We start from the raw sequence: 72,089 nt of genomic DNA, 5'->3' as shown, positions 1-72,089 counted from the left end.
TTGTATTAAGAAAGAACTCACACAAAAAAACTTTAATTGATGATCCCTTTGTTTTTGTAAAGATATTGCTTGCCGTAATGAATAATAGTTTTGTGATGAGTGTGTTCATTTGCATATTATTAATGCATATTAAATATGTGTGTATATGTAAGCTTACCTAATATGTAAATGCAATATGATGACCCACCAAGGTATATCCAACCAACTGAGGGACTCTTAAAAGAAAAGGCGCTAAGTTGCACCCTCACGTATGGAACAAGCTGGGGGTGACCCAACAATGGGGGATACTACAAGCTCCAACATATCGGTCAGCCTGTAAGCTTCTCAAAGCACGTTCCATCACAATATAGGGGCTGAAGGTGGAGGAGCACCATCTATATCACAGGGGCAAGGGCATGCTAGTGAGAAGAGTGGCGTGCTTCGTGTGGTTATACCACTTTGAGAATTATATACAAGTTGCTACAGAATACAAAGCAGCTGAGCCAAAACCAAGCAATGACAAAAAATAGTTCTTGGGCAAGTGACAGAGAAATGTATCGTGCAAGCAAAAAAGACATTGAATGCAATTCAGTGCCTAGAAAATCAGAAAGCTTAGGATGTGGCCTTCAACCTGGTTGGTGTTGTAGATTATTGGTGGCGATCCATCAGGGATGTCTTGGGTGATGAAGAATTTGTCACTTTGAGTGTCTTTCAAAACAAATTCTATCAAAATATTTTGTCGAGAATTGAGAGGATGAAAAAGAAAAATAAATTTCGAAAGCTATATCAAGAAAATATGAGTGTGATAGCCTACACCGCTAAGTTCAACTCTATGTCCTTGTTTACCAAGGCTTCAATGTCCATTGAGAAAAAAATATAAGTTGTATGAGCAAGGAGTGATGCTTGAAATTCTTAAAGTTGGTAAGACCGTTGCAAAAGAGGAAGTTCCAAAAGCTAGTCGAGATGAGTTCCCATTATGAGTTTTGGAATACATGTACATTGAAAATAAGGACGAAAGAGAAACCTAAGTTCAGCTGGGACAATCTAGTTCATTGTTCCATGGTTTCTATAAGAAAAAAAAAAACAATAACAAGTTTTAGAAGGCAAAGAGAGGAGGTGGTAGAAGAAATGGCAATAAGTAGCAAGTGAGAAGACCTGAACAACAAGAAGCTAAAAGGCCTCAACATTGGAGACCACCACAAAAGGACAGTGGCAAGTGTAGGAGTCTCAAGCACGAAGGCCGTTGCTGAAAAAATATTTATCGTGAAAACCCTGAGTTTTTTTATTTTTAAATATATTTTATTTATAATTTCTTATAAAAATTATTTTTTTATATATTTTAATTTATTTTTTATTCCCAAAATTTTGCTGAAAAAAACCTGACATTTATGAAAATTTTCAAAATCTCCTGTTTTTTTTTGCCGAACGCGATTTTGCAGTTTTTAACATTTATGAAAATATTCACAGCGAAAAAATTATACAAAAAACCGGCAACTTGTCAACTATTCACATAAAGGATTAACAATGTCGTCTACTACATTTACGGTGTTCACGTGTGTTGAACTTAGTAATGTACCAGGTCGTAAGCGTATCTTTGTGATATGGTTTTCCACACACACATATCATGATATTTTTTTTTCAAAAACACAACTAAATATTGAGTGATAACCAATAAAACTAGGTTTTCAAAATTCTTTAGAACACACCTAAACTTTTCCATGGTTAATACAAAACACCTAAGGAATTACCAAAAAGTTACATCGATTTTTTTTTATTATTGTTTAAAAATAAATGTGTTGGAAAACCTGACTCAGTCAACCCGATCCAGCTATGTCAGGGAGGGACCTCCCTCTTCCCCACGTTCATAGTGGAGGAAAAGGGGAAATCCCATTTAATAGCATTGAAGAGAGAGCGTGGTGTATGCTCTCCCCCGATGATTCACTGAATCCCACGTCTGTGTTCGGGGGTCTGAATGAGCACCACTTATATAAGCACATGGGGCTCGTATTCTCGTGTATGTTGACATCACTTAGCATTGGAGTTTGGTGCGATTGCAAAGACTTAAGTACCCTTTTTTGCTATTCTGTCATAAAATGATGGTTTGAGAAAATGACAAAAATGCCCTTCATTCAAAAAAGAAAAACAAACGGTTCAAAAAAAGGACAAACATGTCCTCCATCCAGAAAGTCGAGGATGATGTTGACTCTTCAAAGTCTACACAGCGAAATGAACCTTAATCGTTTCGCCGATGGTGATCCGGCGAAACGATGGTGAGCCAGCGATCCGATGGTGATCCGGCTTAACGAACCCGAGCCATAAAAAATGTTTGTTTGAACTTTTCATCGTCATCTTCTTCTTCTTCCTTCTCCGTAAAACACTGTAAAACCCTCTCACTCTCTCTCCCTTCTCTTTCTACTTCTGTGCACATCCAGCAGACGATCCTACATTGCTCCATCAAACATTGATTAACCTGCACACTAACTGTAGCATCGTTCAACTTGATGAGTTGTGGAGCCTGATTCAGAGTTTTTGCCCTTACAGGAGGGGGGTTTGGGGGCTCTTCCCAGCGTGGGTAGCATCATTCAACTTGATGAGTTGTGGAGCCTGATTCAGAGTTTTTGCCCTTACAGGAGGGGGGTTTGGGGGCTCTTCCCAGCGTGGGTAGCATCATTCAACTTGATGAGTTGTGGAGCCTGATTCAGAGTTTTTGCCCTTAGAGAAGGGGGGTCCGAGAACTCCCCCCGGCGTGGGTCCAAATTTTTTTGGGGCCTTTATATGATCTCTTTTATAAATCACTACTCTCTTATCTGATTTTCACTATAAATTGCTATGGTGAGACTCGTCAACACTATAAATCGCTGTGGGGCTTGTTGGAGACCCGAAAACACTATAAATCATTGTAGGAAGACCCGACAACACTACAAATCGTTGTTGGAAGACCGAACAACACTATAAATCGTTGTGGGGCTCGTGGAAAACCCAAAAATACTATAAATCGTAAATCGCTACTCTCTGATCTGATTTCTACTGCAAATTGCTACTCTCTGATCTGATTTCTACTGCAAATCGCTACTCTCTGATCTGATTTCTACTATAAATCGCTACTCTCTGGTCTGATTTTTACTGTAAATCGCTACTCTCTTATCTGATTTTTACTGTAAATCGCTACACTCTAATCTGATCTACTGTACATCGCTACTCTCGGGTCTGATTTCTACTATAAATCGTTGTTCTTTGATTTGATTTCTATTGTAAATCGCTACTCTCTGATCTGATTTCTATTATAAATTGCTACTCTATGGTCTGATTTCTACTGTAAATCGCTACTCTCTTATTTGATTTCTACTGTAAATCGCTACTCTATGATCTGATTTCTATTATAAATCGCTACTCTATGATCTGATTTCTATTGTAAATCGCTATTCTCTGATCTGATTTTTATTATAAATCACTACTCTCTGATCTTATTTATAGTGTTGTTCGGTCTTCCAACAATGACTTATTGTATTTTTGGGTCTCCAACGAGCCCCACAACAGTTTATAGTGTTGTTCGGTCTTCCAACAATGATTTGTGGTGTTGTCGGGTCTCCCTACAATGATTTATAGTGTTTTCGGGTCTCCAACAAGCCTCACAGCCATTTAAGTGTTGACGAGTCTCACCATAGAGATTTATAGTGAAAACAAGATAAGAGAGTAGCAATTTATAAAAGAGATAATATAAAGGCCCCCAAAAAATTTGGACCTGCGCCGGGGGGAGCCCCCAAACCCCCATCCTATAAGGGCAAAAACTCTAAATCAGGCTCCACAACTCATCAAGTTGAATGATGCTACCCACGTTGAGAAGCGCCCTCAAACCCCCCTCCTGTAAGGGCAAAAACTATGCTACCCATGCTGGGAGGAGCCCCCAAACCCCCCTCCTATAAGGGCAAAAACTATGCTACCTACGCTGGGAGGAGCCCCCAAACCCCCTCCTGTAAAGGCAAAAACTCTGAATCAAGCTTCACATCTCGTCAAGTTGAATGATGCTACCCACGCTGGGAAGAGCCTCCAAACCCTCCTCTTGTAAGGGCAAAAACTATGCTACACATGATGGGAGGAGCCCCCAAACCCCCCTTCATGCAATGCTACGGAGGACTCGGTACTCACCGATCCACAATCCAAGATCCAAACGCACGCGGAAGTTGGAATGATATAGAGTCCGAACAGAACTCTGAAAAACTGATTTTCGGGATCTGTACGCTCTGTTTCGACAAAAGAGATCCAAATGAAAGTTGTGCGTGATTCGCACAGCTTTCCAACGAATTCAAAAATACTAAATTCGGAGCAAGAACGACCGCTCCACGGACTCGACACCGGGACTGCTAAACAAGTCCAACACAGATTATCAAAATTCAGGGGTAGACTGTTTGAAGGGAATTTTGACCCATCAAACGTTGGAGTTTGGACAAACTCACAACTGACGAAATGAAGGCTAAATTCAGACCTTTCCAGAACACTAAAGATCGCAATTTTTGGAATTTTCTACAGTCCTCTACGAATTTTTGAATTTCGGAATGGTATGAGTTATTGTTTCAGAAAATAAAATTCAAAGATTCGACAGTAGCAGCAAAGATTAATATTTTTGAAAAAACTAAGCAACGATTCAATCAAAACCATAAACATGAAAGTTGTAGGTCTAGATTATAGCTTTCTACAGAATCAAAGCAATCGAAATTCCATTTAGAGAATCTCCAGATATTCAGAAAATACCGAACACTATTTCAAAAGTTCTGTAACAGAAATGCAATAATGGACTTCTGTCAGTCCGACACCTTGACAGACAATTTTCTAGATCCAAATGGACGAATCTCAGAAAAGTCTCAACTACAAAGTTGTAGAAAATCTTCTTAGCTTTCCAGGAAGCTAAAGAACACGAAAATCCGCTCAATATTGAGTCCGATACGGATATTTTATCAGGTACTTCTCTGTTATCTCGTAACAGCGATTTGGTCCTTTTGAAAGAACCCGAGTTCATTCACACACATCAACAACCCGAAATAGCTTAAGATCAAATGAGACAAGTTTTAATATAAAAAAAATACTTCTAACATGCCTTCACAACTCTTTCATGGTCTAATACAATTTAGTAATATCAAATCATGAACAATCGCAACAAATGCGAATAAAAATAGCTAAAGAAATAGAACGAAGAACCGATAGAGATATCCGGGCTGAAATCGATATTGTCCGTCGTTGAAAAGCAACCAACGCCACAAGAGAGATACAAACAGTAGGGATGAATGAGCAACCACCACGAACAAACTTAGAACAGCCACCACGAATAAAATCTCTTCACAAGAGCACCTTCCACACAAAATTGAAGTTTGGTTTTTCTTTCACACCAAGATAGCTTTCTTTCTAGCACCAACCACACCAAAAACTTGATTTTTCTCACTCTAGAACCAGCCACACTACCAATTTCGAAATTGAACAAGGCCCCTCACCCCTTAGTCTATCTCCCTAGTTAAGGGCTTAGGTTGCTTGGGAAGAGCCACAATAAAGAGACCTTGGCCTTCCCAAGCTTTGCACCAAAAACGAGTGCAAGCCTAGATTTTGTCAAATGCTAATAACTCCACCAACAGTCCATTTTTGACTTTGGGCTGGTCAACATGAATTCAAATGAGGTTCAAGATGGACCACACTAAAGTGGTGCCACCTAGGACCCCCCCCCATGAAGACAGATCAAGATCCGGATCCAAATAGGCTGTGAATTGGATCCTGCACCAACACCAAGAGAGAAGCGAATTTGCGAAAAAATAAAAACTACCCTTGGACCCCATACACCCTCTAGTACCACAAAAAGATCCTACAGGGTACCAGAACTATCCGGATCCGTAGAATCCGGCTCCTAAAAAAATAAAAATAAAAAAAAATAAATAAAAAAAAAATTACATGAAATAACTATTGATAAAGTAAAATCCAAAAATATGATTCCGTAATGGAATCAAAGCAATAAAAGGATCACGATGCGCATCAACTAACTGGGAGATCCACTAGGACCACGAATGTCCTGTAAGCGTGTGGATCGCCTTGGGTAGCGATGTCCGGAACGGGTCTGGATATTTGGATTGGGATCCAAATCCGTTTCTGTCTCTAGATGCTCTGCATCATCCCCCCCAGGTTGAAAAGGCTTCGTCCTCGAAGTCGACTCCTCGCCTTCAGCATCACCACGGTACCGCTCCAAGTGTTTGACGTTGAACACATTCGAAGTTTTGAATTGAGGCGGCAATTGAACCCTGTAAGCATTAGAATTAATGATGTCAGTAACTGCACAAGGACCAATGCGCTTAGGCGCCAACTTACCATGCAACTCAGAAGGTAAACGCTCTTTAGTAAGAGTAACCCATACCAGATCTCCAAGTTCAAACAATACCTGTCGATGCTTCTTATCATAGCTTGCTTTATACTTACTGATGTTGTCTTGAAGATTCAAATGTACCTGTTCATGAATATCTTGCAACAAAGAAACACGATCTTGAACATAATTTAAAACAGGACCAACAATAAGAATAGGAGCTAAGTCAACAGGAGAACATGAATTAAAACTATACAAAACAGTAAAAGGGCTAAATCCAGTAGAACGATTCACAGATTTATTGAAAGCAAATTCAGCTTGTGCAATTATTTGAGTCCATGACATAGGTTTATCATTAATTAAAGCTCGCAACAAATTTCCTAAAGACCGATTAACAACTTCAGTTTGACCATCGGTCTGAGGATGATGGACAGTGCTAAATTGTAGATTGGTTCCTAATTTTTTCCATAATTGACGCCAAAAATGACCTATAAATTTAACATCTCTATCAGAAGTGATAGTTTTTGGAATGCCATGCAATTTATAGATTTCTTTGAAAAACAAATCCGCAATATGAGATGCATCCATGGTTTTTCTACACGGAATAAAACGAGCCATTTTTGTGTATCGGTCGACGACCACAAAGACAGAATCAGGACCATGAGAGGTCTTATGTAATCCTAAAACGAAATCCATGGTTATATCTTGCCAAGGTTTTTCAGGAATAGGCAACGACAAATACAACCCAGCATTTGTGACATTTCCTTTCGCGATATGACATGTATGACATTTTTCCACGAATCTATTCACTTCCTTTCGCATATGGGGCCAAAAATATGTTGAAGACACTAAATGCATTGTCTTGTCTCGACCAAAATGTCCCTCATTATGTATCTCAGAAATCAAACGTTGCCTCAGGGAACAGTCTGTGATACAAAGTAAATTGCCTTTAAATAAAAACCCATCAACCAGTGAGAAATTGTCATGAGGATGACTTGTCACTTCATTAATAATTTTTGAGAAATAGCTATCTGACTCATATAATGACGCAAATTCCTCAAAACCCCAAACAGATGATTTCATGGTAGACAGGAGAATGGTTTTCCTACTTAAGGCATCAGCGACAACATTGTCCTTTCCTACCTTATGTTTCAGAACGAATGTGAACTCTTGCAGATATTCTACCCATTTGGCTCTACGGGCATTCAACTTATGCTGACCATTGATGTATTTGAGAGCCTCGTGGTCAGTATGGAGAATAAATTCTCGATGCACCAAATAATGCCTCCAGTGCATTAATGCTCTGACGATAGCATAGAATTCCTTATCATAGGTACTATACTTCAATTTGGCTTCATTCAGTTTCTCACTAAAATAAGCCACAGGTTTACCTTCTTGACTCAACACAGCACCTATACCTACACCAGATGCATCACATGACAACTCGAAAGCAAGATTAAAATTAGGTAATACTAATACCGATGTCGAACAGAGATAGGATTTCAAACGCTCAAATGATTGTTGAGCCTCTGGATTCCATTGAAAGGTCTTACCTTTAATACAATCGGTCAACGGAGCAGCAATACTGCTAAAATGCGGAATGAACCTCCTATAGAAGGAAGCTAACCCATGAAAGCTACGCACGGCAGTAATGGAGTTTGGCACAGGCCAATCTCGAATCGACTCGACTTTCGAAGGGTCAACAGATATACCTGACGTCGAGACCACGTAACCAAGGAATAAAACTTCAGTAGCCCAAAAGACACACTTATCAATAGATGCATAAAATTGTTCCTTTCTGAGGATATCGAACACTAAACGTAAGTGTTCTAGATGTTCAGGTTCGGTTCGACTATATATGAGAATGTCATCAAAATAAACGACCAGGAATTTACCGATGTAAGGTCGAAAAATTTGATTCATGATTCTCATGAAGGTAGATGGAGCATTGGATAGACCAAATGGCATTACGAGCCATTCATAGAGACCATCACGAGTTTTAAATGCGGTTTTCCATTCATCGCCAGGCCTAACTCGTATTTGATGATATCCGCTATGCAAATCTAACTTAGAAAATATCTTTGAACCAGTCAATTGGTCCAACAGATCATCCAATCTCGGAATCAGAAACCTATACTTGATGGTTATCTTATTGATAGCTCGACTATCAATGCACATCTGCCACGTTCCATTCTTCTTGGGAACAAGAAGAGCAGGAACCGCACATGAACTATGACTTTCACGAATATGACCCTTAGTCACCAATTCTTCAACCTGTCTACGAAACTCTTCATACTCCGTAGGACTCATGCGATAATGCGGAGCATGTGGCAATACTGCGCCAGGGTGTAGATCAATATGATGTTGGACTTCCCGCAGAGGGGGTAATCCGTCCGGTAATTCATCGGGAAAGACTTCACGAAATTCCTCTAAAAGGGGTGTGACTCTAGGATCTATGGTGTCAGACTTTGACTCACCATGCGATGAATCAGAATCAACAGAGAACAAGAAGTAACACATGCTAGATTGACTCAGAACCTCTTGGAGCTCGTGTCTAGCAATAAAAGCACTTGAAAGTTTAACTTTTGAAGGAGCAAGTTTGGATGAAGTGGGGTGGGAAATTTGAGTGGAAACTGGAGTACGAGAAGATGAAGCAGATGACGAAGATGAAGACAAAGGTGGTAGATCCTTGGATGGCTTTAAATGGATCTTCCGCCCCTCGAATGTGAACGAGTATGAGTTGGATCGACCATTATGAATAACGGAACGGTCATACTGCCATGGTCTTCCGAGTATGATATGACTAGCATCCATGGGAAGCACATCACACCATACTTGATCGAAATAAGTGTTTCCAATTAAAAATTTGACCAAGCATTGTCGGTCGACACGGACATCAACACTCTTTTGGAGCCAAGACATTTGATACGGACGGGGATGAGTCTTACAACTCAAACCTAGCTTAGTCATGGCTTCAATTGAAATGACATTCTCACAGCAACCTGAGTCTATGATGAACCGACACACTTTCCCATTAATGGTGCACGCGGACTCAAATATGTGAGTTCTTAGCCATCGATCACTCATTTCTTGCCTCGGGGCCAAACAAACTCGCCCCGTGATGAGTGCTTCACCTCGATCAGGTAGCAATATATCCTCTTCCACAAACTCTTCTTTTGGTTCTTCTTCAAAGGATTCAATCTCTGGGTCATAAATGGGATCGAACTCAGGATTGAATTGAACATCCTCTTCTTCATGAATTCCTTCAACGAATAGGGCTTTGCCACGACATTCAGTGGACTTATGACCGGGTTTTCCACAAGTATAGCACTTGATGGGAGCGCTCGAACTAGTGGTTCTAATCTGGTTTCCTATTGGACCATTCTGACTCGCAACCCTAGGTGGATTTGAAGCATTGGGGTGACGGTAGGGTGGGACAACTTTTGCACTGGGGACCGTAGGAGCCCGCGCTACGGGTCTAGTCACAGGACTAGGCCTAACCAAGGTCTTTCTCTGGGTAGACCTCTCCCATTGATGTGCCTTTTGATGTGCTTCAGACACAGTCCAGCACTCTACGAAGTTCAACATATCTTGTAATTGAAAGTTCAATCCTCCAATATACTTTGAAACTAATTGTTCTTCACTCTCACGAATGTCGTTTCGTGCCACAAGATCATGAAATTCTTCGGTGTATTGATCCACCGATCTAGTTCCTTGTTTAAGATTTTGATATTTTTGATATAGCTCACGATGATAGTTTAACGGCAAGAACTGAGCACGAAGCTTCTGCTCCATATGCTCCCAACGCTCAATCGGAGCTCGGCCCTGATGTCTGCGTGTCTGTTTGAGCTGACGCCACCAAGCTGCAGCTCGACCCTTTAATTTGAGGGATATTAATCCCACACGATGATCTTCAGGTACCTCCTTAAACTCAAGGATTTCGCGAACTTCGCTAATCCAATCCAGAAATTCCTCGGGAGTTCCAGTTCCCTTAAATTCTGGGATATCAAAACGTAAGCCCGAATCCCAATGGGATCTTCGTGGCTGTAGATTATCTCTTCTTTCTGGACTTCGTCGATGTGACTCAAAGTCATCATCAGAATCATACGATTGGGTTTCTCGATTCCCTCGAGAACTATGCGAACTCCTTTCCTCACGCCGATCGTTAAATCTAACATTCTCAGCCATTTGACGAGTTAAATCTTGAACTCGGCGATTAGCCTCAGCCAGTTGTCTTTGCAGATCTCGCACCTCATATCGATGGTCACGATCATCGTTTCCCCTATTAAAATTAGTTTGACCTCGACCGCCCATTCGACCCGCCATGGTGAATGGTACCTAAATTTTTTTTTTGAACTCCCCACAACACAGGGAATCGTGTCGGATTGAAAAATCCAACAACCTTCGCTCTGATACCAAAATGATGCAATGCTACGGTGGACTCGGTACTCACCGATCCACGATCCAAGATCCAAACGCACGCGGAAGCTGAAATGATATAGAGTCCGAACAAAACTCTGAAAAACTGATTTTCGGGATCTGTACGCTCTGTTTCGACAAAGGAAATCCAAATGAAAGTTGTGCGTGATTCACACAGCTTTCCAACGAATTCAAAAATACTAAATTCGGAGCAAGAACGACCGCTCCACAGACTCGACACCGGGACTGCTAAACAAGTCCAACACAGATTATCAAAATTCAGGGGTAGACTGTTTGAAGGGAATTTTGACCCGTCAAACGTTGGAGTTTTGACAAACTCACAACTGACGAAATGAAGGTTAAATCCAGACCTTTCCAGAACACTAAAGATCGCAATTTTTGGAATTTTCTACAGTCCTCTACGAATTTTTGAATTTCGGAATGGTATGAGTTATTGTTTCAGAAAATAAAATTCAAAGATTCGACAGTAGCAGCAAAGATTAATATTTTTGAAACAACTAAGCAATGATTCAATCAAAACCATAAACATGAAAGTTGTAGGTCTAGATTATAGCTTTCTACAGAATCAAAGAAATCAAAATTCCATTCAGAGAATCTCTAGATATTCAGAAAATACCGAACACTATTTCAAAAGTTCTGTAACAGAAATGCAATAATGGACTTCTGTCAGTCCGACACCTTGATAGACAATTTTCTAGATCCAAATTGACGAATCTCAGAAAAGTCTCAACTACAAAGTTGTAGAAAATCTTCTTAGCTTTCCAGGAAGCTAAAGAACACGAAAATCCGCTCAATATTGAGTCCGATACGAATATTTTATCAGGTACTTCTCTGTTATCTCGTAACAACGATTTGGTCCTTTTGAAAGAACCCGAGTTCATTCACACACATCAACAACCCGAAATAGCTTAAGATCAAATGAGACAAGTTTTAATATAAAAAAATACTTCTAACATGCCTTCACAACTCTTTCATGGTCTAATACAATTTAGCAATATCAAATCATGAACAATCGCAACAAATGCGAATAAAAATAGCTAAAGAAATAGAACGAAGAACCGATAGAGATATCCGAGCTGAAATCGATATTGTCCGTCGTTGGAAAGCAACCGACGCCACAAGAGAGATACGAACAGTAGGGATGAATGAGCAACCACCACGAACAAACTTAGAACAACCACCACAAATAAAATCTCTTCACAAGAGCACCTTCCACACAAAATTGAAGTTTGGTTTTTCTTTCACACCAAGATAGCTTTCTTTCTAGCACCAACCACACCAAAAACTTGATTTTTCTCACTCTAGAACCAGCCACACTACCAATTTCGAAATTGAACAAGGCCCCTCACCCCTTGGTCTACCTCCCTAGTTAAGGGCTTAGGTTGCTTGGGAAGAGCCACAATAAAGAGACCTTGGCCTTCCCAAGCTTTGCACCAAAAACGAGTGTGCAAGCCTAGATTTTGTCAAATGCTAATAACTCCACCAACAGTCCATTTTTGACTTTGGGCTGGTCAACATGAATTCAAATGAGGTTCAAGATGGACCACACTAAAGTGGTGCCACCTAAGACCCCCCCCATGAAGACGGATCAAGATCCGGATCCAAATAGGCTGTGAATTGGATCCTGCACCAACACCAAGAGAGAAGCGAATTTGCGAAAAAATAAAAACTACCCTTGGACCCCATACACCCTCTAGTACCACAAAAAGATCCTACAGGGTACCAGAACTATCCGGATCCGTAGAATCCGGCTCCTAAAAAAAATAAAAATAAAAAATAAATAAATAAAAAAAATTACATGAAATAACTATTGATAAAGTAAAATCCAAAAATATGATTCCGTAATGGAATCAAAGCAATAAAAGGATCACGATGCGCATCAACTAACTGGGAGATCCACTAGGACCACGAATGTCCTGTAAGCGTGTGCATCGCCTTGGGTAGCGATGTCCGGAACGGGTCTGGATATTTGGATTGAGATCCAAATCCGCTTTTGTCTCTAGATGCTCTGCATCACCCCTCCTGTAAGGACAAAAACTATGAATCAAGCTCCATAACTCATCAAGTTGAACGATGCTACAATCAGTGTGCAGGTCAGTCGGTGCTTGATGGAGCTGTGTATGATCGCCTGCTGGATGTGCACAGAAGGAGAAAGAAAAGGAAGAGAGAGAGGGTTGATGTTCATGGCCTTTTCCAAGGGGGATTCCTTTCTCGAATGATCCTACAGTGCAGGGACTGGGTCATAAATAACCATCTTCAGGGTACTTAAGTCTTTGCAACCATTCCTTTTCTAGAATCATCATTTTTTTTGGCACCAGTGGAGGAAAGGGTACTTAAGTCTTTGCAATCGCATCAAACTCCAACACTAAGTGATGCTGAAAAACATGGGGATACGAGACGCACATGCTTATATACGTGGTGCTTTTTGGGACCCCCGATCATGAGATGCCCTGTTCGGGGGGGGGGGTAACATATAACCTGCTTCGCATTGAAGAGGGTCCCTCCCTCTCTCCACCAAGCATGGAGGGGAGAGGGGGTTACATGTGGGCCACTAACCCTTCAAATTTTTGTGAAAAAGAGAAAGAGACGGAGCTTGGAGGAAGAAGGAGAGAAAGGAGTCGAACATTGTCCGACGTAAAGTAAACCCCTTCACTGTTGTTCTTTTCATGTTTAGAGGGAGGGAAGAGGGACGGATGCTGCCCTTGCAGGGAAGAGAGAGAGAGAGAGAGTGACGAGGGGTGACCTCTATCCCTGCTGTCCTCTGTGAGGAGAGAGGAAGGGGGGTTGCCACTCGTCGAAGGTGAGAAAGAGAGGCAAGTTGCTGCCCACTGGAGGTAAGAGAGAGGGGGCCAAGGGATAGTGGGTTGCCTCTGTTTTTACCTGACTCACTCAACCTCCGTTGTCGACAACCACCGTTGTCGGTGGTGCTACCGCGAGGAAAGGAAGGAGGCAGAAGGGCGCCCCTGCCGCAACCACCATGGCATTCAGACCAGAGGGAAAGAGGGGGGCCACGGGCTGAAACAATGGCCATCGTCTCAAGTTTCTAAGATACCGGCGAACCGATTTTGAACTAGATCGAGTCGGCCAGATGACTCGATTTGGGTGCAACCCAGACTGAGTCAAGGTGGTCTGAATCGGGCCAACTCGGTTTGGGTTACACCCAAACCTAGTTGGGTCATTAAGGTTAAATAATAATAATAAATATATATTTTATGTATGAAAAATAGAGACGAGGACCCACTACAAGAAAATCGTGGATTAGCGACAGACACTATCCATCGTTAATTCGTTGATAAACTGTTTAGCGATGGATTGGCGATGGATTAACGATAGATAGCATCTATCATAAGTTTTTGGTCGCTAATTAGCGATAGAACTTATTTGTCGCTACTTCTGTTGCTAATTTGTGACAGATTAGCGACGGACATGATCCAACGCGAGTCTGTTGCTAAATAAGTATAGATTTGGTTTTGTGACGGATATTATCCGTCGCTAATTCATCGCTAAATTTAAATTACGACGGAAGCCGAATGATCTGAAAGAGAAGTATGTTGTTCGGTGCTTTAATCAAACAACTTTTGGGTCAGTTTAAATTTTGCACGGGGAGAGAGGGAAAATTTCGTGCCCTAGATGGGCCGGTTTAAATTGAAAAGTAGCGATGGAATTTTTCCGTCGTTAATTAGGGATGGATTAGAGACTTAAAAATTCTCTAGCTAATTAATGACAAAAAAAATCCCTCGCTAATTCTGTCGCTAATTAACATTTTTTCTTGTAATGTTTGGCAACAGAAAAATGTCGTCGCTAATTCGTCGTGACTTAACGACAGATTAGCGATGACAAACTTTCCGTCGCTAATCTGTCGCAACTTAACGATGGATTAGCAACGAGAAACTTTCTGTCGCTAAGTTACGAAGGAGTTTGAGACATAATTTTTTCGTCGCAAATCTGTCGCTAATTAGCGATGGATTCACGACAATTTTTTTCGTCGTTAATTTTGTAAATATTTCAAATGTTAGCGACAGAGAGTTTTCTCACGCTACACCGTCGCAAATTTTTGTCGCTAATTAGCATTTTTCTTGTAGTTATCGTCTCGGTTTTCTATCTTGAATCAGGTCTGGGTCCAATTTAGACCAAACACATACTGATTTGAGTTTGATAACAATATAGACCAAACCAAAACTAGACCAAGTTGGGTCAGAAGTTATATATATATATATATATATATATGTGTGTGTGTGTGTGTGTGTGTGTGTGTGTGTGTGTGTGTGTGTTATGAAGAAAAAGGAAGACAATAGCTATCTCAGTTTCCTATTATAGTAAAATGACTATTTTGTCTTTGTTATACCTATTTCAGTAAAACAAGCATAACTTTTCACCACGATGTCAGATTCAGGTGATTTTTAGACCAATAGAGGAATCTATTATTTAATGCCAATATGCTAGACACTATGAATTTGAATAAAAGTCTGACATAATGGATTAGAGAGTGTGTTACACGAAACATGATGAAAATGATGTTTTTAGTGAATAGTGATTTATGTTTGTGTACCAATATGAACTTGCAAAAAGACTAAGGTTGGGCCTTAGTTTGAGAATTTAGGCAATTTGATTTAAAGGAACATTTACAAATGACTTCCTAGATAATAAAACACCAGTTTTACATATAATGGCATTTGGTTAGGAATGAATGTTTGATTTCTGTTGTTCAAGAGTATGCAACATACTTGTGAATAGAAGTATTAGTTGCTTGCTTAGAAATCTATGTTTCGTGGCTTTTTAAAATGATACATATTCTACGGTACATGTTACATGTTATTATGGTATTTTGTCATTTTGTGAAATGTTGTTATATGATATGTTTCATATTATGAAAGTATTTATTGTAATGGTTTAATACATGTAATATGTTATGGAAAAAAGAATATTGGGCATTAAAGTTATGGGATAGAGTTTCAATTTCTAACTTTGGGGGTTGACTTTTTATGTTGTTTGAGAGCACTATTTTCATGCTTTGTAATGATGTAAGCAATTTGTTTGGAGGAGGTTGCATAGCGAGTAATGAGAGTGCCCAACACAACTTTCTCATGGACAAAGTGATAATTGATTTCAACATGCTTCATGCGAGAATGAAACACAAGCTTGGTTGTGGTTTGTAGAGGCAAAATATTGTCACAAAAGAGAATAGGTGGTTGATGAAGGAAAAAACCCAAATCACACAAAAGAAATATGAGCCACATAAGTTCATCAATGGTCGACGCCATGGATATGTATTCCACTTCTGAGCTAATCCTAACAACAATAGGTTGCTTTTTGAGATATAGAAAATGCAATTGTTACTAAGAAACATGCAAAATCCAGAGGTTGATTGCCAGGTAATAGGACAACTTGCCCTATCAGTATTAGAGAATGTTTGAGATAGGAATCAAATGTTGTGGTCAATTGTGCCATGAGCATATCGAAGAATTTGTTTGACCATTTAGAAATAAGCATTAGTAGGGTTCTGCATCAATTGACTAACAAAATTAATATTGAATGATAATCTGGGGGAGTCATTGTGAGGTACTATAGTTCTCCAGTAAGACTGATAAAAAGTAGAGTGATGAAATGATAAATCTCCATCTTTTGAACTTATGACATAAGTCACCATGGGTGTACATATAGTCTCGACACCAATCATCTGGGCTTTATCAAGTAGCTCGTAGGCATGCCGTTTCTGGTTCAAGAATATTTGACCTCCCAAGAACCGCTGGACTTCAATTCATAGGAAATCATGCAAGTTCCCCAGATCTTTCATTGCATACTCTTGACTTACTGTTTTGATAAAATGACTAAGGAATTGATTACCATTGCTAGCGAGAATAATATCATCAATATATAGTAAAATAATGGCTATCATGAACCCACTTCTGTAGATAAACAATAAGGGATCAACAATGCTTGAGAAAAATCTAAGAGATAGGATAAAAGTGCCAAACCGATCATATTAGGCTCGAGGAGCCTTCTTTAGCCATATAAAGCTTTCTTTAATTTACAAATAAAGTCTAGATGTTTAGGATCTTGAAATCCTGGGGGTTGTTCAAGAAACACTGCTTCATTAAGATGACCATGTAAAAAAATATTCTTAACATCTAACTAACGAATATCCCAATTATGAGCCAAAGCAACAGTGAGAACAATATGTATAGTGGCTAGCTTTATAATTGGATGAAAGTTTTTATGCAGTCAACATTCAGAATTTGATCAAATTCCTTAGCTACAAGATGTGCTTTTAATCATTCTATCAAACCATCACTTTTTAATTTCATTTTATAGACCCATTTAATTCGGATTATATGCATTCCAAGCTCTTTATGCATAAGATCCCATGTATCATTGATATCTAGAGCATGCATCACATCACACCACCCTTTGTGAGCAAGAGTACATTTGAGACTCTTAGGTTCTAGAGGAACAAATAAGGCAACAAAGTATTTGGAATTGGACTTCACTATTCCATCCCTCATATGAGTGACCATATGATGAACTCTAAAATCAGAACCATGATTGTCAGAGGTGCCTTCACTCCCTTCATCAGTGAATAACTACCAACTATGACTGTCATCAAGATTCGAGTCTCTAATCTGAATAACCTGAGTTAGAATGCTAGAGGAGACATTTGATCAAACACAATATGAGCATATTCTCTTTGTATGACCATCTATTCATCACACCCAAACTCACCATGACGTTGCTCTAGAGTGACACAAGTCAAGTTCCTTGGATCCTATTGGTCATTAGACTCGGCTATGGTGATTTGAATCCTCTCTAATCAAATGATCCGACCAATCTTCCAAACTTATTAACTCACTCATTTATTGGTTTTCTGAGAATAGTAATCCCATTTTTTTAAAAGAAAAGTCATTTTAATTAAATACGACATGTCTTTATGTATAAACTTAGCCAGTAGGAGGAAATAAACAACGACAACCCTTGTGATGATCACTATAACCTAGAAATACACATGGCAATGTCTTCGAGTAAAATTTATTTATGGCATAGTCTATAAGATAGGGAAAACATAACATCCTAAAACTCTCAAACTTGTATAGTCAGGCCTTTTGTTAAACACAATCTCATATGGTGTTTTCATTGATAAATTTGGAGTTGGCAAGCGATTGATTACTGAAACTGCAGTTAAGAAAGCTTCAACCTAAAAATGAACTGGAATCTGAGCATGGAAAAACATAGTCAACCCTAGTTCAATGATAGATCTATGCTTTCGTTTAGCCATTCCATTTTGTTCTGTGGATTTTGGGCAACTTTTGTAGTGAACAATCACACTCAATTTCAAATATGTTCTAAGTTCAACACTTTCAAACTCACCCCCTTTATTTGTTTAAAATATTTTATTTGCTTTTCAAGCTGAGTTTGGACATATTTATGAAATTTAATAAATTTTATACATAATTCAGATTTATGTCTAAGAGGGAATATCCAAGAAAATCGAGAATATTCATCAATAAAAAATGCATACAATCTGAGTTTTTGATGAGAGTTAATAGGAGTAGGGTCCCACAAGTCACAGTGAACTTTTCCAAAGAGCTTCGTGTAATGATCATCAATAGAGAGGAGAGGAAGGCGACTCATTTTACCCATTTTGGCAACTTGCACATGTCACACTTTTAATAAACTTTGACTTTATTGAAATAAACTTATTTTTTTCAAGAAAATCAATAACTTGTGCATGCACATGCCCCAGTCGTTGATGTCACACATTCCAACTATAGTTTTTAAACCTTGAAAAAAAGAAAGCTTGCTGCTCACATATGATCATTTTTCTTGAATTGTTTAAGCCACAAAGATCCCCTACTCTACTCCCTGTCAGTACTTGCCTACCCATCCTCTTGTCCTTAATTACAAAGCCATCAGATGAAAACTCAAACAAACAGGACATATCAGAGGTTAATAGACTTACAAATACCAAATTCTTTTTAATATCGAGAACAATCAAAACATTATTTAGTTGAAGAGATTGATCACCATTTTTAATCTTTGTAGACCCAACATGAGTAATATTTAATATGGCACCATTTCCAACCATAATCTTTTCTGAACCAAAATACTTGCAACAAGTTTCGAGGTTACCTTAGTCTACCGTAATGTGAGAGGTAGCTCCAGTGTTAGGAAATCAGGCTTGATCTTGGCTATCTAATAGTTTCATATCAACGAGCACATGTGAAACATCTTTAGCTTCATAGACGTGATTAAAATGATGCTTATAATTGATGGCATTGTGATTCATCTTGCCACATATTTGATGCAAAGACTCATCTTTCTTTCTTTGACCAAATTTGGTATTCTATTGATTTAAACCAGATTTACCTTTGTTTGAATTGAATCGGCTATCACCCTGGCTGTCTTGGATAAAGCCATGACCCATAGAGCTAAAATTTTGCTTCGAATTGAATCGATTTCGCTGATTGTTAACTTTTTGCTCAATAAAGGTAAAATTTTCATTCCACCTTCCTCATGCATGATGTGCATGGTTTCACGCCCTTGAAGCAGGTCGACCACATCATCATATGAAAGAATGGGTGGCTTTAACATCATTGTTATAAAAGCATCATGTTCATGACCAAACCCATTCAAGAGCCAAAACACCATGATTTCATCCTTCATGGGCTTGCCAATTGCCACAAATTCATCACAAAATTTCTTAAATCTATCGACGTATTCATCTACCAAAAAATTTCTTTTTCGGTATGATTGCAACTTTTGTGTCAATAAAAAAACACCCTAATGAGAGTATTTAATACCTCATTGGATGTTTGATGGCCAATGACAAGACCTAGCACTTCTTCTGATAGAGTTCCCATGATCTATCCAAGTAGCAACCGATCAGAGCAACTGTGTTTTCAACAATAGAAAATTTGAGTGATTTAGCTTGACTGTGATGAAGTTCACCACAAATTTGAAGAGGAACAAAAACTTGATAGAACTGCGCCATTGAAGAACATGATCACTCTCACGTAGGTCACTAAAGCTCTAATACTATAAAGAAAACACACAAGCTCAAAGTTACCACAATTTTAACGTTGTTCCGTGAGATGATCACCTAAGTTTATGATACTCCACGCTCTATACATTACATGTGGAGTTTTCCACCATTTAAAATAGTTACAGAGTTTCCAGATTTACAAGTGTTTATCAAAATCTTCAGTCGATTGTCATTATCCGATTTCAATCAGTTACAATCTTTTAACAAGGTAAGTTTATCAGATTCCTTATGACGGTCATCATCTTCAGTAACTTCCAAATCTAGACCGATATGCTTAAGATTGTTGTTTTTGATGGCTTTAAGAAACTCGAGTTTCCTCATTTGAAGGGTGATTATCGTTGAACCTTATCTTTGCTGCTGAGTTCACGTGAGCTGACTGCACTGCCTAATTAACCTGCTATATGCTCCTTGCTTAAAGTGTTCTCCACGCCGGAGTTTTACGTTGCAGAAAAGTGGGCCCATTACGCGGGCAGGTTATATGTTTCCCCCAAGAACACACACTGTAGCTACAGGCTGACGTACGGTGGAGCTGTACACCACCGTACATCTTGCAGGCTGACGTACGGCGGTATACGGCTCCCTCGTACACCCCACTGAGCACCACGTGGTGCTCGGTGTGGACCCCGGAACATGCACTATAGCTACAGTGCGTGTTCTGGGGGTGCACACGCAACACCCTCTCACGTGACCCAGTAATCCGGGATGGTTTTCCTTTATTAAAAACAAAAAACTTGTAGCCAGCTAGAGTAAAATGAGCCCTCTAAAAGATTTGAAGTACAAGAAGCTGTGGTGGGGCTCAAGCCAAAATGCTATTATTGTTGATGGAGCCTTGCAATCGCAGAGCTTGAACATGAACCCCACTAACGTGTGTTGATATGAGACTGATAGTGTGTTGGGAAGGTCATGGGCTTGAGCAAGGAGATTTTTCGGCAAATTTGTAAGGTGAAGGCTGACGTAACTTTTCTGTTGGAAACCAAATCTTAATAAGTTGCTATGTGGGAAGTCATGGCGGATTTCAAAAGATTGAAGCTTGATTGGCAATCTTGCTTACAGCAGAACTTGTCAAGTTCTGCCTTTGTAACCCATCTCAGATTTCAGTTGGCTTATAATGCTTGATAGGTCTCAAGGTTGCAAAATGGCACAAGTAAAGACTATTTTGTAAATAGGCAATAAAGCAGGAACCAAATTGCAAAAAGCCCTAATATATTTACGCCATTCTTGGCTATTGAATTTGTTAATAGTGGGTTGATTATTTTGACCCTTGTTCTTAAATTTTTTAAGGGTTGATCTGTATCAACCGCCTATAATGTACCGAAATTCCAGCCATAAAAAATTAATGTTTTTGCTAAAAAATCCAAAAGTAGATTCTTGCTTATTTAGAATGACACATGATGAGGTCAGATTTGGTAAAAATTACCTGACCATATGAGTTCAAGCGGAGTGTTTAGAATGCAGAGTGTAGCCAATAATTTCCCCATATTTATGTATGTGAAAAGATTTTCTACAATAATTTATACGCATAAACGGTTCAGCTAATCATTTTCTTTTTATTATTAGTTTTTTGGGTCCATACGATCATGTAGATACGATCTATATGGTTTGTTTTGTAAAGACATTTAAATAATTGGATTTCAACATGTAACTTTTTTCTGAGTATAAAAAAATCGACAGCTGCAAATGCTTTAAAATTTATTGATTCATAAAAAGATATTTTTCATCGACAGAACACAATGCAAGGGATGATGTCTTGGCCATGCAAGCTGAACACATCTACATATATCTACAATGCAAGGGATTGCTTCTTCACTTGTACGGTACCGGAAGATTCTACTCAAGAAATTCCAACGACAGGGATGGCTATATTGGAATATGGATCTCGTATACCAACAATGATCTACATCGAGCTTCAAAATACTTGACCTTATATATATGGGATAATATTAGGTAGGGGTGGCAAAATCTGACACGACCCGCCAACCCGACTCGTCAACCCCCTTCTTAGCCGGGTTTGGGTTTGGCTTAAACAGGTTCGTGTCGTAAACGGGTCGACTCGCCTAACCCGTTTATTAAACGGGTCGGGTTCATGTTAGGGGTATGCCAACCCGCCAACCCAGCTGACCCGTTTAATAAACGGGTTAGGCGGGCGGGTCAACCCGTTTACACGAACCCGTCATCCTCTCCTCCAGCTACACATTCGACCGCTCCTCCATCCAGCGGTGGCTCGACACCGGCCACCGGACGTGCCCTATCACCTAGACCCCTCTCCCTGCCCGCCCGTCCCTCATCCCCAACTACGCCCTCCGCTCCCTCATCTCCCACTTCGCCCAAGCCCACCACATCCCCCTCTCCCGGACCCTCCCCACAACCCCAACAACGGCCGCCGTCGCCGCCCACCAATCATCCGCGGTGGCATCTCAAACTCCCCTTGCCCGACTCCCCTCACTCTTCCAAGCTTGACGCCCTCTCCCTCCTCCTACAACCCTCCAAATACGACCGCAACTTCCAGCAGCTCCTCACGGAGTCCGGCGGGACTCCGCCGTGCTCCTCTGTGCCGTAGACCCCCTCTTCCAGGACGCTGCCCTCTCCATCCTCTTCAACCTCTTCCTCGACGATGACAACAAGGTGGGCCTCCTGGTCGAGGGCGTCGTCGGCCCTGTCGTGTCTGCCCTCCGCTCGGGCGCGCAGGCCGCTTGCGCGCTCTCCGCCACCATCATCACGAGCCTCGCCATCGTGGAGGTGAACAAGGGGACAATCGGCGGGTACCCAGGCGCTGGTAGAGCTCCTCAGGGATGGGAATTTGAAGGCGAAGAGGGAAGCGGCCACGACGCTCTGTTCATTCCCGGACAACAAGCGGTGGGCGGTCGATGCAGGCGTCGTACCCATTTTGCTAGCGCTGGCTGCTGCAGAGGAGTCGATGAAGAGCCCCGTCGAGGTACTCAGCCTGCTCTCGAGGTGCGCCGAGGGATGCGAGGCTATCTGGAAGTGCAGGGGCAGCGTTCAGGTGTTGGTCGGGATCCTGTTATCGGGTCGACCCGACCCGTTTATTAAACGGGTTAACCGTGTCGGGTCGGGTTACCCGTTTAATAAATGGGTCGTGTTTGTGTTTGCCACATCCGACCCGTTTAATAAATGGGTCGGGTTCGTGTTGAGGTGTTTTGACCCGCCAACCCGACACGATTGCCACCCCTAATATTACGGGCATCAACGGGTCGGGTTTGGTTCAGACCCAAGTAGAATCAGACTTAAGACAGTTTTTTTGGTATGGTATCAGGTCCGGACCCGGATCTAATCGGGTCCACTATAAGAGAAACCATACCTGGACCCAATAAGAACTACATGAACCAAACCTGGACCATACCCGGTAAAATAATAAATTTTTTTTTTTTACATTGAAAAATTGCAGGACATAATCGGAACTCGGGTTGGGCTTGAGTCTGGCAGACCCCTACCATACAACCATACCATTGGGATTCAAACTTGCGACTTCCCAACACAAGGTGACGTGCACTAACTGCTCCATCCAGACATGCGGAGAACCTGTTGCTTCACATGGCCTTCTCTTTCTCAATTGGAGAACATCATCGTTGAAGGTTTTTTTTTCTTTTTTTTTGCATTTTTTTTCTTCTTTAGTTTTTTCATGAGTCTAACCTTATAAATGTGATCTACATATTTGGTTAGTAGGAATCAACTCTTAGGTCGCCCAATTATGCCACACCTGCAGGTTTTTTGGAAGGCTTAAAAATTAATGGCCTACAATATACCAAATTTTTTTACTCATAAAATCATGTTTTTTTTCTTTTCGGTCAAGAAAACTACATACAAAAGCCCATCCCTGGCATTTGGATCGTGAGGTCTGATTGAATTGACATGACTTGAACAGTTGGATGGTCAGATTGCCTGACCAAATATTACCCATTCATGTCCTAGATAGCTATTTGAAGTGCATTAAGATAAAGTAGGCATCTAATTTCTTAACAAAGAGGTCTAGTCAGTTCTTACTACATTTACTCAAAATGTTATTACATTTTTTAACTCATCTTTAAGTTGCCTGAGGCATTGTGGTATATGAGATTTATTAAAGAAGCTACCAAAAGATCATCTCCAAGACAATTCACAAAAATAATAAAATAAAGTAAAATACGATATACCAAGAGTCTCAAATTATTCTGTTTTTAAACAACAGTAGTATCATCCAATATCTATAAGAATGCATACAAGTTCAACGACCCTGGAGGCAATGAACAATCAAGAAAGTTGATGGGATACTTTTACCTTGCAGCAGGAGAATCATACACGACAGAAGCCGGCGTATGTCCATCAATTATAAAGTTGTTACTATAGAAAGAGCCAGATGCTTCTGATTTCTGTTCAACGATATTTTCTGAAACCCCAGCAGTGAAAACTTCATTGCACAACGTGATGGCTTCCTTTAGTTCACTTACTACCCTGCCCATATTTGGCCTTTCCATCCCCTTATCTTTAGTGCACTCTAGTGCCAATTCTGCTACCCTCCAGAATGAACCGGCATCATACCTCCCATAAAGGTTTGGATCTGCAATTTTCACATGATCGCCTTTCAAAAGGTTAGGACGCACCTGCATAATTCAAATATGATTAGCACCAACTGCTAGCAATCGAGAATCATAAATCAAACATCCAACAGTCATAACGTTTAAAGATGAAATTGTCAAAATTAGTAATTTGTAATTTGAAAGAGGTGTTTTAGATCGATTTTCAAAAAGACACCTTGCTTGTTGAAAGGATGCAATTTTATGTCTCTTTGAAATTTACCAAAAGGTATTAGGTTTCTTTTTAAAAAGTGTAACCTTTTGAAAGGACATGATATATTTTTTGGGAGCTCTATATAAAGCCTTCATCCTTCTTGTGTTAGTATGCAATCTCATCTCATTTGCGTAATAAAATATTATTTCTTTTTTTAGTGCATTTGTGTGTAAGTGAGAGAAAAACTTTTAATTTCATCTTTTTCTCAACCTTATTTTTTGTGACCATAGTCATATTCTGCCACATCAATTAGGGTATTCAAAACCCAACAAGTGGTATTAGAGCCAGGTTGAAGGAGACCAACTTACATAAAAATCATGACAGAAAATTTAAACAATTATGTCACCAATCTCTCCCAACTCCAAGTGCCCGTGTTTGATAATGAAAGCTATGATTTTTGGAGTCTTAAAATGAAGACTATATTCGCCTCACAACAGCTTTGGGAGATTATTCATGGCGGTTACGAAGAACCAACTTATGATGCAATTCTTGCATTATAGACCGCTCCAAAACAAAAAGAATTTAAGGATAACAAGAAGAACAATGCAAAAATATTTCTATATATCCAACTTGGGGTAAGCAATGCTATCTTTTCCCGAATCATGAATACAAGTTCGTCCAAAGAAGCTTGGGTTATTTTAAAGATTGAATTCTAAGGCTCGGAGAAGATTATCTCCATCAAACTTCAAGCATTGTAGAGAGATTTTGATACATTGTCTATGAAAGGCAATGAATCCATTCAAAAGTTTTTTACCAGAGTTGTTGGGATTATCAATCAAATAAAAAGCTATGATGATAAAATTAAGGAGAGAAAAATAGTTGAAAAAAATTTAAAAAGTTTATCGCCGAAGTACGATTATATCCTAGCAGCAATAGAAGAGTCAAAAGATCTATCAACTCTATCATTACAAGAATTGATGGGATCCCTCGAGGCACATGAGAAGCGGATTGGAAGGACCGAATCTCAAGTGATTGAGCATGCACTCCAAACAAAGCTTAATATGGATGAAAAAAAAGAAAGCTTCAAAAGAAGACCTTATTTTTTAAAAGAAAGAAATCAAAAGTTCCTCAAAAGTGGCATAAAGAAAACAATTATTCTATTCAACCAAGACAGTTTAAGCAATCAGAAAAATACTGTCATATCTGCAAAAAATTCGGACATGAGTCTAGAGAATGCCGATTCAAATATACAAGATGTTGAATACCAAATTACTCTCAAAATGATTGTTGGCTTCAAGAAAAGTATGAAGCCAATTTCTCAAAAAATGAAAATGAGAAAGATCAAATTGTCTTATCTTGTATGAATGTTGAGCAAGAACCAAGTGATATATGTATGTAGATAGTGGTTGTAGCAACCACATGACTGAAAATAAAAAGTGTTTCATCAAACTTGATGAAACTATCACCTCCAAAGTAAGAATGAGAGATTAAAAATCTTAAAATGTTGAAGGCAAAGGAGTCATAACAGTAAAAACTAAATCAGGTCAGACCAAATTCATTCATGATGTTTATTATATACTTGGTTTAACACAAAACTTTTTAAGTGCCAGTCAATTGATGAAAAGGGGTACTTAGTAAACTCCAATAATGACCAATGTACCATTGTTGGCAAAAATAGTCAGCAAACAATAGCCAAAGTGAAGATGACTACAAATAAGGTCTTTTTCTTAACTATGAGTTCATGTGAAGGATAAGTACTAAAGGTTGAAAGTTTAGATGTATCAAATCTTTGGCATTTAAGATTTGGACATTTAAATTATCAAAGTTTGAGATTGTTGAAGCAAAAAAATATGGTGATTGGGCTTCCTTATATCGATGGAGAAAATAAAATATGTGAAAGCTGTATATATGACAAATTTCATAGACTTCTTTTCTCAAATTCATCTTGGAAGGTGAAGTGTCCTCTTGAATTGGTTCGTGCAAATATTTGTGGATCGATGCAGACAGAATCTCATAATGGAAGAAAGTATTATTTACTCTTCATTGACGACTTCAGCAGAATGATGTGGATATACTTTCTCCAACAAAAGTCAGAAGCATTCTCTATTTTTAAAGAATTTAAAGCCTATGTGGAAAAGGAGAGTGGGTTCAAATTAAAAAGATTAAGGACTGACCGCGGAGGAGAATTTACATCCAATGAATTTTGGAGCTATTGCAAAATCTAAGGTATCAAAAGGCAACTAAGTGCAACAAAAACATCACAACAAAATGGTGTCGTAGAGCGACGAAATTACACTATTGTTGAAATGGCAAGGAGCATGTTAAAAGGAAAGAATCTTCCAAACAATTTTTGGGCCGAAGCCGTGAACACAATAGTGTATATTTTGAATAGAGCTCCACTAAGTCTATTCACAACAAAACTCTGTATGAGGCATGGTACAAGCACAAACCAAAAGTAAGTCATTTTAAAGTTTTTGGTTATGTTGCTTATTGCAAAATTCTTTCTCAAAATAGAGGAAAACTTGTTGAGAAGGGAGAAAGGTTCATTTGTTGGTTATAGTGACACTTTAAAAGCCTATCGCCTAGTTAAGCTAAACACAAAGGAGTTGGTTATCTCAAGCGATGTAATTTTTGATGAAAAAAGTGAATGGGACTGGGGAACACACTCAGTAGAAGCACCTCAACGAGAGACAAATTTGACTATGTCAAACACTTCTACAAGCAAAGAACATATGGATCCAATGGACTCAAGTGATTTAGAATCAGATACTCCTCATAGAAAGGTTAGATCTCTTGCAGATATATATGCTTCTTGTCATATGGCATTGTTTTCAGTTGAGTCTCAAAATTATGAAGAAGCCATCAAAGATGATATTTGGAAAACTACCATGAATGAAGAGATTTCTGCAATTGAGAAAAATCATACATGAGAATTGGTAGATAGGCTAAAAGAAAAAGATATAGTTGGTCTAAAATAGATTTTTAAAACCAAATTCAATGAAGATGGCTCAATTCAAAAGCACAAAGCCCGACTTGTAGCGAAAGACTATTCTTAAAAATATGGAGTAGACTTTAGTGAAACTTTTGTTCCAGTTGTGAGAATGAAGACAATTCAAGTTGTGCTAGCCATCTCTATCGAGTTGAAAGTTCTTGTATATTAGTTGGATATAAAAACTGTCTTTCTTAATGGAGAACTCAAAAAAGAGGTATATGTTGAGCAATCTCTTGGCTTTAAGAAGGAATGACATGAAAAAAAAGTTTATAGGTTAAAAAAAGATTTATATGGCTTAAAGCAAGCACCACGAGCTTAGAATATGAAAATAGATCAATATTTTCAAAAGAAAGAATTTCAAAGAAGCCCAAGCGAACCATAAAGAAAGATGGAGAAGATTTTTTAGTTGTTTGCTTATATGTGGATGATTTGATCACTATTTTTGCAGTAGGTAGTGAATGACCCATACCCATGCCCAAATGGTCATGCTGGCCTCTGACAACCTTAAAGCAACCACTGTAGATTTACTAAAAAGAGATTTTTCGTTGACAATAAAATGTTTTGCATTGTTTTAAAGCATTTGAAAAATGGAAATAAACCCCATCGACATACACTTAAACATTGATAAAGTTTCCAAAGAAAACTCTACTCTATTTTATCCAATCTTAAATTCTTAAAAAATACAATTTAGTTCATAAAAGTTAACAAAGCACAAATAAAAAAAAATGATGAAAGAAAAATAAAGAAAATGATCAAACCACATGTCCAGTACTTCCACGAAATGGAAATTTGAATAATATAGCCTTTAATATGTTAAAGCAAAATGGACAAAAACCAAGGGCGGATGGGGGGCGAGTTGGGGCTCAAGCCCCTCCTAAAGTTTTGAAAAATTTCAACCGAAGTGGGAAATGTTTCAATCTAGCATAGATCTATGATTTTTTTTTTATGATTGAGGGTATGGATTTAGATTTTTTTCAGATTTCATGAACATTTAATTAGGGTTTTAAGGTTTTTTGAACTATTTTTCTTTTCAATTAGCATTAAGCACAACACCTAAAATTTTGAAAATTTTCAACCGAAGTGGGAAAATTTTCAATTAACATAGATCTATGATTTTTTTATGATTGAAGGTATTGATTTAGAATTTTTTCAGATTTCATGAACATTTAATTAGGGTTTTAAGGTTTTTTGTGCTATTTTTCTATTCAATTAGCATTAAGCCTGATTATAATAATGACTGTTTTATAATAATTATTTTTTAAAACATAATGTTAGTATAATTTATTAGTAATTATTTTAAAAAAATTTACTATGCATTTTTTGCCCACCATAATTTAGATTCTTGGCTCCGCCACTGACAAAAACAATGATCAAACCATTTACTTCCACGATTTGAATATTTGGTATATGGCCTTTAATATGTTAAGTAGTATAATATACACAAATTACATATATAATCCAGATCAATAGTAAGCAAACGGGAATTACTGACAGATCATTAATGAACATCGTCAAAAGTAACTGGCAGTAAAGCAACAAATATATCCAATAAAATGGCAGTAGCTGAAAAAAAAACCAAGAAAAACAAGTAAGTTTCTACGTTAATACATTCTTATTTGTAACCAATTTATTTTGATGAGACAGATTTGTTTTTCAAGTTTACACAATAAGATCAACAACCTTACACCCTATTTTTGTAGCTAAAGTTGTCAAATTAAGAAAAAAATTGAAAATCTGCTCATTTCTTTTCCATGTCCTACTTTCAATGTGTTATTATTCAAAAGCAATTCAGGGAATCAATCCTATTGATTCTCCATGATCAAGCATTGAAGCACGTCATAATTAATGCAGTTTGGCAATAGACTTTTCACTTTTGGAGACATTCTGGAATTCAAGTAAAAAGAGAAAAGGTACTAAACGTAATTGCATAAACAAATTATTGGACTGAAATATTTGGTTAAATACATACCCAATCGGTAATATGAATTCTCTCGTATGATGGTTCAACAACAATATGCTGTTTCCCGGAAATGAGTTCCAGAAGTACAACACCGAAACTGTATACATCACTTTTTTCATTCAGCTGATTGGTGGAGGAATATCTGCAGCAAAACAAAGAAAGTCTATTGGCAATTTGGCAGAACAAAGGACAAAACAAGTATGAACAACCAGGAGTGCACGTCACCTTGTGTTGGGACGTTGCAAGTTCGAACCCAAAATGGTATGGTTGTATAACTGGTAGGGTCCTGCCCCCCTACCCCACGGAACAACGGCGGGCCGACAGGCATGGACGCACCATAAAAAAATAATTTGTTTTGGTTTTTGGGTGTGTGGACAGTGCATCCTGTCCTGTCTGCAGGCAGTACAGGACTGGACGTGCTGTCCCTGTCTATGACAGTCCGCTATTCAAACACACCCAGTAACAGGGGACTCTAACAACATGAGATATTATTGTAAGTGATTTTCTGGATGATCAGAAGCCTGTATAAAAGAAAAGAGGGGAAATAAACTGCTACCACTGAATCCATGAGATTCACCATTGTTCCAATAAAACTAAAATTAAAAGACAAAAAAAAGGGATTGGCCCAAAAACTACATTTAATGAGGCTGAGAAAAAAATTGGAGGTTTTGTACACTCGAATTAATCATATGGAATAACGAAGACTGCTTCTGTCATTAGAGAAGTGCCGACTCTTCTCTTACATGCGAACTATATACCATTTTGATCAAATTTATTGCAAGTTTCTGTGACGTTGACAAAAAACATCTAGGCAAATTTTACTTGAAGGAAAGAAATAGCACTCACTGTGGGTCCAGATAACCAGGGGTGCCAACAACAACGGTAGATATATGGGTAGTACCATCAGGCATACCAGACTTTGACATACCAAAATCTGCAATTTTGGCTTCAAAGCTATCGGTTAAGAGAATGTTGGCGCTCTTCACATCTCTGTGAATGATGGCAGGTTTGCACCCTGAATGTAGGTAGTCCAATCCTGATTCATAAATCAATGATGAGAGAGAGAGAGAGAGTTTGTGTGTCCAATCATGATTCATCATTCACATCTATGGCAGGTTTGATGAGTAATTAGTCCAATCCTGATTCATCAATCAATGATGAGAGAGAGAGAAAGAGACCTTGAGCAGCATTGAGAGCTATTTGAAGCCTTTGATTCCAATCTAGATTAACTTGTGTATGTCCGGAAAGGAGACCGTTAGTCTCTGAAAAACAACTTTTCCATCATGTTGCTAAAATAGGTCAGAGAAATTATAAATGTCAAGAACATACCATATCACTCAACACATGAATAAAATGTCCCCAAAGTTGTAGAAGTGATGAAATACACCTTTTTGGTTATGTATTTCTGACTTTCTCAAGAAAATTACCTTGGCCTACTATACTTTGCTTAAATATTCAGTAATTTTCCTTGTATATTCTTGATTGGCTATTCTCCGTGTTACACTTTTCATCTTATACTGCAAATGAATGAATTTTTTTCTACAAAATTTGCTTATTTAAAAAAATGTCACAAATACCTGCGAGAAATTGCAAGGGAATATCTTGGCATATTTTATAAGTTTGTTTTCTCCAGAAAATCTCATCTCAGAAAATTCTAGCAATTAAAAAAAATAAAGTGCAAAAGATTCAAATCAAAGGGATCACAGAAAATAAAATTTAAAAAACTATATTATGTACCATTCTCAAGAAATTCCAGCAAGGGTATATCTTGAGATATTTTAAAAAAATTATTTCTCAAGGAACTCTCAGAAAATTCTCAACAAATCTTTAAAAAAATAAAAAAGTATCCAAATCAAAGGAATTACAAAAATAAGTTAAACATAACAAATCTTAACATAATAGTCACAAAGAGTATTGGTGTGGGATTAGTCAGATGGTCAAATATCTAATTCAGTAAGCAATAGGTAAGATCCAATATCTTTGTGAATGTTGTTATGGTTGAGAGAGAGAGAGAGAGAGAGAGAGAGAGAGAGGATCAACATTATCACTCATGAAGATCAACAAAATGTTGAACCCATGAACCGAACAAAATAGAAGAACAAAACTAAAATATAGAAAAACAAAAGCAAAAGAAAAAGAAAAAGAAACTACAACCAGCTAGCAACAAACAACAAAGCCAAGCTCAACCGGGATCCGCTGGATAAGAAGGAACCACCGATGAGTGAACGTTGTTCAGACGGAAGGAGAGGTCTCTAAGATGCATACGTAGAATCGCGTATACATCAACCAAGATTTTATGGACAAGATTATTAAGGATGACCGGAATTTGACGAAAAGTAGCATCATTGTGTGCCATCCAAACAAACCACCAAGTAGTAAGCAACCATGTCTTCCAGATCAGTCTCCACCGCTTGCAACGTCTAATTTCAATAGGGCCTAGGAGCAGATCAAGCGCAAAAGACTCCTCTTTGACAATTACGTTCGGAGATCTCCACATGCTATTAAATAGGGCCACAAAGATTGGGCAAGACCAGAATAAATGAAAAGTAGTTCTTCAGCAGCTTGACACAGCACACACCAACTTGGAAACTGAAAGCCTAACTTCTTTAAATAACTGTGAGTCTGAACCCTATCATGCAAAATTAACCAAGCCAAGACCCGAGATCTTGGAGTAGGGCCCTTACCCCATAACACACACTCAGGGAACCAATCTGCCCCTGGGGGAGCAACGATTTATACACTTTGTGGGTGTGGAACGCACCATTTGGTGCAATAGCCCAATGCAACCACTGATCATAATTACCTGCATCCCCAATTTGATCTCTGAAGGACGATAAGGCTCTCAGCCACATGCTTCGCAAGTGCGAGATCGCCAGCCCCCGGGTTCCATGACGAAACAAACGAGCACAAGGAGAACCTGTCTTTAGATAGGAGAGAGAGAGAGAGAGAGAGAGAGAGTCACAGAATTCAAAGATACTGCTACTTTGAAAGCCTAGATATAAAAACAGCCCTGTCTTTAGATGGGAATCATAGAGTGTATCAAGTTGCTCGGCAAATGCTTTCAGTTCCCTGGCCACCTAACTATTCCAATAATGGCGCATCTATTAACTACCATGTATCAGCTGACTCACAGAACTGTCATGTCAATAACTCAAAAGCCAAAAACAACCATGTCAGTTACTTTTTCATTTTGGTTTTATTATAGTCTGACTGGGTGCTGTCCATCGTTTGGATTAGAACACAAGGCAGCTCCAAAACTCCAGTCATCATATTTAACCCAACACCATGGAATCCATGCACAAATAAAAGAACATACATATTATGTAAATAGTCAGGTTCATCAGAAAACGTCAGAACTTCTCATAGCAAATACTACACAACCAAACTCCCATTTTGATGAGTGAATAAGTTTGATAGGAACAATGTCTTTCCATTAACCTAGAGTACAAACTTCCTAACCATATCAAACCTGGAGGAAAGGAAGGAGCCACATACAGCATGCTTCCAGCATTCAGAATACCATAAAGGCCACAGAGGCTGGCATAGCCACACCAAGTGAATAAATATTTGAAATAAAAAAACCTGCCTAGCAGGTATTTTATCAAGCTTTCTCTGCACCTTTTGAAATTCTGCATTATTGGTTGTCAATGATACCAGCAATATGGGAATGATTTCAGAAAAGGAAGTTACTTGACATCATAGTCACAAATCTCGTTCTTAGGATATTCTCGGCAAAGGAATTTCTCAGGATTTGTTTTTGAGAGGGATATCGGGATATTTTAAAAAAAACGAGTTTTTCTCAGAAAAATTTAGGAAAAATCTTGGCAAGATAAAAAATAAAAACATACAAAAACAAAAACAAAAACAAATATACTGAGAGAGAGAGAGGTTGGTTTAAACAAATGCAATGGGGGTGTTTAATTGCATTATACCATACCACCACTTCAATGGGACTATTAGAATAGCCCCATATTGAAGGAAGTGGCGGAGGGATGACTCTCAGATTATAAAAAGGTGGGTGCCTCCCTCTTTGCAGTGTACAGGACTCCCTTCCCCAGTGGGCTTGCCAGCATTCAATGCTTTACAGCATTTAATGCATATTGCATAGGCGAAGTTTGCATCTTGTTATTGTTTTTTAGAAAAAAAATGCGATACAATTGCGTGATATTTAATGCAAGTGATTTTCAAAATATCGTATTTTAACAGTTGAAATTTCGTTTTTTAATTATGTCACTATTTTTTGTGCTAAATTGAATATGTCGCAGTTAGTGCCCGAGAGCGATAAAAAGGTGTGCATAAAATGACTGAAATTGAGATGTCAAGTAATCTGCCTACAGTGTACATGGAGAAGGTCCTCAAGATGCGTTCAGTCTTCGAGTGTAATCTCCATCTTGTTGGCTATGGGATGGGTGAGCATCTTCTATTGTAATCACCATCTCATCCGATTTCTTATCGCTTAGTACTGTTTAGTGACTTCTCGTCACTTCGCGATGTAATTCTTTCTATTCGAATTAAATCTATGAAATATTTTTCTTTCAAAAAAAAAATATCTCGCCGATATTTATGACTATGGTTGACATGAACATAGTGTCATCCCATCAACTTCGGCTAGAGAAGTTGACCTCCAGAAGCACTTCAAGGACTGTCATGACATCTGGATTGTTGATATTGTACAAGACTATATTAGCAAGGAATGTTGAAAAATAGCTATAAGAAAAAAGTGCCCCAAGACATGACACTTACAAGCAAAATGTTCAAAATATCTGGGCACATACTCCAATGCGGACCATGTAAATTCTAACAGCTAGACAAAAGCTAATAAATGAGTGTGATATTTGCCATATTCAGTTTAATTCTCAAGTCTATTTAGATCTTTTATATTGACTACATCACATGTATACTCGTACATTTTTTTGGAATTCTTATCCCGTTACTCTGAACAGAAAGTTCCATGAAAATGGTCGGATCACATATCCCATGTTCCTGTATAACATAGCATACTGTTCTTCACTCCTTTCAAACAAGTGCAATGATGTAAGAGTTTGCTCCAGGGGTTTCAATTTATGCTTGAGGCATCAAAAAGCTAATAACATCTGCCAACAGCCTCCATGTCATATTGTAGCATTAGGACAGAGGTGATTGTAAGACCACAATACAAAATCAAATGTCCAAAAGATAGATCTAATTCCTAAGGACAACCAATTCTGAAGGGAGTTCAAATACAAGATCCATCGGTGTTATTGGCTTGCGTGATGTATGTTTTCTTGATAGCATCATGGAAACGAACTACACACTAAAATAAACCAAATGACAAAGATTAAGGTGCATGAAGTGCTTACCTGATAAAGCTTCTCGAAGATTTCCTCGTGGAATGTACTCATAGATCAAAATCATGTTTTCACCTTCATCACAGTATCCAAAAAATGATACAAGATTTCTGTGGTGAATTCTTGAGAGCAGATCAACCTACAAAAGAAGCTGCTTGATATCACTCATTTGATGACAGAACTTCATAAACAGCAAATAGAAGATGATGCAGCCATCACCTCAGTGTAGAATTCCTTAGAGCCTTGCCTGGATGTATGAGAAAGAACTTTAACAGCCACATCCTGACGATCATGTAAACGCCCATAGAAAACAGGGCCATAACCTCCTTCACCGATTTTCTGACTAAAATTTTTGGTCATCTGAACAACTTCTGAGTATGTGAATACTTGACAACTGTTGGATTTGTCTACTCTCTTTCGGCCTAAAGTTGGTTCTTTACATGCAAAAACCATAAAAGGAAGATGGAAGTTGTAAACCAGAGTATGACCATAGCAGTGTACGTAATTAGAGGAAATAAAATTTAATGCCAGTGTGGCAATTTGAAAATGAAGCACTTACGAGCTACATTTCTTTTCTTCAACTTTACAGCAATAATTAGAGAGGCTACCAAGAAGAATGATACTAAAGCTGCTGACACACTCGTGCCAATAATAATACTCTTATTGTTTTTCTTCCGACGATGGACGTCGCAGACACCCGATGAGCAAAGCTCTGCGTTGCCCGAAATACTGCACCCAAGAAAGAGATCCAAGAGGAGATGAAACAAAGTAATGAAAATTTTTAAAATCAAACATAGAAGAGGGTGGGGGTGTGGGGGAATGCTGAGTTGGCAACATGATGTAATCCTTTGAAAAAAAAAATCAAATCATTATGATGAGAAAATGCCCCCCACGCCAAGGCTTTCACTGAGTTGAGATTCAATGCCCATTCCCATATAACGCCTTCCATTTACGTGGGAATGAAACAAACAAGCCTTAATGTGCAAGCCCCACAAGGACTTCCCTTGCATAGTTGTTTCCAAGCGGTAAATAGGCCCACTTTCATTCGGAGTGAAGCAAATTAAAAAAAAAAGAGGCTTTTTTCTTCAAATTGCTCGCAGCCTTATAGTCAACTTGTACAATAATCCCTGCCTTATTGCAATCCGTTCCCGCATTTCTTGCCATTATTAAAACTGATTCTTCTGTCAACAGCTGTTAGTTTAACCATGGTTAACTGGTCACCAAAATTCCCCTCGTCTGACACTTTTTCCTCAGCGACGAACCTCTCTTGTTTCCTTCCTGTGTAGCATGGCTGGAAAGCCATAAGTGACGATGTGCTCTCTCTCTAATAACCACTCTCATCTCACCCTTCCTCTTTCAAGTGTGGCTTTGTTAATCAATTAGTTTTTGTAAATCTCTCGGACTCTAATCCTGTTTTGCCTCTCTCTCTCTCTCTCTCTGTTTGTTTTTTTCTTCTTTCCTTCCTCCCCCTCCGCCACTGTATTGCTGTTTGCAGGGTCAGAACATCAGATTGGAGGACTCAATGTAGTAGAACACGAGAGAGTACCTAAGAAAATGCATTAGATGCAAAAAAAGAAAATATGCAATTCTCTGTGCCATCAACATGTAGTATTTCTGATTATTATGTTCTTTTTGCCCTTTTATCAATTGGGCTGGTGATTACTGTAAACTATCATCTTCTCATTTCATAAGGGTAGAACCGTCAGTTACTGTCAGAGAAACTAACGTCTGTTAACCCTAGAGACTAATTTGCAAAGGTTAACTAAAAGGCAGGGACTGATTTGCAGAATGGCACAAGTCTAGGTCTATTTTGCAAATTGGCAGGCAGAGACCAATTTACTAAAAAATCCCTGAAAAAAAACGTGAAACTAGTGCGACTTTGAAAAGTGCCCCTATTAAAAGAGGCATAAATTGCAGAAATATAAAAAAACGTTGTAAAATGTGTGTGGTAATCTATACATAGGCGCCTACCATATGGAAAAGTCATGTTTAGCGGAATGGATATTAATTAATTTCCAGTTGCAATGTGTTACATCAGGTGTATAGATTGCATAGTGGCAATTTTCTGAAGCGTGAGAGAGCATCTTTAGTTTCTTGACGCAACGTTTTGATGGCATTCTTGTGATTTATGCATGAGTTGTAACATATCTTAATTAGGGTTATGTGAGGGATAATTAGTCATCCCTAATGTCGTAGCCAGTCCTTCAAGATCTCATTGCTTCTAGTTGTTTTGATCAAATCTAACCTCCTAGAAGGATTAGCCACCATTCAGCTTCAGCTTCAGCTTCCGCTTCACCTCATGTAAAAATAGAGATCAGTTTATTAAATAGGAGTTGGATAACTGAACCTATCTTTCAGGCCAAATAAACTGCCCTGTGGGAACTAGAGAGCAATAGCAACTTGGAAAGTTGTGAAGAGAATAACCTCAATGTAAGGCTTCCACTTTCGATTTTACGGAGAAGAGCATCAGGCACTGAACCATTGAGATTATTATCTGACAAATTTCTGGATATTAAGAAGGCAACAAGGGTTAGTAAACCGAGCATGTAAAGAAATAAGTCTAAACATATAATTAAATGTAAAATTAGCTCTCAAATGGAACTGTATCAGATACCGCCAAAAAAAAAAAAAAAAAGAAAGAGGCAAACTTACAACTCGCTCAACCGTGGTAGATTAGCAAGAAAGTCCGGTATGCTGCCCGTCAGGTTGTTTCCTGCCAAATTTCTAGGAACACAAAAGCAGGGAATTTTAGCCATTTAATAGGTGAAAATAGAATGCCTGAAGATTAGATGTTTTACTCACAAACTAACAATGGCGGTAAGATTGACCAAACTTTCGGGGATCTGACCACTTAATCCACTGTTTGATAAATCCCTGCAGAAATTAATTAGCCACCATCAGATCATGCTTCATATAAACAAAGACTTTGTACTTGTGAAACTGCTTATAGTTTCGTATAGGCAAGCATACAGTGAAGTAATCCTTGGGGATGTATCGTTGCTGCAAACCAACCCTTCCCAAGCATAGCCTAAAGGTAAACAAGGATCTCCTGTCCAGGCCTTAGTGATTTGATACTTGTTCATAATATCCATAAGAGAGCTGGCTGCACATTCATTAACGAATATTTAGCAAAATATTGGGTCCTAGACGTACTTCTTACATTTTGATTTCATGAAAAAGTGTAGCGTGAGTTACATTCATAACTCAAACTCTACCCACCATCTCCATCATCGGTCAGAGAACTAGATAATAGCGTAACGGTATAAAGTTCAATGGCGTTTACGATTGGGGAAAGTGTTGATCTTTTGGTTGGATTATACTCCACAATGTTGGTCTGAGATTGGTAGATGCTGGTGGAGCACACATTTGCAGCTTTTAGATATGAAGGTGTCATGGGTCCATACCAATGTGTGGAATCCAATGTGATGTCAAATTCTCTTGTTTCGTTGGCCTTGAGTTCTTGTAATTCTGCAAAATGTATGCACATGTACAAATAGGCACCTTGAGGTAAATTTGATGGTTGCCATCGTATTACTTCACTGGAGTTTGGATTGACATCAGCAGTTTGCATCACGACTGATGGTGGCATATATGCATCAGTTGCAGAAGAAACGTTGAGTGAGGTGTTAATAGGGGAGAAGGGTGCAGGAGAGGTCCAAAAACGATCAAAAGCATCATCTGGGTACCTGGATACATAACCATAGTTCACATACAGACAAGCCCATTCACCGAAAGTTCACAAGTGCTGTTCTTAAAAGATAAATTTATGCAGGTACTACAGACATCGACGGAGAAAAGAGAAATGAAAATGACTATATTACCCTTAAAAAATAATGGTATTTCATAATATATTGACAAATATTGCAATATTCATCACCTACCCACCCATTGGTTCTTCGTTTAATTTGTGGTATTGATTTTAGATGGTTTGTAGGGTTTTTCTAAGTAAGAATTTTGGATTTTTACATTTTAAATTCGTACATTCATTATGATAGGTTTAATTGGTTTGACCATAACACCTTTGTTTATGTGTCAAATTTTGGTGATTTTTGATTTGTTTAAAAACAAATATCTTCAACTTTAATTCACCTTTTAAATATAAAAATAATTTTAATATTTAAGTAGTAAAATATACATTCGTCTCATTTAAAAAATAAGATTTTGTTTAGACAAGTCACCTTGTTATTTGTCATAACTCTTTACTTTGATATTGGATTGACATCACCTTTGTCACATTTAAAAGCTATTTAAATAATCTTAAAGTTACTGCTTTTGAGGATCAAAATATAATTGAAGCAAGATTTGCCTTATAAAAGATTAAAAATATTTTATTTTTGTAAAAGAAATTAAAAAAAAACTATTATGATCAAAATTGAGATATTACACCACCATCATCCATCACCACCATTACTACTACCACTATCACCATTATCATTATCACAATTACCACCACCACAGTTACCATTGTCATCACCATCACCATCATCAATCATACTTACTAATCTTTTTTTTTTCTTTATTATAATTAAAATAGTAATGATAATTAAAAGTAAAGCAAGATCCCTCTTTATAAAATGTGCTTAAATTTACATAGATAAGCAATAAATAAAAGTGTTCACATTATACGCAGTGGTTCATGCATCGTTCACAGAGCCAAAGAAATGTTGAGATGGGTGGCGGTAAGCGGCACTGTATATGCAGCATCAACATCAACACTAAAAAATGCCTTATAAATAAAAAATAGATCCAAAGAGGGCCATTCTTTTTTTATGAGGAAGAACCTTCGCCCAAGCAAGAAAAACCCTGGGTGAGGCCCCGGCCTGCCGTATGTGGCCCACCTCTGAAAGATATAGATACACTCGTGCGCCAGTGAGGTTTAATCGGGTGCCCTCATCTCAGCACCTTCACAACGACCCCACTGGCCTGGTGGGCGATGCCTGAAGTGGCCAAACATGTCATGCAGTTTGTAAAACTTGGATGGGAAGTCTGGCAGTATCATTTTAACTTTCATTTCATAACAAATAGTTGTGGTTGTTCTTGTAAAATTTGTTTAATCATGTGAGGCTAATGGGTAGTGGCATTCTTGTTATTTAGTATTATCTTAAAAGCATTTGTATACAGCTCATTGGGGCTATTCCTTTAACAAAGTGTAGGGGTGTAACCGGGTTCGAATAGGGTCTGAGTTCCTATTTTGAATCAGGTCTAAAAGTAAGACCCAAACCCAACCCAATCTAATTCGGGTTCGGGTACAACTAGAAATTGTGAACCCATATGGGTTAACAGGTTCGAGTATATATTCGGTCGGGTATAACTGGGTGAGGTCTTTAGTAGACCAGTTTTGATTCATGTCGGATTTAGATTTGGATAAAAATGATAAAAGTAAACCCATATAGGTTAATTAATGGGTTCGGGTTTCAGCTCAGGTCTTGATATGATCGGTATTCTAAACCTATTTTCCTGCCAATAAAAATATGTAAATTAATAAAACCATTTTTTATTAAGAAGATTATATGATAACAAAATGCAATGCAAGCTTAAAAAAACCCAACTATATATCATTATTCAAAATATATCAAATTCAATGAGTTTTCAAATATTCCACCACAAAAGAGCAATGAAAAGTATATGCACAAATGAATTAAAGTTTAGGTTACTAAAATGCAATGCATATTAATTCTAAGTTTATCAACATCTCTACATGTACACTAAAATGTGTTAGGACTGAGTATACCCAACCCAGTTACACCCCTAATAAAGTCTAAGTCTGTATGTTGGACAGGGATGGGGCGCAATTGTTCTCACTCATTCGCCCGAGTACTCGATTGCTCTCTCACACCGTACGGAAACGGGATTTGGAGCCCTACATTTTATCCTAGTCTTGCACTAACTAATCTGAAAAGAGTGAGAAATTTGAAATTATGAAAGTAAGTGGCAGGAATAGGATAGTAACTAATTGGGATCAGGTGAACGCAATGTGCCACTGATCACCCTCCATTGTGATATGCTGTTGGGCCCTACTCTAACAGGTTGCACACCAGCAGACGAGGGTGATCCGGTGCAGCGACACATTGCATTTGTGCAGTGTGATTGCACCGCCTCGGTACTCGCAAGGCCTCCAATAAGTCAGCTTAAGGCTTCCAACTTGAAGGAAGTCGAGAGTTCGAATTCGAAGTACTCGTAAGAGTTTTACACTGTCAATACGGACATGAATCCGGAGTCAATGTGATACCCTTCAGCCTGTAACTGGATCTTCAAACTATAGCCGTGGTTTTTCCATGTTAAAGAAAAAAAACTAATAAAAAAACAAAGAGTACGATATGATGGGTTGGCCTGGTATCAGTATGGTGCCAGTTCATGATAGGAAAGGTAAAACATCTCATGCACCCGAAAATCTGACAAACTAAAAAGTTCAACGATATACACGAGAGGCGCGTTTGGCTTGACGGGTGTAACAGTAGCGCCGGCAGGACTCTGCTTTTGCGTGGGCCCCACGCTCATCCTTGTGCGGCTGTGCCCACACAAACGCCCGACAAGGGAACGCTGTTTTGGAGCATCCCACGGATGCTGAAACAGTGTCTGCTACTGTTCCGCCACCCGCATCCATGCACGCCCCTGCCCAGTACGAGACAGGACAGAGCCTCCCTGTCTATGCACATGAAACGGCCCCTAAGAGTATGTTCCCCCGTCCCAGGGAGGATTTAGAACACTGCTGCTATTGGGAACACCCACTAAAAAAATGTTGGACGCGGCGAACGTTTCTGCACGTGGCATCCCTTTCACAATGAAACACCATTCCACCTTCACCCCATGTTACATTGAGAACAGGTCGGGGAAGACTTATATATATTGTAATATCCAAAAAATTTCAAGTCTTTTTTTAGATTTTTGTTGGGAATTCTAAAATTTTGTGCTGAAATAAAATCTTAATTTTTTTTCTATTTGGTTGAAATGAATGCTTGTGAATATTCGTTAGGTTTAGAGAAAATAAATATATTAAAATGAGGTAAAAATAACCCTTACACGTTTAGTTTTTTTTTTAGAAAATCCGAAGTATATTCCATTTAAAACATTTCTCTTAAAAAAAATTGATTTCTTTTTTTTTAGGAAAATATACTTAAAATGAGTAACTTAAATAAATTGAATTATGGTAATATAATTATTAAAACCCTAGTATGATGGAGTTAGTTTATACATAGTATATTTGCATTTCATTCGAATTTTAGTTCATTTAGAAAAAATCTTAATTGGCACTTAAATTGAATTTAAGAAAAATTTATTTATAATTTAATAGATTGGATTTCAAAAAAACAAACTCTAAGGTGGGACGTCCATCTAGAGGACTCCACAAGGGGCGGCGTCACCTTTAGAGAGACATAATAGGGGTTGAAGGCTGAGGTAAGAGGGAAACAAGTAATTTTAATATGATTATAATTCTAGTCTTTTGACTAGTCAACTTGCTTACTTGACAAGTTAGAAAAAAAAATCGGTACTCTATCATAGCCTTCAGATCAAAGGGCTGCAATTAATTTCAGCCTTTGATCTAAAAGGACATGTTTATAAATAGAGGAGGGTTGCACGCTCCCCCACATTAGTTGTTGATTTTTTTTTAGCTCTTTCTCTCTTCCCTCTAAACCTCCTTTCTTTCCTCTCTTCTCCACGCCTCATAGAGCCTTTCATTCTCTTTCTTAGATTTAAGAAAGACTTCCACGTGATTTCAGGAGGTGTATGAGATCCTTCTCAAGCTAGTAAAGTTGTGGATCGTGCAAAAAGACCCGCCGAAATCTTTGAAAAACATTTTTCCAACACGAGGTAGGTGATTGATGCTTTTCTTGCAAGAATGAAATGTTTGGCATGGATTCCAACAATTTTTCATTAGTTTAGGCCATGACTAAACCCTCCTAACTGTGAGTTTGACCCAGATCTAAAAATCCAAGGAAAAAGAACGATTTTCCCAAAAGAAAACCCTCTTGGAAATCAGGTTTTTTCATAAAAACCCGATTTCTCAGCAAAGAAATCTATAATTTTTATAAATACTTGTGTTATGCTATGATTTTTCTTGCAAGTATTGATTTGTATTGGTAGAATAGGTTGTTGTAGACATTTTGTAAAAAATTTTGTGAATTTTTATGATCAAAATTTAGAGATATTACAATTTTAGCAATATCAGGTTTTTTAAAAACATAAATCGATAAATATTGAAAAGATGTGAATTTCATAGTTAGATTCATGCAATATTCAATGATAGTTGATAGATTATATTGAAGTAGTTATTTTATAATTTTTGTAGATTTTTTTGAATTTTTATTTCATGCATATTCCATAATTTAGTTAATTTATTATGTATTTTATCGAATTAATTTATGAGAAAATAAAGCATGCACGAGACAAACATATTTTTTCGGCCAAACGACTGAGGGAAGGTATGATTTGTCTCAGTTAAAATATATCAGACCTAGCTGTATATTTTATAATATTTTTTTTTATTTATGCAAGAAAAATCATGGGTGTACGGATTCGAGTGACCCGGTTTGGTCCAACCCGAATGCATAGACCCAAAATTACAATTTTTTGGACAGACATCCGATCAGTAAAACGTTTGTATCTTCCTCTTTTGAAAGAGTTTTGATGAACGATTTATTGCGTTGTAAAGCTAACAAAATTTCGCATCTATTGTGAAGTTTTGGGCTCTGTTCATGGACTGAGCATGACCCTATGACAGTCGAAATAGAATGTCATGTCTATAGTAAAACGTTCATAACTCCCTCATACAGAGCAATTTTCACGAACGGTTTGTGGCTACGAAAAGCTTACAAAATTTCTTACATACTTAAAAATATCAGCTCTGTTCATCGATTGAAAATTTTGTTGTTACCTCTGTAACAGTCGGACAGAGTTGAGGATTTCGTTAATCGAGATCGGTCTTTGAATCGAGGTTTGACCTTTGCATAGTTTATATACATGTCATATAAATTTCTTCATATCGAATAGCATGCAGCATGTGAATGAGTATGCACGTCTGATTTTATGTAGAAGCTTATATGTCTAACTCAAGACATGAATTGCTAAGGAGATGGTTAGGCACGAGGCCTAAGAAAGTCTACACATAAAGATAAAGGATTGAAAGATCCAATGAATGCAAGTTTATGGCTTAAATTCAAATATTGTGTTGGCTGCATGTATGCCCATGTTATAATGATGATGATGATGATGATGATATTGATATTGATATTGCAATGATATGGATGCTCTAATTCATGTTCTTTATTACATTGTCCATGTACATGCATATGTGTTAACTAAAGCATGAATGCAAATAAAATTTTCATTTTCGCATATGCTCAAGTTTATGTTAAAAGCATGATTGAATAAATATTTCAATGCTCAAGTCTAAGTCTGTATGTTGGACAGGGATGGGGCGCAATTGTTCTCACTCATTCGCCCGAGTACTCGATTGCTCTCTCACACCGTACGGAAACGGGATTTGGAGCCCTACATTTTATCCTAGTCTTGCACTAACTAATCTGAAAAGAGTGAGAAATTTGAAATTATGAAAGTAAGTGGCAGGAATAGGATAGTAACTAATTGGGATCAGGTGAACGCAATGTGCCACTGATCACCCTCCATTGTGATATGTTGTTGGGCCCTACTCTAACAGGTTGCACACCAGCAGACGAGGGTGATCCGGTGCAGCGAAACATTGCATTTGTGCAGTGTGATTGCACCGCCTCGGTACTCGCAAGGCCTCCAATAAGTCGGCTTAAGGCTTCCAACTTGAAGGAAGTCGAGAGTTCGAATTCGAAGTACTCGTAAGAGTTTTACACTGTCAATACGGACATGAATCCGGAGTCAATGTGATACCCTTCAGCCTGTAACTGGATCTTCAAACTATAGCCGTGGTTTTTCCATGTTAAAGAAAAAAAACTAATAAAAAAACAAAGAGTACGATATGATGGGTTGGCCTGGTATCAGTATGGTGCCAGTTCATGATAGGAAAGGTAAAACATCGCATGCACCCGAAAATCTGACAAACTAAAAAGTTCAACGATATACACGAGAGGCGCGTTTGGCTTGACGGGTGTAACAGTAGCGCCGGCAGGACTCTGCTTTTGCGTGGGCCCCACGCTCATCCTTGTGCGGCTGTGCCCACACAAACGCCCGACAAGGGAACGCTGTTTTGGAGCATCCCACGGATGCTGAAACAGTGTCTGCTACTGTTCCGCCACCCGCATCCATGCACGCCCCTGCCCAGTACGAGACAGGACAGAGCCTCCCTGTCTATGCACATGAAACGGCCCCTAAGAGTATGTTCCCCCGTCCCAGGGAGGATTTAGAACACTGCTGCTATTGGGAACACCCACTAAAAAAATGTTGGACGCGGCGAACGTTTCTGCACGTGGCATCCCTTTCACAATGAAACACCATTCCACCTTCACCCCATGTTACATTGAGAACAGGTCGGGGAAGACTTATATATATTGTAATATCCAAAAAATTTCAAGTCTTTTTTTAGATTTTTGTTGGGAATTCTAAAATTTTGTGCTGAAATAAAATCTTAATTTTTTTTCTATTTGGTTGAAATGAATGCTTGTGAATATTCGTTAGGTTTAGAGAAAATAAATATATTAAAATGAGGTAAAAATAACCCTTACACGTTTAGTTTTTTTTTTAGAAAATCCGAAGTATATTCCATTTAAAACATTTCTCTTAAAAAAAATTGATTTCTTTTTTTTTAGGAAAATATACTTAAAATGAGTAACTTAAATAAATTGAATTATGGTAATATAATTATTAAAACCCTAGTATGATGGAGTTAGTTTATACATAGTATATTTGCATTTCATTCGAATTTTAGTTCATTTAGAAAAAATCTTAATTGGCACTTAAATTGAATTTAAGAAAAATTTATTTATAATTTAATAGATTGGATTTCAAAAAAACAAACTCTAAGGTGGGACGTCCATCTAGAGGACTCCACAAGGGGCGGCGTCACCTTTAGAGAGACATAATAGGGGTTGAAGGCTGAGGTAAGAGGGAAACAAGTAATTTTAATATGATTATAATTCTAGTCTTTTGACTAGTCAACTTGCTTACTTGACAAGTTAGAAAAAAAAATCGGTACTCTATCATAGCCTTCAGATCAAAGGGCTGCAATTAATTTCAGCCTTTGATCTAAAAGGACATGTTTATAAATAGAGGAGGGTTGCACGCTCCCCCACATTAGTTGTTGATTTTTTTTTAGCTCTTTCTCTCTTCCCTCTAAACCTCCTTTCTTTCCTCTCTTCTCCACGCCTCATAGAGCCTTTCATTCTCTTTCTTAGATTTAAGAAAGACTTCCACGTGATTTCAGGAGGTGTATGAGATCCTTCTCAAGCTAGTAAAGTTGTGGATCGTGCAAAAAGACCCGCCGAAATCTTTGAAAAACATTTTTCCAACACGAGGTAGGTGATTGATGCTTTTCTTGCAAGAATGAAATGTTTGGCATGGATTCCAACAATTTTTCATTAGTTTAGGCCATGACTAAACCCTCCTAACTGTGAGTTTGACCCAGATCTAAAAATCCAAGGAAAAAGAACGATTTTCCCAAAAGAAAACCCTCTTGGAAATCAGGTTTTTTCATAAAAACCCGATTTCTCAGCAAAGAAATCTATAATTTTTATAAATACTTGTGTTATGCTATGATTTTTCTTGCAAGTATTGATTTGTATTGGTAGAATAGGTTGTTGTAGACATTTTGTAAAAAATTTTGTGAATTTTTATGATCAAAATTTAGAGATATTACAATTTTAGCAATATCAGGTTTTTTAAAAACATAAATCGATAAATATTGAAAAGATGTGAATTTCATAGTTAGATTCATGCAATATTCAATGATAGTTGATAGATTATATTGAAGTAGTTATTTTATAATTTTTGTAGATTTTTTTGAATTTTTATTTCATGCATATTCCATAATTTAGTTAATTTATTATGTATTTTATCGAATTAATTTATGAGAAAATAAAGCATGCACGAGACAAACATATTTTTTCGGCCAAACGACTGAGGGAAGGTATGATTTGTCTCAGTTAAAATATATCAGACCTAGCTGTATATTTTATACTATTTTTTTTTATTTATGCAAGAAAAATCATGGGTGTACGGATTCGAGTGACCCGGTTTGGTCCAACCCGAATGCATAGACCCAAAATTACAATTTTTTGGACAGACATCCGATCAGTAAAACGTTTGTATCTTCCTCTTTTGAAAGAGTTTTGATGAACGATTTATTGCGTTGTAAAGCTAACAAAATTTCGCATCTATTGTGAAGTTTTGGGCTCTGTTCATGGACTGAGCATGACCCTATGACAGTCGAAATAGAATGTCATGTCTATAGTAAAACGTTCATAACTCCCTCATACAGAGCAATTTTCACGAACGGTTTGTGGCTACGAAAAGCTTACAAAATTTCTTACATACTTAAAAATATCAGCTCTGTTCATCGATTGAAAATTTTGTTGTTACCTCTGTAACAGTCGGACAGAGTTGAGGATTTCGTTAATCGAGATCGGTCTTTGAATCGAGGTTTGACCTTTGCATAGTTTATATATATGTCATATAAATTTCTTCATATCGAATAGCATGCAGCATGTGAATGAGTATGCACGTCTGATTTTATGTAGAAGCTTATATGTCTAACTCAAGACATGAATTGCTAAGGAGATGGTTAGGCACGAGGCCTAAGAAAGTCTACACATAAAGATAAAGGATTGAAAGATCCAATGAATGCAAGTTTATGGCTTAAATTCAAATATTGTGTTGGCTGCATGTATGCCCATGTTATAATGATGATGATGATGATGATGATATTGATATTGATATTGCAATGATATGGATGCTCTAATTCATGTTCTTTATTACATTGTCCATGTACATGCATATGTGTTAACTAAAGCATGAATGCAAATAAAATTTTCATTTTCGCATATGCTCAAGTTTATGTTAAAAGCATGATTGAATAAATATTTCAATGCTTTATAAAAATGTATCCATTGCCCGTAAAGTGGCCAAATGTTTTAATGTTGCATAAAAAATATGAATATAATCAAGTAAACATGTTAAATTCAAATCAAGATACTTGCTAAGAGAGTGGCAGGTGGTATAAAACTTCGTGGGGCAAGTATGTTTCGAGAACAGAAGGTTGCTCCTCCTCTCTCACGATTTTATAGGGAAAACCTCTATATTAGACTGTAGCGTAGAGGGCAAGGTACTCATGAAAAAAATCGATACATCGGGTTGAAAGGTATTGAGAATATCTCTCGTATTATCATCCCTCACCCCGTCCTGGTAAAAGAGCCCGGCCAGGCCAAAGCTACCCCTGTATGTAAAACACTACTTGAGCTATGATCCTGATCTAAGAGTTAAGCCTGTGTCATATTAGCAGGGCTAAGAAATGATAACTTAAGATGTATGTGCATTAGTTAGTCATTGCATGCATCATTTAAGAAAACGAATGTAATTAAAGACAAGAATGTATGCACGCATTGAATGGCTTCTACATATGGTAAGTCATACATATTAACTGCCCATGCATCTTACTTCTTGAATGTATGAATTGATGTTCGCTTGTTTAATTTGGTAGATTGAATATGCATGACTAGTTATGTAATTATTTCAGTAAATTGTAAATGCTAAACTATGAAACTACTATTGAAATTCTTGCTTTATATTTCTATCTTACAAGTTTAGTTTTATCTCATTCTACTGAGACATGTGTTATCTGACCCTATATGGTTTAATATTTTTCAAGTAATGAGGAGTAGCTTACATGCGAAGGTGGGAGGTTGCGATGGAAACTGAGCCTACCTTTCCTTTGCATTTACAAGATTTTCAGACTCTGATTTATTATTTGATTATTATGTCAATTGACTAAAGTAATTAAATTTTTTAATGATTATAGACATTGATATATTTTATGCAAGTTGAAATCTATATATTTTGAATCTCCACAATCGTATGGTTATGCATGAATAGGACAAGTAGCATGCCAACTTTTAGATCCGACGAGTTTTTTTTTTTGTTATTTGCTAAAATATTTAAAGGTATTTCAAAAAAAAATTTTACTATTTTTTGGGTTATGACAAATAGAGGTGTTATATATATATATATATATATATATATATATATATATATATATATATATATATATATATATATATATATATATATATATATATATATATATAGGGCGGAGGGTGTTTAACCCCAATTCTCTTTCTCTCCTTTTCTTCTTTATTTTCTTTCTTCTCTCTTTCCTTTTTCTTCTTTGTTTCTCTTTTCTTTGTTTCTCTCTGTTCATTTTTTTTCTTCTTCTTAGGGGTTTTTTTCTTTGATTTTTTATTAGGTTTTTTAATAATTAGATTTTTTATTAATTATATTTTTTTCTTTGATTTTAATTATTAAGGGGTTATCTTTGAATTTCATTGATTAGGGTTTTTTTGGGCTTTGAATCAAATATCTTTAATTAAGGGTTTTGTTATTTAATTTTATTAGGACTTTCCTTTGATTTGATCTGGGCTTTGAATTAAACATCTTCAATTAAGGTTTTAGATATTTAGGACTTATTTTCTTTGATTAGGCTTTTGAATCAAATTTCTTTAATTAGGGCTTCTGATCCTTAATTTGATTAGGGATTTTCTTGTATTTGATTAAAGTTGTTTTTTTATCTTCTTTCAATAAGGCTTTTTATATTTAATTTTATAGTTTATTTATAGTTTTTTTGATTTTATGGTTTATTTTTCTTGTAGTTTATGGTTTTTTGATTTATTTATGATTTATTTCTTGCATTTTAGGGTTTTATGATTTATTTATAGTTCTTGCATTTGTATATAAAAAATATAAGTTCTTATTTTTTTCAAATTACTTAAAATTTTAATATTTTTTTGTACTTGGATCCAGTTTGAGATCCATATTTGAGGCTAAAATCCATAATTTTTGATAAACTTTTATAATTAGATCCAATATGACACTCATTAATGCATTTATATATTAAAAAATTATCAATTCTTATTTGTTGTCAAATTACCTAAATTTTAAATATTTTTAAGTTTTTAGATCCAATATGAGATCCATATCTGAAGTTAAAATCCATAATAAACATGGTAAAACACTCACATGGTTGGATGGATAGAGTCCATTCAAAAGAAAGTTATCCGACCCATTATTCATATATATCCAAGCTGTCTGCACAACATAAAAACCAAACGCTTGAAACACAACTACTTGTCTTATTGAAACTAACGTTGGACGTAGTTGTTAGAGAACAGATATAAGAAGCGTTTCTGTCTGTTATGCTCAGCTGTTTTGTCCAATCTTGAACGAGCAACCAAACATACCCTGAAGGATGCAACCAAATTTAACTAAAAACAACATTTCACATAGTAACACACCTGGAGAACCTTTTGCTCTGTGACCCGAAATCCAATCTCTCGTAAGTATGCAAGGCCAATGTATCATTAACAACAGGATAAATAGCATCACCCACTATAGGCCGAAGCTCTAAGGCCGATATGAAAGGTGCACGATTACTTGTTTTGCAGAGGCAAACATGGAAATAACTCCTCGTCGGCATAACTATGTATTCATACTCATACCAATCTGTCGCTGAAGCACTGACTGTTTGGACAAAGGTGACTCCCAAATACAAGTCGAACTGAGGGAAAGAGTCCAATCCGTCGTAGTTCCCATATAAGAATGAAGCCCGAATTAAATACTTGGTTCCAGGAGTGACTCGCTGCAGCGTGTAACAATTCCTCTTTCCCTTTGGGAAACTCCTAAGTTGCTTGAGGTGTTTCGGCCTTCCGTTAATATAAGGGGTGGAGAAGGAGACTGTTCCATTTTCCCCAAATTTCATAAACTTGGAATCAGAGACATAGGTGATTCCGGTGGTACTATCCACATAACTTTCTTCCAGACTGCCACAGTCGATGCTTATGAATCCTGCACGTTTTTTTATGGAAAAAGCTCAGAACATAAGGACTCGATCGAACTCTGTTTCAAACTTAATACACTTCCAGGTTACTTGAATCTCTTAATTCAAATTATTTGATCCATCACTAACGAAAAAATAATAAAAAAATCTGGCGATGGAAAAATTACAAGCCCATATTTCTGATATGCATCACATTTGATAAATTTCTCATAAGACAATCGCATAAAACAAGAAAGATAACATCTAGTTCCAACAATTTCACTTCTAACTTCTATCTCAGCATCATCTAGGATACAACCTTAAGAATATGGGACGCAATATAAAAGAGAGATATTCACATAATTCATAACGGAATTCAAACTCTAGTTAACAATCATAAACCACTAATTTGTGTCATCTTTCTTCTATAGAATTCCAGATTATACGCTAATTCTTATTTTGACTCATTAATATCATATGGAAACTTCCCTCATGGCTCCCCCACCAAAGAAAGGCAAAAAAAGAAAAAAGAAAAAGAAACCAACTTATTACATTTCGCCAAATTTGTGAGCCGAGTATAAAAGAAAATATATCCATAATCCAGAGTCTGAAAAAAAAATGAGTATAAAAGAATGATATCAATGAAGAAACTGGAATCTGATTGTTTATGGATATCTGGAGTTTCTTCTTTTTCTCTCTCTCAACAAAAAAAAAAACACAAAAATAGTAAAAGAAAATATATATCCAAAAGCAGACTTTCATGTTGGTCATGTCAGAGGATATAATTCCTTTGGCTTATCCAGAACTGGCACAGCCAGGACAGGCGGAGAAGCGAGAAAAAGGCTTCCACTGAATTGAATACATTCCATCGATCAAACACCTTACCCTAGAAACCTAATCCTGGATCCCCAGGCCAAATCATCGCAATGGCATCATCAAGAAAGAATTGTAGGGGGGGGCGGGGGTTCCAAGAGTTTACCTGAAGTCTGCCCTCGGGCAAGAAACAGATGAAGTCCACAAAAGAGGGAGCAGAGGATCACCGGAAGCATTGCTCTGGTCTCTGAGATCAGAAATCTCTCAAAGCCGAAGATCAAGCGTGGCACTCGAATCCATGCCCTCTCTCTTTTCTAGGGTTCCTTTCAATTTGAAAAATCCCGACAAAATTGAATTGAAAAAAACAAATGCTTGGAATTTTGATCGGGATTTCTCTTGTAGGGGTCAATGGATCTGTCAATGATAACGATGGAAATTAGACCTCAACAAGTCCAGTTTATCATCTATTAGCGTTCTTATTACATTTTGAGGGTTGTATATATTGATAAATATACGAGTGTGAACCACCGAGGTGGCATCCCATGTGGTAAGAGGGGTCCTGTGTCAAGCTGAAGGCCCAGGATCTAGGCGGCTGTGGTTCGCTCTCGGTCGTGGTCGAAGTCTTCACGGTCGCTACTTGTCAGTATCGTTATCGGCCCTGTCATAAAAAAATATTACGTGTCAATCTTTACCTGACACTTATTAAAACTATTAAAATAATTTAAAATTAATATTAAAAAAGTACTTTTTGTACTTTTTGTACTTTTTATATTGGTTAAAAATTAGACGAATCGTTTTTTATAGCGTATCGAAATTCTGCCGATACTGTTCGTATCGGCCAAAATTGAATTTTGAAGCTTTGATAGATACAGGATAAGTTTGACGGTCCTTTTGGAATTTAACTGTTATGATCAACGTGGATTTTGACGTTTACGCATTTTCCTCAAACGCTGGAAATCAGAATTTTCGTGGCATCCCTACCTCACGAGTTGACGCGTAGCAGTACGACGGGGTCAAACTCGTAAACGTTTACATTCGCAACAGCTAAATTCTTAAAAGGACCGTTAAACTTATCCAGTATCTATCAAAGCTTCAAAAGTCCATTTTTTTATTTGTTTTTATACGTACCAAACTTTTTGCTTTGGGTGTGTTTTTTAAGTGCATATAATAGCTTTAAGTTTAAGTGATTTTTATGTTTCTTTCTGCTTGTTAATAAGTTTATGATTTTTTGTCTTATTCTATGCCCTATTGCTGTTCTCTTTTGGTGATGGTGTACATGCATGATTATTTCAATTTTTATTGTGTGCTTAAAATGCAATAAGTTGGTACTGCATGATTATTTCAATTTTTATTGTGTGCTTAAAATGCAATAAGTTGGTACTAGACCCTTGTTGAAGTTTGGGATAATGTTTCTACATTCTTCGTTGAGAATGCCTTGGAAGAAGCATCTCGTGTGTAATGTCATCGGGTTAACAAAAACTATGACCAACATAAAAAGGTTGATTAATGACACTAATACTATTTTTGAGGTACTTGATCAAGACATCAAATCTGTAGTAGAGGGAGTGAAAGATTCTGTGAAAGAACTTGCCGCCAGATATGAAGACTCTATTACCTTGACTACTTAATTAAATGTTGTTCAACAAAAGAATGACTGGTTTGAACGACAATTGAGGAATATCTCGATTGGTGAAGTAATGGCATATGTTGGTATACATATTAAGTTGCCTGAGCCTGCAAAACACTCAGAACTCGAGAGATCTCAACAACTTTATTTACTTGATGAACCAGTACCTCGAGGTTGTGGGTATAACAGAAAGTGTGTATTTGTTGTACACTACAACAATGTACCTTACGTATGATGTTGTACTTTGGTGAAAACACTGCAAAACCGATGTTGAGTGTGGGCGTCATGTTGTAAATTCGTGAGTGAATCTCAAGAATGAACTGCATAACTTCTTTTTGTTGAAGAACACTACAAGAAAAATGTTAATTAGCGTCACAAATTTATGATGGATTAGCTAGAGAAAATTAGTCATCGCTAAAATTGAAATTAGTTGTGGAATTAGCGACGGAAAATATTTTGTCTCAAAATCCATCGCTAATTAGCGACAAAAACATTTCATTGCAAACTTTGTCACTAATTAGCGACAAATGAGCAGTAAAATTTTCCCGTCGCTAATCCGTCACTACTTTTTTATTTAAATCGGCCCATCTAGGGCGCAAAATTCTCCCTCGCTCTCACTCTCTCCCCCCTTCCCACATAAAAGGTGCCCTAATCGAGCCTTCTCTCTCCCCTCCCCCCATTTCATTTTGTTCTTTCACTGTCGCCATGATGCCTCCTCCCTTCCCCTTGTTCGCCGTGACGCCTCCTCCCCTTCCCCTTATCCGCTATTGCATGCACCATTTCATTTGCGGATTTTTTTTTTGCAACGTAGCTCCATCACCAGATGTTCCAGGGGGGGATCTGCCTGCCACACGCTTCTCACCATCTTCTTTCGAAGTTCCTCTATTTTTTTCCCTTTTTTTCATTCAATATTGTGGGTATAATGGTTCACCTGTTTTGATTTTGATGTTTTTTTTTTGTGGATTTTTATTTTTGTAGCAGAACATTTCAAGGGGTTCTGTCTGCCATCGGCTTTTCACCATCATTCTCAACGAAGGTATGTTGTGGAAGTTCTCCTAGTTTTTTTTTTGTTAAATATTATGGGTGTAATGCGTCACTCATTTTGATTTTGTTGGACCATTTGTTTCTATTGCTTTTCTCTGTGGATTTTGTGGTGAATTAAGTAGCATTGATTTCTTGTGAATTAATGTATTGTTTTTTTTTTAATTACTATAGGAAAATGAAGATGGTGTTGACCCTTATCTTTTGTTGGGGTTCTTAATTTATGGCATGTGATGAAGCTGAAAGAATAATGGAATGTCCAAATTTGAGTGGTTGGTGGCCTTTTGTGGTGTTTGATACGGTTATGTGAAGGGTGCATATGTTTTCTTTTTGTCCATTCATTGAGATGTATAAATTTTCTCTTATTTAGCTATGAAGTTGCTAAAATTTAAAAAAACTTGTTTATTACAATTTGAACAAATAAATTGTATTTTTGTTTGAAGACATTTGGTTTAGTTTCTCAAGCCTTTTTTGGTATAAAATAATTTAAAATAGGGCATCAAAGCATCAAGGAATCACATTAATAACATTTCTTGTTGATGCTTTTATGTTCAATTGCATAGTAACTGCTTTCCATATTCAAGAATTCAATATCAAAGGTGTATCCAACTATGTATATTGAAAATGTTATAGACCTTGTGTTTGATGATATTGCTCCTCAGGACCCCAACTTTACATCAATTCAAGGTGATCAATAAGATATGCTTCTAGGCCTAAAGGAAGTTCCACTGGGCTTGTTGAAATTTGAAAGTTTTTATTTTTATGTATATGGCATGGTCACCTATCTTATAATTCACAATACAGGCTTGGCAGAAGCAGGACTTACAAGCAAACTTTCGTGTGAAGGGGGGAAAGATAATTTTTTATTTTCCACTGACAGGTAGCTTACTTGGTATCTCATAGACATGGTCCTTGTCAATGTGCATTTCTCGTAATCTGCACATGAAGTTCATAAAACAGGCTAGATGATATAACAATCTTCTTCTTTTTTTATTGCATAAAATGATATGTCTTTTGGTTCCTAACTTTTTCCTTCCACCCAAAAATGCATTACAACCCTCTCTCATGTCAGGACCTGGTGAGTTGGAAGATGGCAGTTGAGAAAGGTCAGATCCCAGAAGTTGATAAAAAGGTTATTCTTAGTCAATATCTAGTTATTTTAGTAGCTCATATTTTTATGGAGATAGAAAACTTAAGCTTTGCATTACTTGCTTTCAGACGCTTTATCAACATTCTGGTTTCATTGACATAGATAGAATAAGTCAAGATGCTTGGCTTGCTCTTATGGTTGATATATCTTCTAGAGAACAAGGGATAACAACACTTGCTTTTGGTAAGAAAACATTCATTCAATATTTAATTGTAAGTAAATGTTTCATTCAAACACTAGAAAATACACTTTGACTCTCTTTTTGTTGTCTAAACATAGGTTATACAAGATTATTTCAACCTGATAAACTAGTCACAAACGCACAGGCTGCTATTGCTCTTGCTTTTGGTGATGCTGCAGAAGTTGTTATCGAAGCCCCATTAACTATTTGAGCCTCTCAAGTTTTGTGTGGTTTTTCTTTCTTCATCCTTCACTTCCACTAAGTAATAGACCATTCAATGTTGTCTATTCTCTGAGAACAACTCTTCCCTATAAAAATGTCCTTTATGTTTCTTTATTCCATTTTTTGTTAAAGATTTTCTTTTTTTTTCAGTTACAACTAAGCGTCTAGTTTAGTGATATGTAGATTATCATTTTACAACAGTAAATATTTCATGGCCCATTCAATATTCTGTGAGGAAATTTATTTGTCAGTCACAATCACTGTTATATTGAAATATTTTTCTTCCAAAGTGATGATAGACTTCATGAACTAATTAAAGGTAAATGCTTTTTTTCTTCTGGGCACTTCCAAGTTTCAGCTTTTTTGGATATGGTTTTGAGTAGGATTACTTATATTAGGATATTAAAAATGGAGAAAACTTTATTATGGAAAGGGATTTTAGTATTTTTTGAAATCATGAGTACAACACGGACAGTAATTGATCATAGTACCCTTGTTAGCAAGGGTACATTTAACTATGTATTATTGTGGATCATGTCAACTGGTTTTAGTTGGATGTTAGTCTAGAACATCAGATGATATTGATAGGTGCTAGGTCATTGCATCTGGATGTGTTTGTATCTTCCTCTTTGTGTGCACAATAACATTATAGTTTAAGGGATAATCACAAATTTTGACTTTTTCTTCAATTCATCATAGTTAATCTAACAACACACCTTTTTATACTTATGTTAGCTGCATTCAATGTGTAGTATTTCAAAAAAAAATTTGTTTTGTATAACGAGAAATTTTTTTATTGATATTTATATTTCATTTTTTTTTAAAAATTTTGTGACCGATATGTATCCGTTGCAAAACCAAATCCGCGCCGCTAATCCATCACAAATTAGTGACGAAAGTAGCGACAAATCAATTATGTCACTAATTAGCGACCAAGGATATGCGACAGACTTTGTCCATCGTTAATCCATTGTTAAACAAGATTAGTGATGGATTTGTAGTGGATTAGCGACGGATAGTGTTCGTCTCTAATCCACATTTTTCTAGTAGTACAATGAGAGTAGAATTGCCCTCAATAAGATGCTGACCCTAAGCATGCTGAGTCAAATCATGAGTATGTCAAAGCATTCACCTATGCTAGATATTGAACACTGAGGTTTTGAAATTTGGTACATTGTACTCAGTTGATTTTTCAATCTTAGAAAAATCTAACATATACAAGAGAAAAGCATAATCCAAAGGGCAGTTTCTACTCAAGGGCCAGAAAAAAAATAAAAATATTGCATTTTTTTTTACTAAAGATGCCAAACTTTGAAATTGTGGAATTTGTGCACTTTGAATCCATGGGCCTACTTATTCAGAGGTCTCCGCTTATCCCATTTAATTAATTGTGTTACTAAAAACATGTATCTCAATTCATTGATATGACACCCAATAATCCTTTTATCATCTCAAGTGGCACAAATTGCTAGGACTTGTAAACAAACCAAGCTGCTTACTTGCCTGGAACCAAGCTTGAACAAGAAGCTGCTTAGCTTAGCTCTGCTTGCGGAGGTTTGGTAAGCTCGTAATATGTATTTTGTAAGATGCATGACACATATAACGGGGATAATAATTGCTAGCTTCCTGGGTAGAACTCATAAGGTGAGCTTATTTTAATCAAATATGACCCCATGGATGTGTTCAATATGGACAAAATAGCCGGAATTGACCCATGGATCACATTTTTTTGACAAAAAATAAGATTTTTGATGAATGAAAATCTGGTACATTGTATGTCGTTGATTTTTCACCCCCACAAAATCTGACATACACCTCTGAAAAACATGATCTAGGGGCCGGTTTATATTAAATCACGTACATCATATCCGGAGGGTCAGATGTTCAAACTTTCCTTACCTATGAGGGTAGTTAATTGAAGTGCATTACGAAAAATTATGCATCTAGTGTAATAAGAAAAATATTAGGCAGTTATGTATAAATAGTTTATAGGCTACGCAGTTCTTACATTGATAGTATCATCTTCTAATAGGTAAAAGGGGTTTGACGGGCCCTTTTCATATTTTTCTCTCTCTACCATCTTTCTCTCTAGCCCACCACCCGCCGGACCACAGATGACCTTCAACCGACAATGGATTCTGGCCATCCTCCACGGAGTCGCCGCTGGCCATTCCCTTCATCTGGCCAGCTCCCTCCCTCACCCGAATCCCTCACACACACTCTCTCTCTCTAACCCTCCACTTGCTTGCCATCCCCTACTTCAGGTCTGCTCCCTCCTTCACCCAAATCTCTCTCTCTCTCTCTCTCTCTCTCTCTCTCTCTCTCTAACCCTCCACTCGTCGAACCACTTTTATAAGTATTTTTTTGTGTTACTTTCTTCAAATTGATTTTAGTTAAAATTTTAGGGTTTTATTTTTTTTAATTAGTATATCCGTGAGTAATGTTTGTTAGGATTTAGAAATTTGATTGCATGCTTGATTTAGGAATTTTAAGGTTGTATAAGTTTGTACACAAGTTGAACGGATGTAGATGTGTTTTTTATTAAGGGAGCATAAATTTAGGTGCTTTAACAATATTAAAAACTTAGATGTATTTTTTTATTATCACAAAAACTTTTAGGTGTATTTGTTGAAAATTTTGCTTTTAAAATTAATGAATTTCTATATCCTCAAATTCGGAAGTTCTTATGTTATTTATTTTAGTTTATCTTTAAGTTGGTCTAGGCGACTTGGTCAAACTTGAGCATGTTCCAAAGTCATATGGCGCTACGGGCAGTGGTCTACAAAATACAAGACAAATTCCAACGAGAGTGATGGCTATTGGAATATGAATTTCGTATAGGGGCAGTGGTCTACATCGAGCTTCGAAAAACTTGACATGATGAGATGAGAGAACATTTGCTACCCTCTTGGGTAAGGAACCCCTTACTTGAAATTGGTAGGAGAAGGTTGTTTTAACCAAAATCTGACCTCATGGATGTGTTGGTCAATATAGTAAGAATCAATTCTTCGATCATAATTTTTGAACTAGTTGGTACATTGTGGGTCATTGATTTTTCAACCCTGTATAATCTGACAAAAGAAAGTTCAGTTTCTATTAAAACCCTGAAGTGCCAGATGTATAAAAAATTGAAAAAATAAAAAATATTACATTGTTTTACTAAAAGGTTTTTTTTTCACTCAAGAGGGTAGCAAACATTACCACTGAGATAGGGATTATACCAAGTGACAATAGTTGACGTTGCAAATTTTGGCCAGTTCCATATGCATGTCAAATCGTCATCCTTTCTCACCTCATATGCAGACATAGATTGACTGACTTAGAAGATGTGTCCTTTTTTATGTTGAATCTATTGGCTGTCCACTTGCAGAAGAGGTCTAATCCAATATTGGTTGCCATACGCTCTTTACCCAAACGCATCACAAGCAACCTCCCATCACAAGCAACGTTGCAATACGCTCTTTACCCAAACGCATGAGTGTCCCTTTTCTCGAAGAAAAGAAATCATCTCATGTTCACATGATCTGGGTTTGAATGTCAAGTGCCGACAAGGCTCTCAAATCAGTTCCACTCATCCCCTATGTCATCTCTATCTTCGTACCCTTCCTTGAGATTTGCAAGTTGTTTTGATTAAATCAGACTCCACATGGCATTTAAATCACCAAAATCAGACTTGTATCCTGAACCCATCTATAAGGTCAGATTTGATAAAATCAGACCTTTGATTCGAAGGAGAGAGTTGGGCAAATAATCCTCTGATCAATCTTCACTTCCTTTTTTTTTGTCGGATGAAATATCTTTAGATCTTAAATGCTCTGAATTCAAAAACTGAGGAATTTAGAAACACTGAAGCTGTTCTGAAATTGGCTGGGTATGCTTTTTGACTTTTTTTTTTTTTACTATAAATTGGCTGGGTATGTTAGCTGTGAGAATGTGAGACTTTGTAAAAAACCAAGCCGTAAAAAAAAAAAAGAAAAACCCATAAATTATACATTTTGGAAAGAACAGACCTCTCACTTTCTTCCATTGGAATATGCAGCTTGGGTGCTCCCAGCTTTCCAAAAGAAATGCCCTATTTCCACATGATTCAAGTATTTACTTTGAGAATCAACTTCTTTCCAAACCCTTATTTTTAGTTACAAAAAGCTACTCAACTAATCAGCTATTCTCCTAAGTTCAAGTTTTCTATGATCACACCCTTTAATTTGACCAACTGGACAAGCTCTGATTCACGTAGCCACCATCTATCAAACCTAAAGGAAGAGTTTTTTTCTTGAAAGCAGACCCCCAAGAAACAATTAATGCGCCATGCATGGTCAGAGATGGTTTTAGGAGATGTATAACTGCTTATATCCAAGAATGAAGGGGACACGAGCATCCAATCTAGCCTCTTGAGGCCAAAGACTCCTCGATAGAGCGTCCCCCCAGATATGAAGGTGGTGGTGAGAAAGATAATGAGCCCATTCCTTTCCCGTCCTTCGTAGGAAAAAGAAGAGAGCGGGTCATTTTTTTTTTCGTCGACCAAGATGAACCATGAGTCTTGACCTGGGCCCTAGTTGAAAAGGGGTGTTTGACAGATGAATCGCTCTGAGTCGTTGACGAAGTCTTCACGTTCACTAGCGGAGGACAAAAGGCGCAGGCGCAGGTGTATAAAAAGACGAGAACATTCCTGTCTCGTTGTCGTGCAAAAATGTGGATCGTTTTGGCCTTTTAGTGAAAGTTTCCCAAATAAAAACAATGATGCTTCTATCGTAACAATGCGTAAATAATATATATATATATATATATATATATTTGATTTGGGTATATGTATAAAATTTGAATTTGGGTCAGATCTAATTCAGAATTTGAGAATGAGATCAAGAGGGTTGGCTGAATCTCTCATGATTCTTGATATCCCGATCAAAACCCGTTTGATAGGTAAAATGAATATTTTGTTTTTGTTCTACTTTTTTCGATAAAGCGAGCATAACTTTTCACTCCGATGCCCGATTCAAGTGAATTTTAGGCCAATAGATTTCTCTTCCAAAGAAGAATCTATTAGTTAATGCCAATATATCATACCCCGTGAATTGGGATCAAAGTCTAACAGAAAGGCTTGGGAAGTTTATTACACAAAACATGAGATTGAAAATGATGTTTTCAGTGATTTGTGATTTCTGTGTGTGTACAAATCTGAATTTGTAGAAAGACTAAGGCTGAGCCTTAGTTTGAGAATTTGGGCAATTTGATTTAAAGGATAATTCACAAATGACTCCCTAGATAATAAAACACAAGTTATATGTATAATGGCATTTGTACGCTTTGATTGCTGTTGTTCAAGAGTATGTAACATACTTGTGAATAAAAGTATTAGTTGCATGCTTAGAAATCTATGTTTTATGGCTTTTTGAAATGATGCATGTGGAATATGGTACATGTTATATGTTATTATGGTATATTGTTATTTTGTAAAATGTTGGTATATACTATGTTTCATACCATGGAAGTACTTATTATAATGGTTTAATACATGTAATATGTTATGAAAAAAGATTGTTGAGCATTAAGGTTATGGGGGTAAAGTTTCAATTTCTAAGAATAGAGGTTTGTTCTGACAAATACATGCTTGTACCTTGAGAGGGGTTATCATGTCGTGACATAAATTATCATGATGGGTCTTTATGATGGATTATTATTCATAGAATTGTTATAATTGCATGCTAAACACTAGTTAGTGAATGTACATTTAACTTGTATAAAACACTAACATTGAGAAAAAAACAAAAAAGAAGTAAATAATCGGCCTAGGGTAACAATGCAGAAAGAGTTAGGAACTCTACCATAGGGCAACTTGCTTTAGTGATAACAAAATACAAATATGAGGGTCAATAACAATGACTCTTTTCCACCAAGATAAAATCTCGCCGCTATTGATAAAGCAATAACGACAAGATTTTTGTCTTCGCTAATTAATATGTAATAGCAAGGACTTAAATATCTTGTCGTTACTACTTTACTGCCGTCATGAATCTTGATGTTATTAGATTATTAATAACAGCGAGCTAGATATCTCCTGGAATGCCTTGCTTTTGCGCATGACTCGTCGTTATAGGTTTTTAGCGACAATTATGTCATCATTATAGAGTTTATAAATAATGACAAGATTACCTGTCATTAGATTTTGTCATTAAAACACTTTATGGATATATTTAATGGTCATAAAATCTCACTGTTATAGATCAATAACGATGACAGTCATGTCACTGTTATAGGGTTTTAATACATAACAGTGACAGTTATGTCGTTGTTATAGAGGTTATAAAATACGTCCAATGAGCCCTTTTCATATTTATCTCTCTTTTTGCGATCTCTCTCTCTAGCCTTCCACCTGACGCTGGATTGTGGTCACCCTCCAAGGAGTCACTGTCGGCCATTTCCTTCCTTCGGTCTACTCCCTCTCTAATCCTCCACCCACTGGACTGCCGCTGCTCATCCCCTCCCTCACCCGAATCTCTTTCTCTAACCCTCCACCCGTTGGACCACCTTTATAGGTATTTTTTGTGTTTCTTTCTCAATCAACATAAAAAACATGATTCCATGATTTCATGCTTGATTTTAGTTAGAATTTTAGGGTTTTATTTTTTTAATTAGTATATCTATGACGTTTGTTAGGATTTAAGAATTTGTTTTCATGCTTGATTTAAGAATTTTAGGGTTCTATGAGTGTGTACATAAGACAAACCAATGTAGATGTGTTTTTTATTAACAAAGCATAAATTTAGGTGCTTTTAACAATATTAAAAACTTAGATGTGTTTTTTATTATCGCCAAAACTTTTAGGTGTATTTGTAGAAAATTTTCCTTCTAAAATTAATGAATTTCCATATCTTCCAATTCGGAAGTTCTGCAATTTATTCTAATTTATCTTTAAGTTGGTCTAGGTGACTTTGTCAAACTTGAGCACTTTCTAAAGTCAAGAATGGTGCTACCGGTGGACTCTTACAAGAGAAATTCCAGCGACAGAGATGGCTCTTGGAATACGAATCTCGTATACAGGTAGTGGTCTACATAGAGCTTCAAAAAACTTGACATGATAAGATGAAAGAACATTTGCTACCCTCGTGGGTAAGGAACCCCTTACTTGGAACTCTTAGGGGATGTTTTGACTTCGGATCAGCGGGGCCTTCAAGCATCCAAAAGATGCCGGGGTTGTAAATGACATAGCATTCCTGCTAGAAAATGATGACTCCAGAAAAATGAAGTTATTAAAGTTCTTTTTCTCAAAGAAGTCCCGCACCGACAGCCCAACGCCAAATGTGACTTCATGAATGTGTCTATCATGATCAAAATAGTAAGAATCAATTCTTGGATCATTGTTTTTGGACATAAAAGCATATTTTTTCCAGGCTTAAAAATTTGGTACAATGTAGCTAGGCTGTTGATCTTTCATCCCTCGTACAATATGACAAAAGAAATGTCAGTTTCTACTAAACCCCTAGACGGCCAGATGGTTAAAAAAAACTGAAAAGTAAAATTGTTAATTTTTTTACAGAGGGTTTTTGTACCCACGAGGGTAGCAAACATTACCACTGCGATAGGGATTATACCAATCAAGTGACGATAGTTGATGTTACAAATTTTGGCCAGTTCCATATTCATGCCAAATCGTAACTCTTTGGTTATGAATGCAGACATAGATTGACCGACTTAGAAAATGTGGCCTTTCTGATGTTGAATCTATTGTCTGTAATCCTTAGATAAGATGTCTAATCCAATGCTTGCCATGGCATGACTTCAGGTAAGCATCATTAATCACAAGCAACGAGCAACCTCCCATCACAAGCAAAGTTGCAATACGCTCTTTACCCAAACACATGAGTGGCTTTTCTCGAAGAAAAGAAATCATCTTATGTCCACATGGTCTGGGTTTGAATGTCAAGTGCCGACCATGCTCTCAAATCAGTTCCACTCATCCCCTATGTCATCTCTATCTTCGTACCCTTCCTTGAGATTTGCATGTTGGTTTGATTAAATCGGACTCCACAGATGTGATCTACAACATTCATTTAATGAATGAAGATTGGCATTGAAATCACCAAAATCAGATCTATAGGGTCAGATTTGATAAAAACAACTTGCATCATAAGATTTAAAAGGGTATGAAGACGGGGGATGACTTAGATAGGGGATGAGTGAAACCGCACTGCGGCATTTACATGGCTGGGCCAATTGCAAATGAGCCAGGCCTATTAAAGGAAAGACTGAAGCCCTGACCCAACCCGACCCAAGCCAAGACCCGACTCATCTGGCCGACTCTGAACCAAGGTCAAGTGGGCTCGGTATCAAGTCTGGCTCATTATGAGTGAACTACTAGAAGCCCATTGGGCTAATGATGTTCATCTCCAAATTGCAGCTAGACCATGCTACAGGAAGAATAATCCATTTACTTGTGCCACTGAACGCATGTATCTACACCGATCATAGATATGGATAGCCACTAATCCTTTCATCAGCAGGGGGTTCACCTCAAGTGACACAAATTGCTAGGGCTTGTAACGAACTAAGCCGCTTGTAACTTTCTACTCGATGACTAAACTGAGCTCATATTGAGCAAAGCAAGCCAAGCTACAACAGTTCATCAAAGCTCATTTATCAGCATTCCGGCAGCGCTGCATGGTACAGATGCACGTTTGACTTGTTACCTCTAGGCAAATAGACACACTTGAGGTTATTTTTCTTCCGAGTCAGAAGTGGGAGACCTTTGATTCGAAGGAGAGAGTTGGGCAAATAATCCTCTGATCTGATATCCTCACTTTGTTTTTTGTCGGATGAAATATCCTGAGATCTTAAATCCTCTCAATTAAAAAACTGAGGCATTTAGAAACACTGAAGCTGTTCTGAAATTGGCTGGATAAGTTTTTTGACTTTTTTTTTTACTATAAATCGGCTGGGTATGTTAGCTGTGAGAATGTGAGACTTTGTAAAAAACAAAGCCGTAAAAAAAAAGAAAAAGAAAAACCCTTAAATTATGCATTTTGGAAAGTAGCATTTGTTAGGTGTAAGAAGGGAGGGAAGAGAGAATTCAAATATGAAACGTGGGTTGGTTTCCTTCTGTTTAGAAAGAGTTGGTTTTGATGACATGGAATAGTCCCATATTGATCGTGTTTGAGTTTGTTGTGGGATTTATAACCCACATGTAAACTCTTACACTTGTTCCTGAGAACAAGAGGTTGGGATGACTACCACACACACGCACACGCGCCCGCCCATCGTGCCGTGCTGAGCCAAGCCAAGCCGAGTCGGGTTCGGGTTCGGGTTCGGGTAATTGGCCCTTTAGGGCTTGCCCAAAGTTTCTGTAGATATTTGGATTCTTTAACGGGTTATGAAAAATGATAACGAGTCACGACTTCTCGTAGTCCATGCCCATTACGGCTCTTCGGATTCCTTTAACGGATCTTGTTCGATTTCCGTCAACGGGTCACGTTGCCTCGAATTCCGTAACGAGCTCCTTTCACGTTTCATAACCGTGTGGTTAGGGCTGGGGTTACTTACATCCGAGACGCACTGGTTTCTGAAGAGAGGCTCTGCGGTTTTCTCTTTTCCTGTTGCTCTCTCTCTCTCCTGAGTTATCCCAAAAGGGGTTTTTCTGCAATTTTGGTTCGTGGAGGTTGTTTTCGAAGGACGATCCGTCGGAGTGCACCGGTCTGATCGTCGAGGCTATTGTATCATGGGGGAAGGACGTCGAACCCTGTTTGCACTGTATGTGGGGGCAAATCTTCTCTAAGGAGAGTACTTTCGTACGCCTTAGCCTTTTACACTGTATTAACATGCTTCTCTTGTTTTTATTGTGTTCTGTGCATCTGCTTGTTCATATGCTGCTGTCTGGATTTTGGTTTTATGCGGAAACCGTCATGCTTGCTCCCTTTTCTTGTTTCGATCGACTGTCAATCATGATTTTCATACTGCTGTATTTTTTGCTTTATGTCACGATGTTGATTGTGAAACTACGTGATCCAAAATATGATCCAACAGCATCCGTTGGTAAATCATTCAGCAGACCTCTCACTTTCTTCCATTGGAATATGCAACTTGGTGCTGCCAGCTTTCCACAAGAAATGCCCTATTTCCACATGATGCAAGTATTTATTTTGAGAATCAACTTCTTTCCAAACCCTTATTTTTAGAAGAGAGTAAGTTTTAAAAAGCTACTCAACTAATCAGCTATTCACCGAAGTTCAAGTTTTCTATTATTACATTCGACTGCTTGATTTTTCTTAATTCATTTTAAATAATTTCTCAAGGTTGAAATTTACTTTATTGACCATGTTTGAAAAGAAATTATCTTATGTTTACTTGATAAAGCAATAGTGACAGAAGGCATTTTAATCATATTTTTGGTCAACTAAGTGATTTCACGACCAAGCATATCTCTCAAACAGAAAATGCGAAAAAGGGCACGGTCAAATATAATAACCATAATGTTGGGTAGCTTGCTGTAAATAGCTTGAAGCTGCAAGTTTTATCCAGTTCCAGAGACATGGAAAACCGTAAGCCACACAGCCTTCTCCTCGATTGAAAAATGCCAAACTTTGAAATTGTGTAATTTGTGCACTTTGAATCCATGGCCCAGATTATTACATAGGTGTGACGGCCAAATTTTTTTTTTAAACTTATTTAAATTTTTGTTTCGAAAGGCAAGCATTGCGAAAGACTTTTTTCCTTTCTAAAATCCTTTTTAAGATCCAATTTCAACGAGGAACCCTTATTTATCAATATAAAACACCAATCTCAATGCAACAACTCTTAAATTATTAAATAATAGCTGTAATAAAATGTTTAAAAAATTGAGGAGTTACAATCTACTTTATATTTCAAAAAATTCGTCTTCGAAATTTGATCATACCAAATCATCAAATGAAAGAACTACCAAAGTATAATTAAACACCTTTCCATGCCTACTCTGAATAAATAATTTAACCTCTAATTTAACCTCAAAAATCAATACTTATCACTTCAAAAACAATTTTTTTTAGCAAATCAATATGTATCCTCACAATCATATGATACAATTCTTCAAAAACCTTAACATTCTTTCAAAAATCATTCAAATCTTTTAGAAGCCCATCCATATATATAAAACAATATGAGCTATATCACGGATCGATCGTATCACAATCAGACTTATATGTGGCAGAATACGGATCTTAGGCTCTGGACTGGTTTTGGATTGTACTTATAAATTAGTTGTGATATTCAATTTTTTTTTCAAAACTTATTTTAAAATTTATTTTTTTGAAAGGCAAGTACAGCTAAAGACCTCTTCCTTTCTAAAACCTTTTTAAGATTCAATTTCAATAAGGAACCCTTATTCATTGATATAAAACACCAATCCCAATGCAACAACTCTTAAATTATTAAATAATAGTTGTAATAAAAGGTCCAAAAATTTGGGGCGTTATGAGAGGTCTCCCCTCAACCCATTAATTGTGCTACTAAAAACGTGTATTTTAATTTATTGATATGGACACCCAATAATCCTATCATCTTCCAAAGTGGCACAAGTTTCTAAGACTTTTAAAGCAAACCAAGCTGCTTGTTTATGCTCGATAACGGACTTGCGAAGAACCAAGCGTGAACAAGAAGCCGCTTAGCTTAGCTCTGCTTGCGGAGGTTTGGTAAGCTCGTAATGATAGCTTAATTGGGGATAAAATGACACAAGGATAGCTTACAGGGTAGAACACATAAGGATAGCTTATTTTGACCAAATCTGACCCCATGGATGTGTTCAATATGATTTGACCCCTGGATCACATTTTTTTGACAAAAAAAAAAGATTTTTGATGAATGAAAATCTGGCACAACGTATGCCGTTGATGTTAAACCCCCCACAAAATCTGACATACACCTCTGAAAAATATGATCTAGGGACCGGTTTATACTAAATCATGTACATCACATCAGGAGGGTCAGATGTGCAAACTTTCTTTTAATTAAAAATTTGGAGTTTTTTTACTAGGGGTTTCCATACCTATGAGCGTAGTTAATTGAAGGGGATTACGAAAAATTATGCATCTAAGTGTAATAACAAAAATATTAGGCAGCTATGTATAAATAGTTTATAGGCTACGCAGTTCTTACAATATTTACTTAACAATATTACTTTTATTTTTTACTCATCTATGTCAGTTGCATGTTGCCTTTAGCTATATGAGATTTATTAATGAAGCTTACAAAAAATCATCCCCAAGATAATTAAAAAAAAACTATAAAATCAAATAAGATATATTACACCAAGACACTCCAATTGTTTTGTTTTTAGAGAACACTAGTATCATCCAATACCCACTAGCATGCAGAGGCGGAGCTGGGGGGGGGGGGGCTACAGCCCAGTCCTGCCTCCCAAAACAGTTAATTTTTTTTTTTTTAAAAGCCCAGTCCTAGCCCAGCCCAGCCCAGACTGCAGCAAATAGTTTGATTTGTCCATATAAAATAGATTTATTAATAATTGTAGCCATTTTTTATTTTATCGCAAAAAAAAAAATTCGGGGGCGCTGCCGAACCCCCCCAACTATCACACCATATTTTTTTTGCTACACCCCTGTTTGCCCCCCCCCCTCCCCCCTCCCCCCTCACATGAATCCAAGCTACGCCACTGCTAGCATGCATACAAGATCAACAACCCTGGAGCAATGAACAACCAAGAAAGTTGATGGCCTACTTTTACCTTGCGGAAACAGAACCATACAACACAGAAGCCTGAGTATGTCCATCAACTATATAAAGTTGTTACTATAGGAAGAGCTAGATGCTTCTGATTTCCGTTGGGTACTATTATTTGAAGTTCCAGAAGCCAACACTTCATTGCACAGCGCAATGGCTTCCCTTAGTTCACTTACTACCCTGTTCATATTTGGCCTTTTGATCCCCTTATCTTGAGTGCACTCTAGTGCCAAGTCTGCTACCTTTCAGAATGAACTTCCATTATACCTCCCATTAAGGTTTGGATCTGCAACGCTCTCATGGTCGCCCTTCAGAAGGTTTGGAAGCACCTGCATAAAATAATTAAGAGATGATTAACCTAAGTGCTTGCCATCGAGAATCATAAATCAAACATCCACATAAATCATCAGAACATGAGCATATGAAAAGTTCAGAAATCATTCATCAAAACTTGAAAGTTTGCACTATATTAAAGCATTTGAAAAAGACAAATAAACCACATCTGCTTCCACTTAAAAATTTCCCAAGAAAATTCTATTTCTAGTTTATACAATCTTAAATTCTTATAAAATATAGTTTACAATGAAAAGGCTATGCAATTTTGCAAATATATAACTTCGTGAGGATATTTATGCTTATTGCATTTAGAGTTTCATGCCAAGAAAGGAGCATTTCATAATGAAAGCACTACAAATTTTACATAGTATAGGAACAACACTAATGTAACTGCACCACATAACCAATCATTCTTCTAATAATGGTTTCTCTTAGTAGGACCTAAAATTAAACAAAACTTGGAAAAGTCTCAGTGGCCTTTTGAAATAAATAATCATAAAAGCTTGAAATTGCCACTATATTATGGATTTTGTGGGACTTTTTACACTAGGATGCAGTTTTTTATTTTATTTTTTTCACTTTTGGAAACAAACTAATAACACATATTTCCAGAGTACCAAAGTCCACACAACATATAGATTCAGGAGAATAATGTGCTTATTTCAACAAGATTAAAAACTAAGAGTAATTCTACCTGAGAAAGAGTAGCGAAAAATTAAATAGAAACAAAAAAAATTTGTAAAGTTCATAAAAATTAAGAAATCACAAAAAAAAAGGTAAAAAAAGAAAGAAATAGTCATGAAACCAGAGTTGTCAGTCGAGAAAGTGGGAGCGTGAAGCGATACAGAAAGCAAAAGCGAAAAGCGAGGCACTTCTAAAATTTTAAAAAACGGAAAGCACAGGGCGACTTAGAAGCAAACCAGGAAGCATCTCCGAAGTGAACCAGAAGTGAAGAAAGAAATGACCTAGGATTCGAGTGGAAAACAAAAATATAATTATATATTTTTAATTTATCAAAAAATAAGATTTATGTTATCATTGACAAAATAAAACACGAGTATCTAAGGCAAAAAATAATATATATTGCAATTATCTAACAAATGCATCATATTGCAACTTTCAAGCATTTAAAAAATAATACATCAAGAAAAAATCATAATTCATATTTCTATTGTAACTATTTAACAAATGTATGCAAGCATTTTGTAAATAATGCATTAAGAAAACTAATAAATTTGATTAAAAAGAGTACATTTTTCAACGAAAGAATCAAATGATTTGTTATTTGATGTTGTGAATCTTGTGATATCTGCAAAATGAAAAATGAGAAATCAATAAACTCAAAGATTACATAGAGATATGGTTAAATTTTTAAGCTAAGAGTACCTTCAGTCTCGAAGAATGAGGAGGAGCCAATGTACACCCCAAGTATCCCTTAGTGGGTTAGTGAGGTTCCACTGATGTATATAATAGTCTCTGTTTTTATTTTTGTTGTGTCATGTAATACATGTCAATTGTGACATAGTTGTTATTGGGATTCCTAGGTTGTATTAAGAAAGAACTCACGAAAAAAAAACTTTAATTGATGGTCTCTTTGTTTTTGTAAAGATGTTGCTTGCCATAATGAATAATAGTTTTGTGATGAGTGTGTTCCCTTGCATATTATTAATGCATATTAAATATGTGTGTATGTGTAAGCTTACCTAATATGTAAATGCAGTATGAGGGCTCACCAAGGTATATCCAACCAATCGAGGGACTCTCAGCCGAAAAGGAGCTAAGCTACACCTTCACGTACGGAACAAGCTGGGGGTGACCCAACAATGGGGGGGGGGGTACTACAAGCCCCAACATATCGATCAACCTATAAGCTTCTTGAAGCACATTCCATCATAGTATAAGGGCTTAAGGTGGAGGAGCACCATCTACATCACATAGGCAAGGGCATGCTAGTGAGGAGAGTGGCATGCTTCGTGGTTATACCACTGAGAGAATTATATACAAGTTGCTATAGAATACAAATTGCAGTTGAGCCAGAACTAGGCGATGTCAAAAAATAGTTCTTGGGCTGAAAAGTTTAAGAATATAAGGGTACCATCATTCAATGAAACTCCAAGTGGATAAGTGGCAGAGAAATGTATCGTGTAAGCGAAAAAGACATTGGATGCAATTCAGTACCCAGAAGATTAGAAAGCTTAGGTTGTGGATTTCAACCTGGTTGGTGTTGCAGAGTACTGGTGGCGTGGCGATCCATTAGGGATGCCTTGGGTGATAAAGAATTTGTCACTTTGAGTGTCTTTCGAAACAAATTCTATCAAAATATTTTGTCAAGAATTGAGAGGATGAAAAAGAAAAATAAATTTCGAAAGCTATATCAAGAAAATATGAGTGTGATAGCCTACACCGCTAAGTTCAACTCCATGTCCTTGTTTACCAAGGCTTCAATGTCTATTGAGAAAAAAATATAAGTTGTATGAGCGATGACTGATGCCTGAAATTCTAAAGTTGGTAGGACTGTTGCAAAAGAGGAAGTTCCAAAAGCTAGTCGAGATGACATCCCATTATGAGTTTTGGAATACATGTACATTGAAAGTAAGGGCAAAAGAGAAACCTAAGTTCAGCGGGGACAATCTAGTTCATTGTCCCATGATTTCTATAAGAAAAAGAAAACAATAACAAGTTTTAGAAGGCAAGGAGAGGAGGTGGTAGAGGAAATGGCAATAAGTAGAAGGTGAGAAGACCTGAACAACAGGAAGCTATAAAAGGCCTCGACATTAGAGACCACTGCAAAAGGACAGTGGCAACGGTAGGACTTGCGGTCTAAGGACGAAGGCCGTTGCTGAAAAAATATTTATCATGAAAACCCAGAGTTTTTTATTTTTAAATATATTTTATTTATAATTTCTTATAAAAAATAAAATTTTTATATTTTTAATTTATTTTTTATTCCCAAAATTTTGCTGAAAAAAACCTGACATTTATGAAAATTTTCAAAATCTCCCGTTTTTTTTTGCCGAACGCGATTTTGCAGTTTTTAACTTTTGTCACTGTGGCACCAAGTAAGTTGCCCACTTGTGTGGAACCACAGTGTCATCCCACACCCTTTTGACCAACTGGAGGAGCACTGATTCACGTAGCCACCATCTATCAAACCTAAAGGAAGAGTTTTTTTCTTTAAACCAGACGCGCCCCCCCCCCAATAAACAATTAATGCGCCATGGTCAGAGATGGTTTTAGGAGATGTATTACTGCTTATATCCAAGAATGAAGGGGACACGAG

General features: G+C 37.2%; 1 protein-coding gene across 1 annotated transcript; it reads right to left on the bottom strand.

The window, feature by feature from the left end:
- Positions 1 to 23,979: 23,979 nt before the first annotated feature.
- LOC149813933 (putative leucine-rich repeat receptor-like serine/threonine-protein kinase At2g19230) lies at positions 23,980 to 51,839 on the bottom strand. The gene is made up of 15 exons (XM_089991228.1): positions 51,717 to 51,839; positions 50,217 to 50,766; positions 38,011 to 38,477; positions 37,762 to 37,894; positions 37,594 to 37,665; positions 37,444 to 37,515; positions 37,216 to 37,296; positions 35,351 to 35,520; positions 35,011 to 35,225; positions 34,769 to 34,930; positions 32,268 to 32,541; positions 30,643 to 30,726; positions 30,311 to 30,500; positions 29,474 to 29,606; positions 23,980 to 24,385 (listed from the first exon to the last, which is right to left on the bottom strand). Exons 1-15 carry the CDS (start codon positions 51,784 to 51,786, stop codon positions 24,059 to 24,061), a joined length of 3,000 nt encoding a protein of 999 aa, XP_089847354.1. The 5' UTR covers positions 51,787 to 51,839; the 3' UTR covers positions 23,980 to 24,058.
- Between the last annotated feature and the right edge of the window lie 20,250 nt (positions 51,840 to 72,089).

Source organism: Nuphar pumila, chromosome 16 (genome assembly GCF_984573655.1).
Source record: "Nuphar pumila chromosome 16, dmNupPumi1.hap1.1, whole genome shotgun sequence".
Classification (NCBI taxonomy): Eukaryota; Viridiplantae; Streptophyta; class Magnoliopsida; order Nymphaeales; family Nymphaeaceae; genus Nuphar; species Nuphar pumila.
Note: the sequence above shows the minus strand (reverse complement) of the source record. Positions and strands in the feature narration are given on the sequence as shown.

What these genes read in the sequence shown, in the direction of transcription:
- LOC149813933 (XM_089991228.1), bottom strand. Translation starts at nt 51,786, where the DNA reads ATGCTTCCGGTGATCCTCTGCTCCCTCTTTTGTGGACTTCATCTGTTT. An exon ending in AGCTCTCAATGCTGCTCAAG is followed by an intron (nt 30,501 to 30,642) that starts GTCTCTTTCTCT and finishes TTTATGAATCAG; the next exon opens with GATTGGACTACCTACATTCA. An exon ending in CCTGGTTATCTGGACCCACA is followed by an intron (nt 29,607 to 30,310) that starts GTGAGTGCTATT and finishes GTTTTGCTGCAG; the next exon opens with ATATTCCTCCACCAATCAGC.